We start from the raw sequence: 72,089 nt of genomic DNA on the forward strand, positions 1-72,089 counted from the left end.
GAGCACTAGAGGGGAGCTCAGGCTCTTTCCCGTCAGATGACGGATAATCTTTTGTTCGAGTATTGATGTGGACAGATATCGTTCCAGCCATAAATACTTGAGAACCGAAGGAAGAGGGAGGTTGAGAGGGGTCATCCACCATTTGAGTTTGTTGCGAGGGAAAGGGTTCTTTGAGCACCGCAGGAGTCCCGGGAGTGCCTTTCAACAAACGACTAACTTCGGACCGCCTAGGGCAGTCTTTGGTATAGTGATCTTCATCACAGATAAGACAAGGATACTTGGGTTTGCGCTTGGCACCTTCCTCGGGCGGAGGTTTAGGGGAGTCCTGTTTAGGTTGATCTGGCTTATTCTTCCCTTTTCCTTTCTTCTTTCCTTTTGAGGCTTTTTCTGCCGTGGTGGACTGGACAGCATTGACCTCGGAAGTAATATTCGAAGTGGGTGTTACCTGAGAAGTGTGTTCATTCGAAGCATTTGATTTTTGCTTCCCAGGGTTCGTGAAATTTTTCTTCGAGGACGAGTTAACAGAACCAATAATACCGTCAACAGTTGGTGTTGGCGGGGCTTTGGATGTTCCTGGTCTCGGGGCATCAGGCAAATAATCATACAATGTACCAAACTGAGAATAAACCAAGTCAAGGTACTGAGCGCACGCGATAGCTTGCTCTTCAGTGACACACGCCCCCATGGCAATGTCCCGAGCTATTGGAGGAACGAACGAATTCGTAAATCAATCGGTAAGGAGTTGGTCAGGAATCCAAAATTTGATCATACGTCTACGTCGTCTCCATTCATGGATATGATCAGAGATATGCGTAGCCGTTGTCTGTCTTAAGGATGTCAGGAGGTGTGTACCCGTTTCATATCGAATGGGCAACTGAAAATGAGTGAGGAATGCCATAGCCAATGAGTTGAAATCCTGAAAGGATCCGCGAGTGAGCTCAATATACCACTTAGCTGCAGAGCGAGTGAGGGTCCTTTGAAAATGGCGAAGCCGAATCGAATCATCAAGCCACGAATTGGATGAACACCACAAGTGATAGGTCATGACATGAGCTTGTGGATCTTCATTAGCTTTACCATCGAATTTTGGACAGTCACCGGGAATTTTCGTTGGAACCGAAGGCCAATACGGATTATGGAGAATGGGATCGTGGTCAGTTTGGACACATCCGGTAATTCCAAAGTCGCTAAGAAAGGTAACTGAGGATTGAAAGACATCTGGGGCTGCTAGTATGATGGAGCAAGAGGGTTCCAACCAACTGGCGGTTGCCCCCATGGGCTTGGTCCAGACGGATTTGGCCCCATAGGGTTTTGCCCATAGGGATTTTGGTTCTGCCCCCCAGCGTTCCATGGATTACCAAACTGTCCTGCAGGAGCACCATACGATTGCGGATAATTCTGATAAGGATTTGCCTGCAGTTGTTGATAATTTTGATATGGGGCAAACGAAGGTTGCCCTTGAGGTTGCTGGTAACCATACGGTGGCTGGACTCCAAACTGAGTTTGAGAAACAGGTTGAGTTTGATAGACTGGTTGGGATTGAATTCCAACTTGCATTTGAAGACCGGATGGAGCCTGGGGTCCAACCTGGGGCAAAAAACCGGGTTGAGCAGCGCCAGAAGGATGTCCTGTAGGTTGGGCTATCTGGCCGGAAGGATGACCTTGTTGATATTGAGGTTGGCCCACCTGCCTAGAAGGTTGTACTTGTTGGGGGTGGAGTTGTTGTTGCACAACTGAGGGTTGTCCTAACGGACCAGATGGCCGAAAGGGCTAGGCAGTTGGTTGGCCTGATTGGATTTGATGCTGGCCGACTTGCCCAGAGGGTTGACTATACTGGATGGTAGGCTGACCATATGGTTGACCATCTTGTCTAGATGTTGGACCATACTGAACATTAGGTTGGTTTGGGTGAACATACGATTGACCAATTTGTTCAGTAGGATAACCTTGCTAGATACCAGGTTGGCCTTGTTGAACAGAAGATTGACCTAAGTTACCAGAAGGTTGAGCATGAGAGGTGAAAGACGGACCACTAGAGGCGAAAGGTTGTCCCTGGAAGGGTTGTCCTTGTTGGTCTTGATGAAGTGGTCTTTGGGATTGCGCAGACGATACTTGGCCACCATGATAAGAGGTGGGGCCCCAATCAATTGACAGCGGAACTGAAATCTCAACAGTCGGTTGAGACGACAAAGGCCTACCAAGATGTGGTAAATAATGATCATATGGCCCCTTTGCTGGGACGTTTGACGTAGGATCAAAGACTCCGAATATAGAGGCCGAAGGACGACTGAAAATAGGAGTCGAAGAAGCTACACATACCGTTGGAATGGTTGGGATTGAGGTAACAGGTCGTACTGCGACTTTGTGGAATAAAAGGCTCCATGGTGGGAAAAGCGAGTTGTGACCAAATAGAACTCGTGAAGGGAGTTCCAAAGGACATAACATCCTTTATTGCTTTATAGCATGGAGGTAGTCTCCTAGTAGTAGGGGTGCTACTAACAAGTATAGGTTCCGTTGCGGTGGGAATTTCACCGCTCATCGCAACGGATTCTTCAGTCGAAGTAGGGGATATGTCCTCCATGTCGGAAGAAAATAGTGGGGTTGAAACACGAGGGGAAGTGTATTCCCAAAAAGGGATACCGTCCTCAGAAGGTTCCCAAACGGGGTTCCAATGAAATTTGTAAGTCTCGTCGCCTGGAGCACGAGAATTAATCGGTTGTATACTCAGAATAACAGGAAGAGTTTCACTCACAACCAGTATCTCGACAAAGGAAGGAGACGAAATTGGTAATTCCGCCAGGATGAAAACTTCACAAAATCCTAGGGAATCTAACGAGATAGGACCCTACCCAAACAAATGCAAACAAGATCTAACCGGGTAAATGTGAATCGTGGCCGAATAAATTTTAAGACAAAGGAACTGAACTTGACCTTTTCATGTTTTAAGAGTCGAGAAAAGGACAAAAAGATGACTCTAGTCTCCTTCGAATATTTAGTGAGCCCGAAGTGACAAATGCTCAGGCGAACCTTTTATTTTAGGGAGTCCGAAAAGGGTCAAAAGTGACTACTCTTGAGAACTACGCAAAAGGTTTACCAAACAATCCATAAAACTGCTTATACACCTTGGCAATCAGATGAAAACCAAGGACTTCCCGTACGGCAGTCAGTCTTCCCGAATGCTGTGTTCAGTGAATTACGGCTTGTAAGGTGGCAGACACGGCTTCCTGCGGATAAAGGATGATAACCTAGTGGGGTCTCCACATATACTTGATGGTACGTGGGAGCACAAATCCGTGCTACACCACTATCGAGTCACAAAAGGAGGAATCACCCAACCATAATGTGAAACAACAGTGACTAGGTTTAACGACGCCGGAACACATCTCTAGCCTAGACCTCTAGAATGCATGCGTTAAGTTCCAATGCGTTTTTAGATTCATTCAGTTCATTGTACAGTTGATCTTTTATTAGGTTTCAGTTTTCAGGTCCTATCGTATGCGATCTCTCACAATTTCCTAAATGCAAGCTATATGCCAAAATGTATCATTCCATTCGATGAATGCTAACTACAGAAGAGTTGAGATCTTCCAAACAAACAAAATGATCATCAAACAATCAACAAATATTCTAATGCAGCTAATGGCAATAAACAAAACTTTTTCTTTTTCTTTTTTAAAAGTGACTAATTGCTAATAACAGTGAAAAATGCTAACTTCCATTAACTAATGCAATGCAAAAAGATCGTTTGTTTTTTTTTTAATGGCATAATGCACTTAAACAAATTTTGAGAGATGATAACAATGAGTAAACATACAAACTTCACTTAATGAAAATAGAATCAAGTCTGAAACACCAAGACAATCTGTCAAGCCAAGAAGAATCACAAATACCTCAATGAGCTATGTGATCTAAGCCCAAACGAAGCCAAGCGAAATCCAAATGAACAAGAGGTAGATTGCTCGAAGCACACAATAAAAAGTTTTGACAACCACTAGACAAGTGCAAAAATAGCCAAGAAGTCGACTGGACAATCAAAGAACCAAAAACTCCTACGGAAGGCTCAATGTACAAAGCCACTAGATGCTCTAGGGCTAGGATATGAGATCGATGGAAAGAGGCAAACACCCGAAGGATGAAGGTCAAAAACTAGTCAAACAGATCTCTGACACACTCCAATTGCTGAAAAAGATGTGAAAAGAAAGAAATCCGAGTTCAAAAGGCTTCCAAACAAGCAAACTGGCAAAGTTCACAGGACTGGCGTGACTGTCAGTCTGTAACTCGCACTATTAAGGGATTAGCGTGAGTTGCTTTCATGCAACCTGCGCCCACTGGCGCGACTGTCAGGTAAAAAAACGTGCTAATAAAGTTTGCTGGCTTAAAAATAAATCAAGCAGTCCAAGGTCTGATCGACAGTATCCAGACAGACCAAGCAGCAAGAAACAATTTAAAAATCCAACCCAGAAAGCTTATCTAAGCAAGCAAACAAGAGAAAACCAAAGTGCAAGACAAACTCCAGGCTGTTCGGTTCGTAAACCAAACCGGAGATTGACTGAAGTGGCATTGATCTACTTCACTAATGCAGAGCAATAGCGTTTCGAAGGCTACCTGGCCGTACTTCAGGCTCCGTCCAAAGTTTACGAATCAAACAACAAATAACATCCCTCGTGGAGTCGCCAAATTGTTGGAGAGGTAAATCCCCTCTACAGACAGAGGCGATCCCACTAGCCCAAAATGGGTCTAGCAACAATCAAACAACACTATCATGCAGGTTCCTAATTGCAAATTAAAGGTGGATTACGAGAACCTACTTAGATTCCAACGCTAGTGTTGTAGGAGAGTTGATGCTCCCATTCCTCTGCTCCGGCCGGTCACGATCCTCACGATCTCCGTGAATGGACACCTGCACATGCAAAGAACGATGCGAATACAAGCATAAAATCCAATAGATGCAATTATATATCGGTCAGAAAAGATATAATTCAATCATCATTATAATGAACAACAAGAATGGAACCATAATGATAATCATCTATTATTGATAATCAACAAAGGAGTATACAACCGAAGTTCTGACGTCAAATCCTCCTTTGCCTAGGTGATCAGCTACACATGTCTCGCAAATCTTGTCGGGATCAGGAACAAGCCTCTCTCTCTCTTTGACTATGAATGCAAAGAAGACTCAACAACAATCTCTCAGACTTCTAACAGTATCATTCTCCCTATATTCAAAACTAGCTTGTCAAATGCACCAGAACAAGCTTTTATAGATGGAGGAGGAGGAAGATATACAATGAATCTAGACATTCATGGGATAAGCATTATCCTCGAAAAGCTATTGCGGATGATGATTCTCGACATCCATGAGATTGACATTATCCCTGAAAAGCCACATGAGTCGAAAGGAAAAAACTCTCGGGCGTGCGTTTGTGAACAAACTTTTCCAAACTTGGTTGGCGCGGGTGAGACACTGTGGATCCACGCTAATGGAAAAATGGGACTTTTTAAGGATATTTTGCAGGAGATGTCTTCAAGGCATATGAAGTCCATACCTAGGGGAACATAATGCAAGTGTTTTCAAGTTATGTCACTGCTCACAAGTCCCGGAATGAGTCCTCCAAAGTGCGGGAAAGGGGTAACAGGGACGGTGATCAATGGTGACAAATTACTGTGTAACAATAGCTACTAGCTCATCTCAGACATCTTGAATTCTGGGGAGATATGGAGTTACGCCCTCACTCTTCATCACCTTTGTGGTCCTTAGCTTCTCCTTGAGAACCATTTTCTTGTTCTCAGATGGATCTTGGTATAACTTCATAATGACATCCCACATTTCCTTTATTATATTTTTCTCTACAATGTGTGGAAAAATCTGATCTCGGACTCCATCCAAGACAATCCTCTTTGCTTTGGCCTAATCCTTCCTATATTTGTGGAATTGGATAGGGTTTGCTGATACAATTATGATTCTTGTCACAAACTCTTTTAGGCCATGCTCATCCAACGGGAATAACATTCTAACCTTCCAGATACCAAAGTTCGAGGCTCCATCAAGTCTATCATGATCTTTGAGACCTGTTGTTGTCATCCCTACAAAACTCAAAAACTAGGAAATAAATAGGAATCTCATCCCTTTCCTACTTGACCTCACTCTTTGCTACCTTCACTCCTCTATGGAATGCACACATATACTACTATCTGGCTCCGGAAGTCCTCTGATACTCACATTGCTTGCTACCTCAATTGGGAAACTCACTCAACCTTCTAGAATTCCTTCTCTGGAATCTAGCACACAATCTGCTGCTCTTGAAGCTTTCATTGGTTGACTGACAAAACTATTACGACCTTCTGCAACTAGAAATTATGGATTTCCTCCTTAAAACTGGATCTGAAAACCCCTTGAGAAATTGTGGAAATTCCTCTTTCTCTATGAGCTTTTCTCTTCCACCCAACAATGATCTGCTACTGCAAAACCTGCTGCAAATCAATTGCACCCAAATCGAAGTGATTGATCTGCTCACCAGAACCATCCATCCAACAAACCCACACCTGCAAATTTCTGTTTCTAAGGTTGATCGATTTTATTTGTTGGTTGCAACTGAAAATCAAACCCTCTGGTTCTGCAATTAGCACTTCCTGGTGGCTTGCACAGATCTAAGAAATTATTCTCATAACTCCCTTATAAATTGCAAAATTTCTCCCTCTCACTACTGAGTCTCCGATATGATCTTCAATGATTTGATACCATGCGAAAATTCCTTGAAATTGCAACAACTAGAAAATTATTCTTCTACCTGATTAATTATGCAGTTTATTTGTTAAGACAAATAACAAATAAATGACACTGCAATTGTTCACAATAAAATTATGTTGTGGAAAATAAACTAGAACTGAGAAAATAGATGCATACACATACAATAAAAATGACACCAATATTTTTGGACAAAAGTCCCTAAAAAAACCCAACTAGGAAAACTAGTGTACCAGATGATGGTTTATTTTATTATGCAACAACAAAATCTGAGTACAATATCTGGATGCCCAACCTAGCAATCCTCTAGCAATAATCTCAGCCAAATAATTTAGAGAAAATTTCTCCCTTCTGCAAATTATATGGGCCTCCCTCTGACCTGCTCAAACCCCACTAAGAAAATCGACCTCCAGGAACTCACATTTCTTGGGCTTGGAAAATCAAATGACCTGCTAGTTGGCTCCAAGTGAGACTTCTTGCCTCCCTATGCCACTGGAAGAAATTTTCTTGGCATTTTGGAGCTTGATCTGACCTCTAGCAACACTGCAAGCCCTCTTTTGACTTCTCGTAGTAGGCTTCTGTCAACTCGCACTAGTTATTCGGCCTCCGTACTCTGTTGCTAGGAATCTCTGTTGGAATACTCTATTACTGCTCCCTCAATCTCACTTCTAGCTCAAACTCTTCTTCATTCCTCAACTTGTGCAACTAGATAGCTTGATCTTCCCAAACAACTCGCTCTCCTTCTCACTTTATCTTTTTATCTCCATCACCATCATCCTGCTCTTATAATCTCTTGTTTTCTCACCAATTTCCGTGATTAGATCATCATCAACAACTATGATCATCTCAAACTCAATGTGTGTGAGTTTCTAGAGATTTCTCACCTTTTCTTAAATAATTACCATTAATTAACCTTTTTCCTAAGTTAGACTTACGAAAAATTTAAATGATGGCTAATTGATTTAATTAAGTCATTTCGTAAGCATATCTTGCAAAACCTTTTCTAGGTTTTGAAGATCTTGTGTTCCTTCGTATCTTAGACAAAATTCGAGACTAGAACACCTATATTATGCTACAAAACTAACATGAAAGAGAAACTCATATTTTTTTGACTCATTGGGCTCACTTTGTTGGACCTTGGTGGTGGCGACAATGGCACTGGGTTCTGCATCAATGATCTATTTCCTCTTGTCTAGGTCTAGTTTAGAGTCGAAACCTATGTCTTAATTTGAGGCTTTTAGCTCAACCACTAGGGACTTCCTTATGTGACATTCATTGGTGTTATGATTGGGGATCTTGTCTAACTCATACCACTTTCTATGTCTTTCTTTGTTTTCCTTTTACCATTATTTGTTTATGGCTTAGATGGATTTTCCTACGGCAGTCCACCTTGGATCTGTCCTTTGTTCTACGATTTGAGGATGCCCTTGCCCTGGTTTTGGTGTGAAGAATTTGCAGATCCAATGTCTCACTTATTCTATATAAATTTTTTCTTTATTTTGACAGAATATCAGTATTATGCTATGCCAAGTGAGGAGATGTCTAAGAGCTCAATTTCAGTCCAAATGTATATGTGTAGACAACAATGGTACTTCAACACCAAATGTCACTCAAAGTCTTTGATACCCTGCTTGGTGCGTAAGATATAAAATATATTTGTGAACTCTGGCACTACTTGGTCCCTTTCCTGCCATATAGTGTGGTCCATCTCATGTACTAGCCTTTGTAGCTTCCAACAGGTTAATATTGTCGTTGCTAAAAGAGTCCTAAGTGGGTGCAACTAAAAACAGTGTTGACTCTTCTGTGGCCCTCTACTCACAGTAAGTTTCCTACCAATCCTTGACATGGTGGGCATCCCTAACGAGTTCAAAGATAATATTTTCTCTATTGGAAGAATTGTGGACTAAACAATACCCTTCAAGCAAATTTAACCATTTATCTAGACTAGCTACATCTATCTAGCCTTCAAATATAGGAATATCAAAATTAACTTATACCTTAAAGAGGGTGGCACCTACAAAGTGGCCATTGGATGAAGATGTGTTGCATATTGGAATCCATCAAAGGATTTAGGAATAATTGTCCATCATCTTGTTCCTTTGTTTCTCAAGGGCTTCTTTGAGTAACAATTTAATAGGATCTCCTGCTCCATCATCATTCTTTTTATTTCACCATGGGAGGCCATCAAGGTCAACAAAGACAATCCTCCAACGGCTCAAGTAGTTTGATTCACAACTCCTTCTACCCGACCTCATTGGAGACATGGACAAAAAAAGAGATAAAGAGCAAACCATTATGGTACCACTTATCCAAATTTATGAAGGGAACAAAATAATACACAAATTTATAACCAAAACACAAAGATATAGTGAAATTGGACTTCTATTAATAAATGGAAAATGTTGAAACTGTATAAGTGTAGAATGAAAACAAACTAGCTCGAATGGTGGTAACTTATCTTTGAAAGAGATGTGACGGCTACACATCTTAGTCGAACTATGTTACAATAAGGCTTAGAGGCATTTTTATCATAAAGAAGTAATGAGAAATTCTAAACATCTAAAAACCTAAACCTAGGAAATGAGGTGCGAAAGATTTTTGGGCCCCGATGGGGTAAGTTAGAATGTCAACTTCCCGAAGTCGTAACTTTAAGATACGATCTCCATTTGGTGTGTGTGATAGCTCTTTGGTAAGTTCTATCCGAGAAATACATTTTCTGACTACTGACAAAGTTTGACAATTGTTGTATGTTTCCCAAAAAATAGTTGTTCAAGCCTCGAAACTACTCCAGAAGTTTGAGACCTAAAACCTGTCGAAAATAGAAAGCTGCCAAAATAGAAATATTGTGTTGTGAGCCAATGGAATAGGTGGGTGGCCATTGATATCCACCAAGATCAATTTCAAGGATTATGACTTCAGAGTTATAAGTTGTGAAATAATTAAATAATTATTTTTTTAATTATTTAATCACATGGAAAATGTGTCAAATGTTTTAATGAGATAATGAGAGCCTTTACTAAATTCCTTCATGAGTAAACCTAGGAGAAATGTGAGTGTTTTCGAATTCAATGACGAGATGTAAAAATTTGATTTATTTGATGTTTCCACTCATTGAGAAGTGAAGCAAAGAAAACATATTTTTTGATGTTGCTACTCAAGAAGTGGAGCAAAGATAGCATATTTTGTTGATGTTTCTACTCATGAAGTGAAGCAAAGAAAGCATATTTAGAATTGGTGTTTCTACTCATAAAGTGGAGCAAACAAAGCATATTTTGTGTTTTTTCCAAAATAATTGAAAGTGGAAGTGTAAGAAAGGTTAGTTGTTCTTACCAAGTTTTTAGCCTTTCCAACTTTTCCTTGCTTTGAGCCATTGAATCAACTAGTTTGAGGGAGGAAATGTTTTTACTATATATTGGAGCATTAGTACAAGGGTTGGGTAGATGCTCCACCACTAGCAAAAGAACTCATGGTAGCCTATCACTCAATACTTATTACAGTGCAACCAACATCTTGGGTAATTGTGAAGTGCATTTGTTTTGGATTATTTCAATGGAGACGCACATCATTTTCTCACTCTTCGATTTTGTTGCTACTATTACTTTCAAATCTAATTTCAACCATTATAAATTTCATTCTCAAGAACTACTTCACTTTTGGTTTCTTATCGGCAAGTCAAAAGTGAAGCTTTGTTGTATGCTAATCAAATTGAAGTTTTACGCAAGAATATTAAGTGGATAATAGCATACATCATCTAGGGACACCCCCTAGAGACTAGAAAACACTAGTCTAGAAGGAGAGAAAACACTAGTCTGAAAGAAGAGACTTTCAACTGTGACATGGTTGACTATCTAAAAGTGTCATGTAAGTTTGACAATATAGACTACCTAGATCCACTAAAACAATAACATATTTTTTTTGCGTGCCTTTTTACTTTCATGCTTGTGGTTAAGTAATGTCAATTATGGTTGGTAAAAATATATTTGGTATTTCCTCATCGACCAAATTCTCCTCTTCTCCATCCAATTCATGTATAACTATTTCCATCTCTTCTATTATTCAATTTAAAAAAATAAAAATAAAAAAAAATACATCTCTATCTCAAGTACCATTTGGGAAGAATTAGTAAGATTAAATTATACATTCTTTTCCCTTTTGTCTAACTTTATCCGTGATATTTTATACTAATCTTGTTTAGCTTTATCCATAATTTTTTAAACTATGGATCTAGATTGTGTTCCTTATATACAACTTTAACCCATAAACATGTAATTATAGCAATTTGTTCCCTTTCAAGCACAATGCTAGCTTGCAATTTTTTTCATTTCATAACTGTCCTTGCGACATCACCTTTTTATTGCAATATGGTGAGTTTGGTAAAAACTATATTTCCTATGTACCCGGCAGTTAACTCGGAATCTCCAAGTGGCGCTGAGGAAATTCAAATGAAATATAATCTAGCGTCGCAGGAATTTCAACAAACCCGCACAATTACAAGCAAATTTATTCGCCTTGGAGATACGGTGCGAGATGATACTTGGGATGGATTTGAGATTAACTGAACTGAAGTTAGGCCGAATTTGTTTGACAACCCTTCACATTCCGTAACTTTCGAATTTCAAAAAAAAAAATGCTTCGAATGCGGTGCCTTTGGTGTTATACTACCTTGCGAAATCTTTCCATATTCCTATAATCATTTTTATTATGTGATTACATCCCATATGGATTTCTTTCACATTTTTCCATCCATTATCGTCTTATTGTATTTTATTATTTTATTCAATAAAATTAGTGCAACCTTTATAGGTTCATGATTTTTATTATGGTTGGTATAATAATAACTAGAGTAACATTCCAGTTACTATATTTTTGATAACCGTGGTATAATGTTAAGCTGTGAAATATATAAGGATGATGGTTGAAAATGTTAAAATAAGTTTATTAAAATAAAAGTGAGTTGAATTTGTAATTTTCAATAGTAGTGATTTTGGTTAATGGATATGTTGTAAGAGTTCGGAATAATAATAATTATGTAAATAAGTGTGTTTATTTTGAAATAGGGTTTTTAAAATTTCAATCTTAATTTCTATTAAATATTTCAAAATATTCATAATAATATATAAAAATAGAATTTTAATTTATCTCAAAAGTAATTATGTTTTTTTGTCATTTTAATTAAATTGTTTAGCAAAACTTGTCTAATAAATAAATGTCATATAAAATAGGTTACGGTTTTTTTAGCATGTGATATTTGATAACTCATGGCTTTGGTCCCACTATATTATAACGAAAGATATTTATATATTAAAAAATTACCTGATAAAATAAAAATAAATCTATATAGTTAAAATCTTGTTTCATATTTTATATGTATATGTATATTAATTTATTTTATTATTTAGTAATAATATAATTGATTTTTTAATTTTTTAAATTCAAAAAATATTATAATAATTTAATTTAATTTTAATTTTGAATTATTAGTAATATTAAATACTAAATTGATTTAGTATATTATTTTGTTACAACATACCCTTGAAACAGTATTTAACTATTATAATTTACAAAATGTAAATACTCTATCCTCTTGAATTTAAAATCTATAACATATGATAACATATTCTTAAGCAAGTGAAAAAAATATTAATTAATTTTTATATTCCATACATTCCCAATTTTTATATTTCATACATTTCCAGTCAACCTAATTTTAATTTATATCCTTATTGGGATATGTTATTTCAATTGTTTCATGGTGTTATTCAATTCCTTCCTTCACATGTTGCTTCTAAATTTTCATTTATCTTTTCATAGGTAAAATATGGAAATTTTTAAGAAGAATGAAAGATGCGGCTGAATAAAATCTTACGGGGAGAGGCAGTTGATGTATCTGGGAACATCCAGAGGTGCAGTGGCGTGGTCTGCAGAGATTGTATGGCAATGGAAATGGAATGTTTGGGAGTTGTTTATGTTGGAAATGGTGGAAAGTTATTGGAATTTGGGTAAAACAATTTAAAAAATTTATAGAGGCAGTATTTGAATCATGTTTTTAATGGTGAAAATAGATTCAGGACCATCTAGGGTACTTAAAATTATGAAATTTAACAATTTTTACTTTAATTTATAAAAATGTTTTTAATGGTGAAAATAGATTCAGGACCATCAAAAACTTTTAGGGTACCTAAAATTATGAAATTTAACAATTTTTACTTTAATTTATAAAAATTTCTATCAAATTTTTTCAAAATATAACAAGAATTTCCATAACTTTCGATGCAAAAAAAACTTGTGAGGAAATGATTTGTCTTTTATAAATTTAAGAGACTGTCTAGATTTTTGCTTAAAATTGTGAAAAAAAATTAAGCTCTGTGAAAACTCAGAGAGATGTGAAAATCGACAAATTCAACAAATCAGTCTATTTTGAAATTCAACTCTAATTGTAAGTAACCATGGCTGGGTGCAATATGGACAATTTGAGGGAGCCGTTAAAACCCGATTACAGAGCATCGTGTTTCTTCTTTTGTCCCGCATTTTCATTTTCAATTCCAAACTAGAAATCTAAATAAACATTCACACAAAGAAGGAATGGTGAGCATAATAAAACCAACCACAACAAACTCCAACCAAGCCAAAGCAGAGCATGGCCATGCTCAATCAACTAAAAACAAGCATGGAATCCCTAATCAAAACATAACTAAGGCAATTGGAAACAAATGAGATGGACAGAACAGAGGAGAAGAGCAGCGACCAGGAAACAAAACAAAACTCTTCCCTCCTACCTATATTTTTCAAACAGGAAAAAAAACTTCTTTCATTAGAAAAAAAGAAGAAGTTACATTTGCTAAATTCTGAGTGCATCAATTAGCCCCAATTAACTTCAAATACTGAGAGAGAAGAAATTCCTGTAGAAGCGAAAAAGGGGAGTCTGAGACAATGGACCAAATCTTCAAGGAGAGAAGCCTGGATCCAGTACAAAAAGTGCCAAAACAGAAAAATAGCCACACCAAAAAATAAAAAGCAAAAAGAGAAATAGCCACACCAAAAAAACAAAATGCAAAAAAGAACCTTGCAGACAACAAAGAAAATTGCAAGATGAAGCGCTGGCCAGAACAGGGAAAAAAGCCAAAGAGACAAAGATCAGAGACGTGGTGAGATGAAAAAAGCCCCTCCCTATATACCCAGTGCCAAATCAGCTCGCGCCATTCAAATCCCCATCCTCTCTATCATTTGGCTTTTTTCATTCCAAACGGTAAGTACTATTTTGTTGCCTTTCTATCCAAGCTGCCCTCTCCACTGACATTCACAGGGTTGGTGATACATGATTTCTAGAGGGATGTTTATGTTAAATGAGTAGAGAAAGGCCATTACGCATTTAATAGGTTTTGCTATGATATTTCTGTTAATAGTAAGAAATAGTGAGAGTATGTTAATTCGATAAAAGTTTGAAATTTAGATTTTATTTTATATATTTGATAAAAAGTTTGAAATTAATTTTAAATAGGGAAAAACAATATTTTAAAATTTCATTAAATTTATTTCCAAATTATAATAATTCAAAAAATATTATTATAAAATTAACCAAAAAAACTTATTACAAAGTTAAGTTAGTTAACATAACAGGAGTGCATTCTATTTAATATTTTGTATTTTGTTTGGTTTGGATACTTTAAAAGTCTTTTCATATTAATATGTTTTTTTTATTATAAACCGAAAAAAAAAGAGAAAAGAGAAAGGAAACATCCATAATATTAATAGGATACTATTCTGATGGTTATAACTTAGTATAAAAATATTGGTATGTTTGGATTTTACTTTATTGCACATTACTTTCTCAACTAATGAATGTGTGAAAGTATGTGAAATGCAATTTTTTTGCCATAAAAGAGGGAAACACTTCATAACTAATTAAACATTATATTAACATGAAGGTATACTATGTTTTATAGTTGCTAGTTAAAATAAAAACCATGATATATTAAAATGTAAATTATTTGATATGTTATGTATATCATTTTCACATTCAATGTAAAATAATTGTAAAATAATTAAAAGAAATTGTTTAGATAAAAGAAAATTATATTGTAAACCTAATTTTAACACACTTAATTTTTAATTATTAATATTTTTTAAATATATCATTCAAGTAAAATAACAATTCAGAAAAGTATTCACTCTTTATTATTTTTTCACTCTTTATTATTTTTTCTTCTTGAACCATTGTGATAGCCTAGATTGTATAAAATCTTGAACCTTAATTTTACATTACATTACAACGTATCATCTATATTAAACTCAAAAATATCACATACAAAAATACCACATATCTTCTGTACCAAACTAGAAACTAGAAAATGCTTAATAAAATTAAATACACTCGAACGAACCCAAATAAGCTTAGCTCACTCCAATCGATGGACATCAAGTTTCAATTTTGTTTTCCACTTATCATTTACGTGATCGAGATTCGAAAGTAACAAAGAAATACCTACATCCTTAAAAAAAAGTTCTGAAAAAAGTTTTAAGATAATTCAGGTACCAAAGAAATATCTTCATCTCAAAAATCTTACGAAAGAAGTTCCAAGAAGTTATATGTAAAATTTTCCATTCAATAAAACAAATCACAAAGTATTATTATGCAAAATACACTATAAATAAAATTTCAAATAGCTTAACATTTACAAAGCGTAAGTGCTGATATTTTGTTGACAGGAGGTATATTCTTGACAATATGCCGTATTGGAAGAGAAAGTCCAGATTTTTAGACCGCCCTAAATTATGCCTCCAACGTCGAAGCATGGAAATGGATTTCATGAAAAAACGAAGATCTGCGAGTCTACGTTCTTGGCAAAGTGTAGTATTGGAGGAGTAGAATCCAGATTTGTATACTTTGATGAACTCTACATACATGCCTGCAACAAAACATCCAAATGGAGTTTATGAGAAGAGAGATCCAACTTCTTGATCATGGCTCATGCTAGGTCTTACTTTCTCTTCTCCTCAAACTCTTTGGAGATCGTGCTGCTGGTCATTCTATGCCATCCAAATGGAGTTTCAGAGAAGAGAGATCCAACTTCTTAATAAGGATATTATTTGTAAATTTCATTATGAATTCATAACGTTACACATCATATTGAGTTATAAAATAAACCTCTAAACTCAACCACTTCTCTTGGTTTTGGAACACAATCACACTCCAAACCTAAAATTAGAAGAATTGATATAACAAACTCTTTCCAATTCTGCCCATTTCAATCCTGCCCATAAAAATAAAATAACAAAAAATCCTTTTCACACATTCCTTGCCTGCTGGAATGATCGCAAACACAGAATTCCGGGACGTGTAGAGCCCAAACCCTGAACAGTTTAAAGCGGGATTTCTAGTTTTCAAAGTGATCATTTTAGATATCAGATGGAAGACTACTTGCAGAACCTCGAGCCAAGGCTTTGGAATGCCTTTCTAGTTTCATATAAATGAGCCTCACGAATTGAAGTTATCACGAAAATGGAATGGTCTGCATCACATAACTGCCATGACTGGAGCATAACAAACAATTCCATGACTCATTTGGTACAATACGTTTCATGTAACCCCTTAAGGATAGCAAAAGCAATTCAGGCCATTCATTTGGTGTGAAAACGGAATGTCATGTGACTCGTGTCATATATATCCATCAAGACAGAAATAGGTGGTGGCTTTGCTGGGTGAACGGATGCATTGGAGCATCTTTGGGGCGGGAGATTCCATCATGCCAATCATTAATCGTCCTTCAATGCTGCAAACACCTTTTGGACACGATTTCCCAAGGTGCCAATCAAGAATCAATCCTCAATGTTGCATCGGGTTAATATGTTATTCATAGAAATGTAGTATGAATGCATATGCCTTAGATCCAAGGAGATATAAAAAAAATATAAATGGTGTTTAGTCCTTCCTTAGTATCGAATTAGATAGACATCAACTGACATTGCATTTAATGAAACAAGCATCCTACACAATTAATTTATTTCAAAATTTCAAATATAGGAATTAAAAAATAACCCATATTTAAAAGATTAAAATTAATAACTATTTAAGAAAAATAAAAATGGTTTCGAATTTCTTTTTTTGATGGATTGATTTCATATATATGATTTTTTAAAAATAAATATAATTTTTTTTGAAAATTTGATTATATTAGATTTTAAAATTATTTAATTTTTCTTAATAATAATTATAAATGTAATCATTCAATTCCCTACATATTTAGGCGCTACATGTTGAGATTACTAAATGTCTGTTTGTTATATATATTCCTCGTGTAATGAATGAAACAGAGTGGTATGTACGAATGAAACAGAGTGGTATACTACATAGGCAATCTTACAAGTAGTGTTTCATACCTGTAAGCTGCTCAATTGCTCAATTGATTATAGAGTTGATTCGGCGTATTTTTGACATGGTATCAAAGTGAGACCGGCACTCGGCCTGTACCCTGAGTGGAGAGTGAGACCGGCGCGTTTGAGGCGAAATCAGCACAGCATTTGGCGGTATGGTCGCGCCGATTTCACTTCTCGCCTTGCAAATTTTTTATTAGTCAGAGCGACGCGAGTGGAGCAGTGATAATCGCACCGACCGTGTTCGTAGAGTTTGCGGTGAAGTCTGACTGCAAGGATTTCTCTGAAAAGAGCTCTGGATTTCTCTGGATTTCTTGGCTGCCGATAGGCAGTGCATTTTTTACCACAGCGTATAGCTCCACTGCGCATTGTAGAAGAAGCGCTCTTTGATGAGGAGTCTACAGTGAAGAGGAGGCCACGGTGAATTCTGCGGTGACAAGGTCGTTTGGATTGCTGCAGGAATGTTGAGATCAGAAGTGCGTGGAGGCTGCCACGGTGAAAGACAGTGGATCGAAGTTCCGTGGACGAAGCCGCTCAGTGAACTGCGTGTTGGAGACCCACTGTTGCGTGCTGGAGGAGGTCGCGCAATAATCTGCCTGTTGGAAGGGGCTGCGTTGGTCCTCGGTTTTCGCAAATGGACCTCTGGCGAAAAATGAGATCGCTCGTATGAGATCTCGACTACGCAAAGGCCAAGATTTGTTGCCTGTAAGTTGCTGCTTCATGTGTTTTCTGAAGAAGGGAGACTGCCATCTCTGCGGGACTGCGTTTTGGGTGAACGCTGGCAGCGTGAGAGCTTGAGGCAGAGCTGTCAATTGGGGCACGCAAAGATCGAAGGCTTGGACACGGATGCGCTGGTGATTATGGTGATTTTAAATTTGAAAATTTGTGCCACATAATATCATGATTAAAGAAACGTCGAAGTCCATTTAAAATTTCATGATTTTGAATTCCTTCCTGTTCTTATATTTCCATTCCATGATTTAGAATTAAAAAAAAAAACCTTATTTCACGATTTCGAATTCCATGGCTATGTTTTTTAATTAAAGAAAAAAGGAAGGGTTTTTTAATTTAAAGGGGCGATTGTTTTTAAAAGGAAAGAATTTAAGTAATCCTTTTAAAAAGAGAAAGGAAAGGGGCGATTGAAAAAAAAAAGGGTTTTTTATTTGAATATGGAGGGGCTCTTTAACTCTTTAATGGAGGGGCAATTATGTTTTAAAAGAAAGAATTGAAGTGATTTGGGCTCAGTTTTGTTTGGATTTGGTATTTGCATTCGGTATTTGCAGTAGTTTTGAAGATTTGGGGTCGTTTTCTTTTTTTAAATTGTCGGGGTCCAAGTTTTTTATACATTTAAGATGAATAACGAGTTAGCTTAAGCTTAATTCAATGAAAACAACAAGCTGGATGGATCCAATTACTTTAGTTGGAAATTCAAGCTGCAGAGCCTCCTTGAGGGACATAATGCATGGACGCTTGTGAACAATGATGAGGTGAAGCCAAAACTTGTTGCAGGAGGAACAACAACAACAATCCAAGACTGAGACAAGTGGGAGACTAAGGCGAGAATGCTCCTGAAGTTGTCAGTCAAAGATTGCATTATTCCCCCTATCTGTGATTGCAAGACTGCACCAGAGATCTGAAAGACACTCAAGGATCTTTGTGAGGTCAAGAACACCAATTGGTTGTTGTTCTTGAAGAGCAAGATTCTCTCCATCAAGATGGAGGAGAATGAGATAGTTGTAGCATTGATTTCGCAGATCAAGGAGCTCAAGAACAAGCTGAGTGATATTAGTGAAGTTATGTCAGATACAGATCTGGTCACAATTACCATGAATGGTATGACTGATGAGTATCAAATGTTCATCACTGGCTTGAATGCAAGAGAAAAAGACCCTGTATTTGAAGAATTGGTAGGGATCCTCATGCAAGAGGAGGAAAGACGACTGACTCATAAACCTCAGAGTTTAGATTTAGCCTTAATGGCGAAGAAGAATCCCTTCAAAGGAAAGCCAAATGTAGCACAGAAGAGTAGCGCAATCCCATAGAAAAAGATGCCCTCACCCCAAGGTACATTTTCAATAGAAATGACTCTGCGACCAAATGTTTTTATTGTGGTAGAACTGGCCATATAGCTAGATATTGCATGAAAGATAAGTTTGATGAAGGTGGTGTTGAGATTTTCTGTTTGGAGTAAAGTAGGCAAAAATCTCTATAGGTGACAACAATAGAAATTCAGTTCCTAGATTAGCTCTAGGTTGTTGGGAGATGATTAATGCCTCCTATATTTGATGTGAGTGAGTTAATGAGGTGGTTAGATTCTCTTTGCTATATAACAGGCAACCATTCGGATTTTTTGCTGTGAGGTGTGTGAGAGTTTGGTTTATGTAATCTCCTGTTTTTTGATTAATAATATTGCCGATGCCTTAGTTGTGTGGACGTAGCCCAGATTGGTTGGGTGAACCACGTTAATTCCTGTGTTGCCTGTGCATGATTTTTTATGGCTGTGTATATGTTTTTATGTTTGCTGTGCATCTGATCTCCAACAATTGGTATCAGAGCATTTGGAGGCGTGGCGCAACTCATGAGCATGCTGAAGGTGGAGCGCTGTGGTAATGTGGCTTCTGTTAGCTGGAGCAAAAGTTTCCAAGCGGATTTAAGCTCAGTCGTCCACAAAGCCAAGGACGAGGTCGCCGTTGTGCCGCGGGTCCCAAACCTGGATCCTCAAGAAGGCAGAGGCGATCGCGCTGGTGCGTGGAGGTCGTTTTTTAACCTATGTGAAGCATTGACACAGCGTTGTGCACACCAGATCAGCGTGGACCTGTGTGGAGAATTACCAGCATCTGCGTGGACAAACTTTCTCATGGCAATACATATCAATTCCAAGGTGCTGTTGGCACATAATTGAATTGCAAACAACGGCATCTTAGCGCAGCGGAGGAGTGGTTGGACCTGAAACAGGCGTGGCACGTTGCTGGAGGAGCTGCGCGGCACGGTTTACACCATTTATATGGAGGAATATCTCTGGTTGCCTCCTGATATACCTGCGCTGACATAACCTTTGGTGAACCCGACGTGAAGATCGGCTTCTCGATGATCGAGGTACTGCTCTACCTGCGTTTACATGCTGAATGCGTGTTTTCAATTCCGTAACTGTTTTTCCCTTTTATGGCCTGCTCCGATGTGTATAAATGAATGCGCGAAAAGAAGTATAATGTTTGTTGGATGCGGTACATATAAAACAAGAATTTTTTGTTGCATAGAACAGCAAATGTTTAGTTTATATGCGCATTGTTAAATTAAATAAAGGCGCAGATTGGAGTGCTTACGGGCCTTGCATACAGTTGTAGTAAAAACCATGAAAGATAAGTGCTGATAACGGGGCGTTATTTTGAATAAGCTTGGAAACTCGGTGAAACACATTGTTTACAAAGAAAATAATTGTCACGTGGGCAGAGTTCTTTTGTTTAAAGAAAAAGCATAGGCATATGGCAGATATATGTATGTGACGTACAAAGGGCAGATAGTTGCTTGTTTTTTAAAGGCATAGGCAGTTGGTTTTGCTAATTGCTGGTATTTAATCACAAACTTCATTTAAACTTGGATATTGGAGATTATTGTGTTTTTTGTTGATACAAATGGCGAAAACTCAAAGTGCCCGGTTCGAAATCGAGAAGTTTAATGGGAAAAATAATTTCGAGATCTGGAAGGTAAAAATGCATGATCTGCTGGTACAGCAGGGCGTGGCAAAGGCATTGTTGGGCAGGTCCAAATTGCATTCCCCCGTGACAGATGATGAGTGGAATGAATTGGATGGACGAGCCTTGAGCGGAATTCGGTTGTGTTTGGCTGATGATGTTTTATTTAACATCGTGTCAGAGAAGAGTGCAGCTCGTTTGTGGACGAAGTTGGAGAAGCTGTATATGACAAAATCCTTGACAAACCGGATTCTCCTGGAACGACAACTTTACGGTTTTCGGATGAAAGAAGGTACCTCGATTACTGATCACCTGAATGTTTTTAATACCTTACTGGTGCAATTAGACAATCTAGATGTGAAATTTGATTCAGAGGATAAGGCAATAACTCTATTGTGTTCATTGCCCGAATCCTGGGATCACTTTGTTACTTCCATAAGCTTTAGTACAATAGACATTCTTGAGTTTGACGATGTTGTTGGAGCCTTGTTGTCTGAGGAGATGAGAAAGAGGTCGAATGCAGACACCTCTATGTCAGAGGTAATGATGGCCAGAGGTCGCTCAAGAGAGAGACACTCCGGGGGAAAGCATAGCGACTCTCGTTCAAAGTCCAAAGGAAAGAAGACAAAGGTGAAGTGCTGGCATTGTGGCAAGGCTGGACATCTGAAAAAGGATTGCTGGAAGCGAAAGTAGGTTGCTAAAGAAGGCTCTTTGACAGAAAAGAAGGAAGCCAACACCACAGATACAGGTTCAGTATCTGGTTCAGGTATGAGTGATGAGGTATTGTCTGTTAATGTTTCAAAACATGATCAACATTGGTTGTTAGATTCTAGGGCATCTAACCACATGTGTATTCATAAAGATTGGTTTAAGACATATAGATCAATTGATGATGGAGTCGTGTACATGGGTAATGATGTCACTTGTAGTATTGTTGGAATAGGAAGTATACAACTGCAAATGTTAGATGGCACAACCAAATTGTTAACTGATGTGAGACATGTACCAGATCTAAGGAAAAATCTAATTTCATTAGGAGCACGGGATAAGAATGGATATAAAACTGTAATTCAAGGTGGAGTTATGAAAATCTATAAAGGTATTTTACTAGTGATGAAGGCTAAGAAGGTAGGAAATCTTTTTCAATTAGAAGGTAGAACTGGGTCAGATCATGTGTCGGTGTCTGAACAGGACAGTAGTTCCATTCGCCTATGGCATCAAAGGTTGGGCCATATGAGCGAACGAGGGTTGAAAATTTTGGCTGATCGCAAGTTACTTCCTAATCTAAGATCTGGAAAGTTAGATTTCTGTAAACATTGCTTGTTTGGAAAAGAAATTAAACAAAAATTTAAAACAGGCAAACATACTAGTAAAGGAATACTTGATTATATCCATTCAGATGTTTGGGGTCCATCCCCTACAGCGTCATATGGTGGCTCGTCATATTTTGTATCGTTTATTGATGAATTTTCTAGGAAAGTGTGGGTCTACATGTTGAAAAGGAAGTCTGATGTTTTTACAGTTTTCAAGCAGTTTAGAGCATTGGTAGAAAACAACACTGGTAGAACTATAAAATGTTTAAGAACTGACAATGGTGGTGAGTTTACTTCCAAGGAGTTTGACAGCTATTGCAAGGATCCAGGGATCGAGAGACATAAGACCACAGTTTATACCCCTCAGCAGAATGGAGTTGTTGAACGCATGAACATGACTCTTCTAGAGAGAGCAAGGTGTATGCTGAGTAACGCCGGGTTGCAGAAGGAGTTGTGGACGGAAGCAGTGGCAACAACTTGTTATGTGATAAACCGATCTCCATCAATGGCGATAGGCTGCAAGGTTCCGTAAGAGGTATGGAAAGGACACCCTTGTGACTATTCTAAACTCAGAGTGTTTGGTTGTGAAGCATATGCTCTAGTGCCTAAACATCAGCGAACTAAATTAGATCCAAAGTATAAAAGGTATATCTTTGTTGGGTATGGTGATGGAACAAAGGGATATAGATTGTGGGATCCTACTACACGCAAAATCATCATCAACAGAGATGTAAAGTTTAATGAATCCTCTCTTGTACAGTTAGATGTAGATAGTAGATTGAAACATGATGATGTATTTGATTTCCAGCACATTCGGTTTGACAGCATTTCTAATGATAGTCATAACGTCCATAGTTCAGATTCAAGTCATGAACAGGTTTCAGAATCAGATTATGAACAGGGTTCAGATGGAGGTCATGAACAGGTCTCAGATGGCGATCATGAAGAAGTTCCTACAGATGATAGACAGCCAATTGTGGAAGCACCAGAAACATTCTTAAGGAGGTCTACAAGGATCAAATGCCCTCCAAGAAGGTATGATGATCATGTTACTTCAGTTGCTTTGATCGCCAATGATGATGAACCTTTGTGTTAACAGGAAGCTGTAGAAGGTTCAAATAGTGACAAGTGGAAAGCAGCCATGAAGGACGAAATGATGGCCTTAAGTAAGAATGGTACATGGGATCTGGTTGAGCTTCCAAAAGGCAGGAAAACTGTGGGGTGTAAATGGGTTTTCAAGCTGAAACGGGGTGTGAATGATACGGAAGACAGGTACAAAGCACGACTGGTTGCAAAAGGGTTTTCTCAGAAAGCCGGTATTGACTTTCATGAGATTTTTTCACTAGTGGTTAAAATTGTTTCAATTAGAATTGTGTTAGCATTAGTGGCTCTGCTTGATTTAGAGTTGCAGCAGTTAGATGTTAAGACTGCATTTCTACATGGTGACTTAGATGAGGAAATATATATGGAACAACCGGAAGGGTTTGTTCACCATCGCAATGAGAAATTTTTCTGCAGGCTCAAGAAGTCATTATATGGCCTGAAGCAGTCGCCTCGGCAGTGGTATAAGAAGTTTGATTCTTTCATGTTGAGTCAGAAATATGTTAGAAGTGAATATGATCATTGTATTTATTTTAAACAGTTGAATAATGGCATATTCATTATCTTGGTATTGTATGTTGACGATATGATTTTAGCAAGCAAAAGCATAGAAGAAATGAACAGGTTGAAGGCTCAGATGGCAAGGACATTTGATATGAAAGATCTAGGAGCAGCAAGACAGATTTTGGGCATGGAGATTTTCAGAGACAGGAGTAATGGTAAGCTGTGGCTATCACAACAGAAGTATGTTGAGAAAATACTTTTGAGGTTTGGTATGAATAATGTGAAGCCCGTGTCAGTCCCTTTAGCTTCCCATTTCAAGCTTTCTTCCAGTTTATGTCCTAATACAGATGAAGAAAAGGATTATATGTCTCGAATTCCATATGCCAATGTAGTAGGGTGTTTAATGTATGCGATGGTTTGTACTCAACCAGATATTTCACATGCAGTTGGGGTTGTCAGCAGGTACATGGCAAATCCGGGTAAAGAACACTGGTCAGCAGTGAAATGGGTGCTTCGGTATCTGAGAGGCACAAGTAGTTATTGTATCACTTACAATAAGAGTAGTGAATTTGTTTGCGGATATGTTGATTCCAATTTTGCAGGTGATTTGGATAAGAGAAGGTCAACTTCAGGGTATGTCTTTACTCTTGCAGGTGGAGCTATAAGTTGGATGTCAAAGCTACAGAACATTGTTGCTTTGTCCACTACTGAAGCAGAATACATTTGCTGCTTCGCATGCTTGCAAAGAGGCGGCTTGGTTGAAAGGTTTGCTTGGTGAGTTTGGTAGGTTACAGGACAACATCAGGTTACTTTGTGATAGTCAAAGTGCAATACATTTGGCTAAGAATCTGACCTATCATAGTAAATCAAAGCATATTCCAATTAAGTACCATTTTGTAAGACATATTATCACTGAAAGGGGAGCCTCTCTTGAAAAGGTGCATACAAAGGAAAACTGTGCAGACATGTTCACGAAACCAGTTTTGTTAGAGAAGCTACGCTGGTGTTTGGCTTCTCTTGGCTTGCAGAAAAGATAAAATAATAATATCAGGGCATCAGGCTAATTGTTGTCAAGGTGGAGATTGTTGAGATTTTCTGTTTGGAGTAAAGTAGGTAAAAATCTCTGTAGGTGACAACAATAGAAATTCAGTTCCTAGATTAGCTCCAGGGTGTTGGGAGATGATTAATGCCTCCTATATTTGATGTGAGTGAGTTAATGAGGTGGTTAGATTCTCTTTGCTATATAACAGGCAACCATTCGGATTGTTTGCTGTGAGGTGTGTGAGAGTTTGGTTTATGTAATCTCCTGTTTTTTGATTAATAATATTGTCGATGCCTTAGTTGTGTGGACGTAGCCCAGATTGGTTGGGTGAACCACGTTAATTCCTGTGTTGCCTGTGCATGATTTCTTTATGGCTGTGTATATGTTTTTATGTTTGCTGTGCATCTGATCTCCAACAAGTGGGAAGGGACATAAGCAACATGCAAGTCATTTTGATAATGAGGAGGAGAGTCAGAACATCAGACTGTTCATATCTGACTTTGCACTTTCGGCTAAGGAGGATGAAGTAGATACCTAGTTTGTCTACTTAGGTGCACCCATCCACATGATAGGGAACAGATAGTGGTTTGAAGACTTTAAAGAAACCAGCAGTGGAGAAAACATCTATCGTGGCGATGATAGAGGGTAACAAATCAAAGGTTATGGTAATGTTCATGTTGTTTTTCTTGATGGAAATATTAGACATATCCATAATGTGATGTATGTACTAGGGATAAAAAAGAATCTGATCTTTGTTTCTACTATAACTGATCATAATCTCAAGGTAGAGTTTTATAAATCATATTGTGTCATTAAAGACTTGTTGGATTGTATGACGCCTATTGCATCAGGTATTCGTGTGGGAGGAGTGTACAAGATAAATGTCAAAAGCGCACCACATCAGGCATTGGCATCATCTGCCATGACTACAGTGGACTTATGGCACCAGAGGTTCAACCATATTAACTTAAATGATCTGCTTCTTTTACAGAAAAGAGGTATGGTCGAAGGTCTTCCTCTTTTAGAATCTGCTCATAGTGGTTGTGATGCATGTGCACTGGGAAAGTTGCACAAAGATGAATTGCTTGTGAATCCTGATAGAAAGAAGAGAGATATACTAGAGCTGGTACACACAGATCTATGCGGGCCTATGCAGAAAAGATCATTAGGCGATGCATACAATTTTTGATTGTTTATTGATGACTATACTAGATTTACTTGGGTGTATTTCCTCAGGAAGAAGAGCAACACTTTTGAATACTTCAAGGAGTTCAGAAGTATGGTTGAAAACCAGGCAGGTAAATGCATCAGGATTCTCCGCTCGGATCAAGGGGGAAAGTACAAGAAAGATTGTGTACTCAAATACTACAAGGATAATGGGATACAATAGCAGTTTATAGTACCCCACACTCCTCAACAAAATAGGGTTGCAGAGAGGAAAAACAAAACCTTTGTGGAGTGTGCTCACAGTATGTTAAAAGGTAAGAATCTTTTTAACGATTTTTGAGGTGAAGCGATTAATACTGCAGTATATCTAAAGAATAGGAGTCCAATAAGAAGTTTAGATTTTAAAACTCCTTTTGAAGCTTTATTTGGTTATAAGCCTGCAGTTAAGGATTTCAGAGTCTTTGGCAGCAAAGACTTTGCCCATATCCCAAAGGAAGATAGAAAGAAACTTGATTCAAAGGCCATCAAATGTATCTTTGTTGGGTATTGTATAGAATTTAAGGCTTACAAACTGTTTAATCCCTCTACTCATAAAGTGTTTGCGAGCAGAGATGTAATGTTTCATGAGTAGGTTAATGAAGGAAACCACGAGAGTGCTAATGAAGACTGGCACATGCCCTTGTTGGTAGAAGAAGGTACTGATGAATCAAGTGAGAGCAATGAGCAGTAGTAGCAGCAAGAGGAAGTGAAAGAAGATGATGTAGTTTTCAAGGCAAGTCTAGAAAATGATGATCAGACAAGGTTTGAAGCTACCCCACCACTCAGAAGATCAAGTAGGAAAGCTCAGTTGCCAGCAAGATACAGGGAAAATGCTTTTATAACTAGTATGATGAATGTTGTCGAACCCACTAGTTATAAAGAAGCCAGTCAATATAGTGAATGTAGGGCTGCTATGGAAGAGGAATATGAATCAATTCTCAGAAACAAAACTTGGGATTTAGTTAAACTACCTAAAGGCAAACAATCCATAGGATGCAAATGGATGTATAAGCCTAAATTTAAAGAAGATGGGAGCATAGATAAGTATAAAGCTAGGCTGGTTGCAAAGGGGTATTCACAGCAAGAAGGCATAGATTATGATGAAACATTTGCCCCTGTAGCTAAACTTAACACAATCAAAATGATAATTTCTTTAGCTACCAAACACCATTGGATGATTCAACAACTAGATGTTAAATCTGCATTTTTAAATGGGGGCTTGAAAGAAGAAGTCTACCTAGTGCAACCGGAGGGGTTTGTCAAACAGGGGGAAGATAATTTAGTTTGCAGGTTGAAAAAAGCACTCTATGGACTAAAACAGGCACCCAGGTCATGATATGACAAAATTGATTCATTTTTCCTACACCATGGTTATAAAAGGAGCAAAAATGACCCTAGTCTTTATACCGTGTTTGATAAAGAGGGACGGATGGTTTTGATTTCTTTATATGTAGATGATCTAATCATTATAGGAAATGTTGATGATCTTATTAAAGAGATCAAAGAGAATATGTCATAAGTTTTTGAGATGAAAGACCTTGGAGAGCTACACTATTGTTTAGGTTTGGATGTCTGGAGGGATTTTGGACAAAATTTTCTGTCACAAAGTAAGTATGTAAGGAGCTTACTGGAAAAGTTCAGAATGGATCAATGCAAAGTTGTAGCAGTACCTTTACAATAGAATTTAAAACTTCAGAATGATGATGGATCTAAGGAGGCAAATGTGACATTGTATAGACAACTGGTTGGGAGTCTAATCTACTTTACTACAACTAGACATGATTTGGCTTATGCAGTCAGTGCATTGAGCCAATTTATGTCAAAGGCCCTTGAGAGCCACTGGGTTGTAGCTAAAGGTGTTTTAAGGTATCTCCAGGGAACCTTAGATTTTGGTATTGTTTATATTGATTCGTGTGATGTTAGATTGACAAGTTTTTCAAAGTCTGATTGGGCTGGAAATGTAGATGACAGACGATCCATAATAGGCTATGCATTTAGCATTGGATCTGGGGTCATTACATGTAGTAGCAAAAAGTAGAACACAATATCCTTGTATTTTGTAGAAGCTGAATATCAAGCTATGTGTGCAGCAACATGTGAAGTAGTTTAGTTGAGGAGACTTCTCTTTGATGCTAGAGAAGAACATAAGGTTGCAATAGTGATCAAATGTGACAACCATAGCTTCATCAAACTTGTAAATAATCCAGTATTTCATAAGAACACCAACCATATTGATACAGAGTTTCATTTTGTCAGGGAGAATCAGTCAAAATAAATCCATATTGAGTATTGTAATAGTTGTGACAATGCTGCTGATATTTTTACCAAACCTCTTGGTAGAATCAAGTTTGATTTGTTTAGGGAAGTCTTAGGTATATCTGTGAATCCATTTCTCCATTAAAGGGGAGTGTGGAGATTAATGTAGAAACAATTCAAACCGAACCCTAGATTAGGATTTTGTTCAACTTCCCCAAATGTGTGTTTGTTATATATATATATATATATATATATATATTCCTCAAGTAATGAATGAGGCAGAGCAGTGTACTGTAGAGGAAGTATTAGGGCTGGTGTTTCACACCTATAAGATGCTTAGTTGATTAATAAAGTTGACTTTTCATATTTTTGACACTCTGTTGTTGGCATCCAAAAGCATCCATAGTAAAAAAAAATCTAGATTGATTTATTTTAGATAATAACGTAGGTGATGAGGTAAGCATGTTGTGATACCATTCTACTATTGAGTTTCTACAACACTAACATATTACATTGTTGCAACATCATTGCTACAACACCTATTCTAGAACACCACCTTTTCATTATGTTGCTACAACACATCACTTGTAGCACTGCTAGTGCAACACCTCTATTGCAACATCATACTAGGGTTATGTTGTCGTGAACATTATGTTGTCTTTGCACTACACCTATATTCTAAAATTGTAGATCATGACATTGAAGTGATTCCATGTGTCACAAGGTGTTCATGGGTGAGTCATTGGACTACCTATGTAACAAAATAATGATGAACCAAACAAAATAATGATGATCTAGACAAAATAATCATGATTATAGGATTTGAACATCCGTAATTTTTTATTGCATCAATGAATGATGATTGTACTAGGGAATGGTTGAGGAAGACAAAATGTTGTGATGGTTTAGCCTTTTAACTAACACTTTCAAGTAGGAAGTGAATTGAGAAGAAGGAGAGATTAAAACGAGATGAGTAGGAGAAGAGATAAAAACATAAAAAACCTAGAATATCTTGAAGGAAAGAAATAAGAAATAGCTTGTGTAGTTGGAAAATGAAATAGTTGGTTGAGTATAGTGTGAAGTCAATGGTGTGTATGCTAAGGCATAACGCAAAATATAGTTGCACACTAATTCTAAGAATAATTTGTTGTGTATGGGAATAAGAATGAAAATTTTTTGTCATCTCTTGTTTTGTGTCATATGAATTATTTCTCAATTTCATTAATATATGTGTTATATTTGAAGTTCAATAATGATAGCATATAATAGTTGTGCCCTATGTGGACATATATTAGGTTCTTGTAATGGTTATGTATATGCCTCAGGTCCCTTGTGATAGGTGATTTATTTTGATGTTTATGTTTATGTAGTGTGTGGTTGTGGTTGGACCCATGAGGGTTTTTTTCACTGTAATTGTCAGAGGATGAGTTTTCAAAATCCAAGCCTAGATAATACCTATGAATGTTATTTAGGTTGAGGGCAACTAAAAAAATTGTAGGAATGTCACCACATAAAGAAGGAGCAACATGAGCAGGTGCTGTAAATAGAGAATTGGGGGAATTGAGAAGAAGGGTAGAAAATTTGGAAAATAGAAGAATGAGGATGCTAGAGGAGGCTCAAAGTTGAAATAAGAGGTTGAAGAAGAGAGACATTATAAAGAAGTGGACCTAGTACTATCTTTAGTTTCCTTTCCAAAAGATAGAGGTAGCACAAATGTGGAAGGTTCACAATATGATGGAATTTTAAAGGTTGAGGCTCTCATTGATTTGACATGGGAGCTCAAAAGGTACTTTGAGTATGAGAATGTTCAAGAACCACATTATATTTGATTTTCCATGGAAACGTTAAAGGGACATGATGCACTTTGATGGGATGTGTTATTTAAGGATAGGTAGACAATTGCAATGATATGATTAGAACTTGGAGGAAAATTGTTAGGTCCCTATAATACTAGTGTATTCCCTTTATTTTTATTGTCAGTGTAGCCCCCTATTGTTATTTTTGTGCGCACGTATCCCCCATGTTTTTATTGTTGTGCCCCATAGAAGCCCACTATTGTTATCGTTGTTCCCTTACATTATTATTGTTATGTAAGCTCTAATTATATTGTTACCCCTTAGACTCCTATATACACCAAGGAGGTATTATCATTTGTATCATCCAAGAATTGTTCCTTTTATGTAATGTAAAGAAGTTCCCCCCTCAAAGAGGCTAATTTTTAATTCGTTGATATATCTTTTTTTTTGTGAGATGGTTGCATAAAGTTTGGTATCAGAGCTTTGGATTCTAGGATCTCACTTCTTCAAACATGCCATCTTGGAATTTTCACTACAACTTTTTTTCTACGAATTTTCAAAAGATGGAATTGCAACCACGTGGGGTGGAAATATTGTTGAACCTTGTGTACAAATTTCAGATTTTGGTTCATTATATTTGTGGAGATATGATCTGAGGAAGTTAGGGTTTTTGCAGGCTCCATAATTCCATCACAAATAGGTGACCTAGGGAAAACCGACATAAATTTCTCTCTGAATATCAGATATAAATTTTGTAGAAGAAATTAAAATTGGACGGAATTTAGTGTTTTGGGTATAATTTTTAGGGCTGAAGGTCAAAACAGTGACACATGGCAGTGTGTAAAAGTTTTCTCTACTGAACTAGTCTATAATCAGGTCATCGTGGGAGATTGGGCATAACTATTTCTTGAAAATCCAATCTCAATCCGACTTGTAGGGTTGGAAAGAAGACTCAAATTGATATCTACGGACAAAATTTCAGATCTTAGAGATCCAAAATTACAGAGATCCAATAGTTTCAATATCAAGTTCCTAAAAAACAAGAAAAGTGTGTGTAGTTTTTAAAATTTTTGCATAACATTTGTTTGAAAAATCAGTTTGAAGTGATTGAAAGGGCATAGTGAAGTATATTACTATTATTTTATTCCAAAATGACTTAAATAAAAAAAAAGTACACCTAGTAAGAATTCAGAGATATATCCTATGATGCATGAAGAAGAGGAAGAAATGCAACATGATATATCAAAATTACGAGACCAAGTGCAACAAATTTCGCTCTTGCAAAAAGTAACAAAAATATTTGGAAGCCATAATGAATGATAAGATATATGGTATAAAAAGGGACATGGGAGCTCTAAATAATGGTTTAAAGTTAGACATGGAAAGTTTTAAGGATGGATTAAAGGTAGACATGAAAGGTTTGAAGGATAGATTAAAGGCATACATGGAAGGTTTGAAGCAAGGTTTGACAAAGTTGCTACAAGAAATTCTTCCTAACGGCAAAAAGGTATTCCATGAAACTCATGATGAGAACAAAAAGAATGTTAATTATGATTTTAGATACTCCAATTTTGGGTTTAAGAATCACCACATTCCAAAGATCGATATGAGGAAGTATGATGGAAAGGATCTAGTAACATGGATACTAAAGATGGAGCAATATTTTTATCTCCATGATGTGCAAACACACACAAAAGGTACTTATTGCAAATTTATATTAGAACCCAATCACTTTGTATGGTATCGATGGCTTTTTTCCTTGTAAACCACTTGTTACTTGGTCAGCAAAGGAAATGATATCACATTATGAGGATACAAAGAGAAACACATTATTTAGCCAATTGATAAATCTCAAACAGAGGGGTTCAATGGTGGAGCACATTGAGGATTTCCAAAAATTGAATTGGAGGGTAAGTGATATTTGAGAGGAGCGTAGAATTGATGTCTTCATAGGGAATTTAAAGGATAACATCCAACATGAGGTTTGCCTTTGGGAACCTGATTCATTGGAGAAGGCATTTAGGGTGGCAAGAAAAGTTGAAGAAAAATTATGGCAACAAAGAATTCTACCACTCACAACTATATAGGTGGAAGTGTTGTTGCTCCTAGCCTTCCACAACCTACAAGGTTAATGTCACAAAAATTGGAGCAAAAAAGAGAAAAAGAGATTTGTTATAGTTGGGATAGGAAATACACTAAAGGCCATAAATTGGCTAAGAACAAATTATTCTACACAGATTGTGAAGAGGAGGAAGAAAAGGAACAAGAAACATCAAAAGAGGAGGATATACATGAGGAAACAACCCCTAAGAAAGAAGAAATGAATCTGACCATATCTTGCAATGCGTTTCCAGGAATTACCACTCCTCAAACATTCAAGATAGAAGGATATATCAAGAAGAAAAATGTAATAGTACTGCTTGATTCAGGTAGTACTCATAATTTCACTCATTGTAAGATCACCAAGGAATTGAATTTCTTCCTATATCCTGTACCATAATGTCAAGTGATGGTTGCAAATGGAGGAATTATAAATTTCTCTGGAAAGTGCCATAATATAAAGCTAACTATGGGGAATATGTATTGAATAGTTCAATGCTTTCCATTCCATTGGGTGGTGTTGATGTTGTACTAGGAGTCTAATGGTTACAATCTTTGGGGATGACAGATTCTAATTTCCAAGAACATTTCTTGAATTTTTTTTGGGAAGGAAAGGAAGTTGACTTTAGGGGCATCACAAGTAAGCGAGGAAAGATAATCAACTCTAATGGCATGAAAAAAGTTATGAAGAAATAACAATGGGGTGTAATTGCAGATTGTGCTCACTAGAGTTTCAAACATCAAAATAATATATTTCTTCAGATCTCCAAAAAGTCTTAGACAATCATTACAAGGTATTTGAGACTCCCAAAGGCCTCCCACCTATTCGTGATCATGATCATGCTATTAATTTGATTCCAGGAATTTTTCCTCCAAACATCAAACCTTACAGATATCCATATGCCCAAAAGAGTGAAATTGAACACATGGTCACATAAATGTTACAGGTTGGTATAGTTCAACCTAGTTAAAGTTACTTATATGCTCCAGTAGTATTGGTGCACAAGAAGGATGGATCATGGCGTATGTGTTGGGTTGTGTTATATTCTTTCCACGTAGTTAACAGGGGGTTTTAGGGGTACCTGTAACCCCGCTTTATGGGGTTCGGGGCAACACCATGGAAAATTTTGGTTTTGGACCCTATGTTAGGATGGGTGGACCCACCTATGGTTTTGTGCATGATTTTTGCACATGTTTTTGGATGTGATGGTTTCGGTCCATGGTATTGGACGCGATGGTTTTTGGTCCATGGTATTGGACGCGTGTTCTTTCGGTCCATGGTATTAGATGCTTCGGAATGTATAAATATGTATTGTAACATTGAAAGGAACATAATGAAAAATCAAGTTGGTAGTCCCGTTTTGGGATCTAGGGGAAAATCTCTATGTATATGTGTTTTATGTGTTATTCTCTTGCATTGTTTATTTTCTATGTTTTAGAATTTGTATGCAGGTAACTCCTGTACGGGACGCCTTTGTTGCTGAGGGGTTTCGCTCGGGACTATGGTAGACCCTGTTCAGTGGGAGATCTACGAGATCGATTTTGGTGGTGAAAGAAGATGGTGAGAAGCGGAAAGATAGAGATCGAGAAATTTAATGGTCAAAGTTTTGAGCTGTGGAATCTCAAGATGGAGGATCTGTCGGTGGATAAAGATCAGTGGATCATGGTATATTTGAGTACTAAACCAACAGGAGTGTCCAATGAATAATGGAAGAAGTTAGATCGGAAGGAAAAGAGCACAATACGATTGTGTGTCTCAGATTCAATATTGCTAAATGTATCAGGAGAAGCTACGACAAAGGCTTTGTGGGACAAGTTAGGGACTTTGTACTAATCTAAGTCTCTAGTGAATAAACTGTTCCTATGGAAAAAGCTGTATAACCTGAGGATGAAAGATGGAGAATTAATGACAGAGCATCTAAATGAATTTAATACTGTGGTAAGTCAGTTATCATCTGTTGATATTAAAATTTCAGATGAAGATAAGTGCATCAGTTTGTTGTGTTCTCTACCAGATTCGTGGGATAGTCTGGTTATTGCAATAGGTGGCAATGCAACTACCTTGCAGTTTGATGAAATAGTCTCGGCCTTGCTGATGGAGGAGATGAGACAGAAAAATATGGAGGGACAAAATGGTGTTGCATTTTCTATACGAAGACGATCCCAGAACAGAAACAAAAATAAGTCATCGAGTGGGAGATCTAAATCTAGAGGGAGATCTAAACATGCAGGAAAACCTGTAAAGGTGGTGTGCTGGAAATGCGTAAAGGAAGGCCACTTCAAAAGGGACTATAAATCTAAAGCTCTTGACAAAGGAAAGGGATCTGATGAGGCTCCTTCCGCAGAGGCGAAAACCACCTCAGATGAAGGTGGGGATGTGTACTTGGCTTCTTCAAGTACACATGTAGATCATGAGGCATGGTTGACTGACTCAGGTGCATCCTTTCACTTCACTCCCCATAGAGAGTGGTTCTCTGAGTATGAGAAATATGATGGTGGTGATGTCTTCTTGGGGGATGACAGGAAGGCTAGAATCATTGATCGTCGAAAAGTAAAGTTGAAGCTGCAAGGTGGAAAGGTTAGAACACTTCCCGGTGTTCTGCATACTCCTGCATTAACCAAATATCTAATTTCTATTAGTAAAATGGATGATGTAGGTGTAAAAATGGTTTTCGAGAACGATATCTACAAGATGGTTCGGGGAGCACTGGTATTGATGCGAAAGTTCGAATTCAAACTTTGTACAAGCTGCAAGGTAGCACTGTTGTTGATGGGTGTAACAGTTCCATGGTTCCTGAAAGTGGAGTAGAAAATCTAGTGGTCTCTGGAGAAAAGACCATGTTGTGGAATCAAAGGCTTGGACATATTAGAGAGAAGGGCCTTCGAATACTTCATGGTAAAGGTATGAGTAATAGCTCTCTAGATTTTGATTTCTGTGAAAATTGTGTATACAGGAAGCAGAATCGGGTGAGCTTCCCTTCTGGTGGTAAGAGAGCGAAACGTATATGAGAGCTTGTGCACAGTGATGTGTTTGGACCTGTGAAGGTTCCATCACTAGGCAAGTCTATGTATTATGTATCATTTATAGGTGACTTCTCAAGGAATACATGGATATATTTACTTAAGAAGAAATCTAAAGTCTTTGATAGGTTTAAAGAATTTAAGGCTCTAGTGGAAAACTAGACAAAGAAGAAGATAAAGGGGCTAAGGAAAGATAATGGTGGAGAGTTTTGCAGTAAGGAATTTGAAGAATTCTGCAAGAAGTGTGGTATAGCATGGCAGAGGACTACTCCATATACACCTCAGCAAAATGGAGTTGCAGAAAGAATGAACAAGACGTTGATGGAAAGGGAAAGAAGTATGCTTAGTGGTGCCGAGTTAGGATAGGAATTCTGGGCAGAGGTGGTGGATACTACATGTTACCTGGTCAACAGGTCACCTTTATCAGCGTTGGAGGATAAGACTCCACAAGAGGTATGGACTGGTAAGGAACCCTCTCTTTCACATCTATGGGTATTTGGATGTGATGCATATGTACATGTTCCAAAGGAAAAAATAACAAAGTTGGATAGTAAATCTGAAAAGTACATCTTTATTGGGTATAAGGATGGTTTAAAAGGTTATAAGCTTTGGAACCCAGTAACAAGGAAGGTTATGTACAGCCAAGATGTGGCGTTCAAAGAGGTGAAAGATGTTATTAAACATGAAGTCCTACCAAAGGAACCTGAGAAGATAGAGTTTGAGCTAAATGAGGAAGAATCAGACTCTATAGCAGAGGAGTAATCAGAAGATGAAGAGCCACAAACTCCGGCTATGAGAAGATCAGTTCGAGAAAGAAGGCAGCCAAAAGGTATAGTCCATCTGCTTTCTGTTCCAATTTTGCTTTTTTTGTTACTGATGATGATCCCAGATCTGTGAAGGAAGCATTGGATTCAGAGGATGGAAAACTCTGGAAAGAGGCCATGGTTGATGAAATGGCATCTTTGCACAAAAATGAGGCTTGGGATCTAGTGGAGTTGCCGGCTGGAAGGAAACCCATTGGCAGCAAATGGGTGTTCAATAAGAAGACAAATGCAGAAGGAAAAGTGGAGAAATACAAAGCTCTGTTGATAGCAAAAGGTTATTCCCAGGTGCCGGGAATTGATTTTGGTGATATTTTTTTTCCTCTTGCCAAGGTAACTTCTATTATATTACTTTTATCTATTGTTGCTGCTTTTGATTTTGAGGTAGAACAGATGGATGTGAAGACAACATTTCTTCACGGGGATCTGGAAGAGGATATCTACATGAAGCAACCAGAAGGCTTTGCGTTGAAGGGTAAGAAAGAACTGGTATGTAAGTTAAAGAAGTCTCTATATGGGTTAAAACAGTCACCAAGGATGTGGTATCAGAAATTTGATACATTTATATGGGGACTTGGCTTCACCAGAAGCAAAGAAGATCACTGTGTGTATTTTAAATTAATTGGTGACCATGTTATTTATCTAGTCTTGTATGTTGATGATATGTTGTTGGTTGGAAATGACAAAGAAGTTATCCAAGATTTGAAGACCCAATTGTCCTCCAAATTCGACATGAAAGATCTTGGTGCTGCAAACTATATTTTGGGCATGGAAATTAAAAGAGATCGGGCAAAGAGGAAGCTCTAGTTAAACCAGAGGAAGTATGTCGAGACAATATTACAGAGGTTTAATATGCAGGATAGTAAACTGGTGAAGGTTCCTATTTCTGTAGGTGTGAGGTTATTTTCTGAACAGTGTCCCAAGACACAAGAAGAGGAAGAGGACATGTCCCATGTTCCATATGCAAGTGCAGTTGGTAGCCTGATGTATGCAATGGTCTATACTAGACCAGACATTGCACATGTAGTGGGAGTATTGAGCAGGTTTATGTCAAAACTAGGGAAGGAGCACTAGACAACAATGAAGCGGGGTTTTAGGTATTTGCGTGGCAGTAGTGATTATGGTTTGTGCTACCAAGGAAGACCAGGATTGGATAGAGTGTTGGATATTCATGGCTTTTTTGATGCAGACTGGGCTGGAGATCTGGATCAGAGAAGATCTACAAGTGGGTATGTGTTTAACGTATTTGGATATGTAGTCAGTTAGATGAATAAGAAACAATTTGTAGTGGCACTATCAACTACAGAGGAAGGATACATGGCAGCCACTCATGCAAGCAAGGAAGCAGTTTGGTTGTAGAGATTGTGTTCAAGTATGGGGTTAGTACAGGAAGCTATAAGGATAGACTGTGACAGCCAAAGTGAAATTTTCTTGGCAAATAACCCCGCATATCATTCAAAGACAAAGCACATTGATGTTCAATATCACTTTGTGAGGGATATGATAGAAGAAAAAAGGTGTTGCTGGTAAAGGTGGACACTTTGAAGAATATTGCAGATGCATTGACAAAATCTGTGGGCTCTTAGAAGTTCTCTTGGTGTAGAGAAATAATGGGCATTTCCAGGCTAGAAAAATTACTAAGCTCTCTTGTGGCCCCCTGTGGAAAGAAAACAACAAGATGGAGAATGTTGGGTTGTGTTATATTCTTTCCACGTAGTTAGCAGGGGGTTTGAGGGATACCCGTAACCCCACTTTATGGGGTCCAGGGTAGTGCCCTGGAAAATTTTAGTTTTGGACCCTATGTTAGGATGGGCAGACCCACCTATGATTTTGTGCATGATTTTCGCATATGTTTTTGGACGCGATGGTTTTCGTTCCATGGTATTGGATGCGATGGTTTTTCGGTCCATGGTATTGGATGCTTCGGCATGTATAAATATGTATTGTTACATTGAAAGGAACATAATGAAAAATGAAGCTGATAGTCCCATTTTGGGATCCAGTGGAAAATCTCTGTGTATATGTGTTATTCTCTCACATTTTTTATTTTCTATTTTTTAGAATTCGTATGCAGGTAATTTCTGTACGGGGTTAAAACCTACAGTATGTGCCCAGATTATACGGAGATCAATAGGATCACTATCAAAGATGAAGTTCTCATTCCTATCTTTGATGAATTGTTGGATGAATTACATGGAGAAATTTACTTCACAAGTTGGATCTTCATTCAGGATATCATCAAGTTAGAATGAGGATTGAAGACATTCTAAAAACAACATTCAAAATTGATGAGGGCCATTATGAATTTTTAGTCATGCCTTTTGGCCTTACTAATGCACCTCTGACATTTCAAGGTTTGTTGAATTCCATTTTCAAACCCTTCCTCATAAAATTTGTGCTAGTATTTTTTGATGACATAATTATCTACATCAAGTCTTGGAAGGATCATGTTCATCATGTTGACGGGGTGCTCAAACTATTGGAGGAGAAACAATTATATGAAAAAACCTCCCAATGTTTCTTTGGAGTACAATAGGTGGAATATTTGGGTCATATTGTATCTCATGAGGGTGTTAAGGTAGACCCTAACAACATTAAATACATTAACAAATGAAAAATCCCCACAACCGTAAATCATATTCGAGGATCTCTAGGGTTGACAAATATTATTGCAAGTTTGTTAAGAATTATGGGAGAATAGCAGCACCTATAACAACATTACTAAAGAAAGATGCATTTTCTTGGACTCGAGAAGCAACTAAGGCCTTTGAAAATATAAAAGAGGCAATATGCCAAACACTGGTCTTAGTTACTCCTGACTTCAAAAAAACCTTTATTATGGAATGTGATGCCTCAGGAAATGGAATTGGTGTTGTTTTAATCCATGATGGAAGACCAATTTATTTTGAAAGTAGTCCAATCAAAGGAAAGTATTTACACAAACCTATTTATAAGAAGGAAATGTTGGCAATACTACATGCACTAAAACAATGAATACCTTACCTAATGGGAAGACACTTCAAGGTAAAAGTAGATCATGATAGTCTTAAATACTTTTTGGAACAAAGATTGTGTTCAGAAGAGTAGAAAAAATGGGTCACAAAGATGTTGGGTTATGACTTTGAAACCATCTACAAAAAAGGGAAGAAAAATATTGTTGCAAATGCACTCTCAAGAAATGATGAGGATGTGAAAGCATTGCTTTGTGCCATTTGTATTATCCAACCCGATTGGATAAAGGAAGTAAGGGATGAATGGAAGAATGATGAAGAGGTGTGGACACTCAGTCAAAAGTTGTACCAATATCCTAGTACATCTAATACATTTAGCTGGAGAAATGACTCACTACGGTACAAAGATCATTTATATATTTGTAATAATTCCCAACTCAAGCAAAATATTCTTTTGGAATTGCACACCTCCTCCTTAGGAGGTCACTCACGATTTTAAAAAACTTACCGCAAGGTCAAGAAAGAATTTTTTTGGATGGCCTTAAATCTCACATTCAAAAGTTTGTGGCAGAATGTTTAGTTTCCCAACAAAATAAAGTTGAGAAAATTAAAACCTCGGGTCTACTCAAACCTTTAGTAATTGCAAGTCAATGCTGGGAGTAGGTCTCAATGGATTTTATCAAAGCTTTACCCAAGCCTGAAGGAAAGAGTGTCATCTCGGTGGTAGTTTAGAGAATTACCAAGTATGAATATTTTGGGCATTATCTCATCCTTTTAAAGACATTACAATTGCTATTGCATTTATGGAAACAATTCAAAAGCTACATGAAAATCCAAAGATTATTGTAAGTGACAGAGATCCCATTTTCATTGGATTATTTTGGACAAAATTATTTTCTTGTATTAGTACTCAATTAGCTCATAACTCATCTTATCATCCTTACTATGATAGGAAAACTGAGATAGTGAACACATGTTTAGAAGGATACATTCGTTGCTTTGTATATAATAAGAAAACACAATTGGTCAAGTGGTTACCTCTAGCTGAATGGTTGTATAAAACTTCCTTCCATACTACAACAAAAATGACCCCATTTATGCAACTTTATGGATATCATCCATCATCCATCAAATCATCTTTAAGAGTAAATTAAAGGGTTCAAGTAGCGTAATATCACATTGAGCATCAACAATGATTTCTCCAATTCTTAAAGGATAACCTCACTTTGGCGCAACATTGAATGAAGCAACAAGAATACCAAATGATCAATGTGAATATTGGTGGCCACCCGCCTATTCCACTTGGACCCCCAAAAATTTCTCTTTCAGTTTTTTATTTTCCTTAATTGTAGCACAATTTACTATTTTGGGCAATTTTTCAGGTCTTGAATTTCGGAGCCGTTTTGAGGCCCTAAACGACGTTTTTAGGGAAAACGGAGAGACCAAAAACGTCCCATGCTAAGTACTATTTCTTTTGGCCTCCTCTTCGATATCTTCGAAACGGTGTATTATGATAGCCAAATAGAGATCGTATGCCAAGTTACAACTTCCAGAAGTTAATGTACCAATTTACCCAAATGAGGCCCACAATTTCGACACTTCATCTCTTAGGGTTAGGTTTTTGGATGTTTACGGTTTTCCATTGTTTCTCAATAATAAATAGGCCTTTGAGCCTCATTGTAACACAGTTCAGAGGGATGTAGCCACCACATCTCTTCTCAGAGATAAGCTAGCATCGCCCGAGCTAGTTAATTTCCATTCTGTTTGTAAGCATATTTCAGTATTATGATATTAATGAAATGAAGTGTTATTTCTGCTGCATTTCTGTATTTATGTTTATATGTGTAATTTATTGTGTTCCTATTTAAGTTCAGATCAGTGGTATCAGAGTGGTCTACTCTTTCTCTATTTTTCTTTGCATGTCCCCAATGAGGTCAGGGTATAAGGAGTTAGGGCTAGATCTAGTTGAACCTTTGCAAGGCCAGCCTCGCAAACCCTGATAGCCTCCCATGGCGGAATAAAAGAAAGTCAAAGGGGCAGGAGATCCTTTCAAAGTATATCTCAAGGAATCCCTCGAGCGATCGAGGAACACGATGATGGAAAATTTTCCCAGATCCTTCGACGACTACCCAAAGGCAACACATCTTCATCTAGTAGCCACTCTAGAGGTGCCAATCCTTTTAAGGTACAGGTTAACTTCGATATTCTCATATTTGAGGGCTAGATAGATGGATACATTGCAGATAAATGGTTGCATCTATTGGAAGGATATTTTTCAGTTCATGACTTTTCCAATTGGGAAAAGATTAATTTTTCACTTCTCAAAGTCGCCCCACATGTCAAGGACTAGCGGGAAACCTACTCCAAGCAAAATGAAGAGCTAACATCCTCACTATTTTCAACTACACCCACTTGGGATTCTTTCCAAGATGCCATCAAGGAACAATATTACCCTATCAGGAACTATGAAGATAAATACATAAAGTGGACAATGCTACAACAGGGAAGGGACCGAGATGTGTCAGAGTACACAAATGTTTTCCATACCCTCTGCACGAAGTTGGGTATTAAGGATTGTGAGCAGAATTTGGTACTCAAGTACCACAGCTGTCTACACAATTACATCTAGGATGAGATGGAGTTCCTAGACATATCCTCGCTTGGCACGACATATTGATACGGTGTCAAGATTGAGCAGAAGTTTAAACAGAAGAAGCGATGCTTTGGATCTATGAATCTGAAGTAAGGAAAAGGCGCCCCCAAACCACAGAGAAAAGGCCAAAGCCAACGTAGAGTGAGCTAGGACAACCCACTAAAGACATAAGAAAATAACAGGACCACGATGACAAAGAAGGACACAGGAAAATGTTGTGAGTTCCATAAGAGCTACACTCACAACACAAGTGAGTGCCAGGCCAAGCAGTCATTGCTGGCCGAGCTGAAGGCTTCTGAATGAGACGCACATTCCGACAATCAGTAGGAACTTGAGAAGGTGAATGACAAAGGGAATCAGAACATTGGTGTGGAGCCTAGTGGCATATTGACCACCACCAAGTCCAAAAGAATGAGCCTGAAGATACAGAGGAGGGGGAATACCTCTTCTCGTCATAGATGTGGGTGAAAGGTTCTTCGTTGTGGTTCATTATCGATAGTGGAAGCCAAAAGAACCTCTTTTCAGAAGTGGTCGTGAAGCGGTTGGGCCCACCGACAGTAATACATCTGCATCCATACACCATAGGGTGGCTTCACCAAGGACGAGATCTCTACATTATCCACTAGTGTCACCTTCTTTACAACATGAAACCCTTCACAAATGAGGTACTTTGTGATGGTGTTGCTCTTGAAGTTTGTGATGTATTATTAGGACAACCATACTTGTGGAAGCGACATATTGTATATGAGTTTAGACCTCGCTCTGTCATTATTACTTTAGGCAATAAGTTGTATAGGATACCGGAGGTAGCCCCGTCTACTACCATCTCTTTGATAACTACAAAGAAATGCAGTAATATCATTTACCAAACTAGGAGATTTGTTTTCCTTGTGATTCGCACTCAGGCTAAGAAGAAGTTTGTGGCCATGACTTCCAGACAGGGCTCTTTCGTACAACAACAACAGATGGACAAGATCATGGATGAGTATAGGGACATTTTCATCTCACCTACAGGGGTACCTCTGAACTATTAGGTCAAGCACTCCCTCGATCTAACTCCGGGTGTGCCACTACCCAATGGACTGATTTATCGATGCTCTATTATGGAGAACAATGAGATCAATAGGTAGATTGAGGATCTATTGCAGAAAGGGAACATATAGACAAAATCATCACCCTGTGGGAGCTCGGTTGTATTGGTATAGAAGAAGGACATGACCTGGAGACTTTGTATTGACTATCGGGCGTTGAGCAAGATCATTGTCTAGAATAGGTACCCAATCCCACAAATTGATGACATTATGGACCAAATCAAGGGGGCCAAATATTTTAGAAAGATTGACTTGAAGTCTGGTTATTACCAGGTGCCTATCGAACCCTCTAATGTGTGGAAGACTTCCTTCAAATCCAAGGAGGGCCTTTTTGGATGGTTGGTCATACCTTTCGGGTTGATGAATTCTCTCGCAACGTTCATGAGATTAATGGATGACATGTTGCGATCCTTCACCAATGCATTCATTGTGGTCTATTTAGATGACATCTTTATCTTCAATGAGTGATGGGTAGAGCACCTCCTCCATATTCGACAGGTCCTTCAAACTCTCTGACAACACAAGTTATGTGCCAATTTGGAGAAATGCACTTTTGGCATGACCTAGGTTCAATATCAGGGGTAAATCATTGATGAGTAGGGTGTGCATGTGGACCCAGCCAAGATACAAGTCATTCAGGATTGACCAACCCCAACTACTCTAATAGAGCTTCGTAGCTTTCTGGGTCTTGCCAGTTTATATTGCAGGTTCGTGTTGTGGTTATCTCATATCACTTGGCCTTTAAGTCAAGTCACTAAGGGAAGAGTGAAAAAAAAAGTGGTCTAAAACCCAAGAGAAGATGTTTTTGGAGTTGAAGCATCACCTCTTCTCTACACTAGTGCTCACATTACCAGGATGGCAACAACCATTTGAGATTGAGGAAAAATCCTCCGACTATGCTATTGGTGTAGTTCTTACTTAGTAGGGGCATCTAGTGGCTTACCATAGTGAGACACTTTTAGACAAATTCCAAAAGTATCCCACTTACAACAAAGAAATGTATTCCATTTCGCAGGCTTGTCGTTAATGGAAGCATTACATTCTAGGGAAGAAAATGGTCATCCACACAGACCACTGACCCCTGCAGTTCATACAGACACAAGGGAAATTGTAGAAAAATTTCCATCAGAAATGGTCCACATACTTGCAGTAATTCCATTTGAACATTAAGTATAAGAAGGGTAGCACCAATAATGTTGCAGACTGTCTCAGCTAACCAGCAGTCATGGAACTATCACTGTGCTCAACTCCTGTGGGCACGAGACTTCAAGGTGGCCGCATCTTTATGAGATCGATCCAAAATTTTCCAACACATACCAGACACTCCTAGAAGGTAAGAAATTTCAAGATTTTCACCTCCAGGATGTACTGTTATGCCACCTTGGACACATATGTGTTCCTTCAACCGAGCGTGACAAGATGATTTGGGAGGGGCACTACAGTTGAGTCATTGGACATTTTAGAGTAGAGAAAATAGTGGCAGTACTGCATAAGTATTTTTATTGGACGAACCTTTGTTAGAATGTTAGGAGGTACATTAAATTGTGCACTTCATATGCCATTGCCAAACAAACCATCAAGAAGCAATGCCTATATACTCCTCTGCCAACTCCTAGTCGACCTTGGAATCCATCTCCATGGATTACATGTTGGAACTTACTTCTACTAAGCATGAAAATGATTGTGTTTTCGTGGTCGCTGACAGATTCTCTAAGATGACCATTATAGCGGGCTTCAAGAAGAGTATCATAGTAGAGGCCACTGCTAAGCCCTTATTTGAGTGAGTGTGGGTACACTTTGGGATCCCACAATCCATTGTCTATAATCGGGACAACAGATTCCTAAGTGCATTTTGGTCAAGTCTTTGGTCGTTGCTGGATACAAAACTCACTAAGTCCATGGCTTTCCATCCCCAAAATAGTGGCCAAACAGAAGTCATCAACAAGATGATCATACACATTATGCACATGTACAAATCGAAGCATCCATACACATGGGATGAAAGCCTCCCTTATGTCTAACACAACTACAATAAATCTCTCCACAACCCCATTTAGGTAGGGCTTAGATTTTAGCCATTATGTCCCATTGATGTGGTCATACCATTTACCGCTAGTTAGGCAGATTCGATTCATGTTCAGTTCAAAGCTGACAATGCAAACAACTTCATTCAACACATTCAACACATCCACGAGTAGGTCCATGACATATTGGACAAAGCCAATGCTAAGTACAAGAAGTGTCATGATCAATATCTGGTGCCTCACAAGTTACAGTTGGGAAACAATGTTTGGCTACATTTGCAGAAGGAGCGCCTTGCTAGATCCCACCGCAAGCTTCGCTCGCTACGATATGGGTCGTACACCACCACCAAGGCTATAGGGGACAATGCCTTTGAGCATAGCATTTCATCGTTCCTTGGTCTGCACCCAATGTTCAATGTAGACTACCTCCAACCATACTTTCCACCATTGCTGGAAACATCTGATGTTGCATAACAACTCACACCAACATAGCTAAACCCAGAATGCATGGAACATGCCACAATTGGTCGGATCATGGACACAGTGATCAAGAACACTCGGCAGTAGAATATCCAACTATATCGAGTTGTCAAAGTTGGCCAATTCCTTCACCAAGGCAAGTGGCTCACCACTAGCAATTCGACGATTGTAGAAGGAATTTGATCAAGGATATATTTATGGATAAGTTTCAAGTCTTATTGTTGTAAAAATATTGTTATCACCCACAAAAGAAGGTGAGTGGTGAATGTGTATAGATCCATAAGATACTGATAATATATCCATTAAGTATATTAATCGCTTACCTAGGTTGGATGACCTCATGGATTGTTTGAGTGGGGCCAAGTACACTTGAAAGATTGATTTGAAGAGTCGGTGTCATTGGATTCAAATGATAGAAAGTGGTGAATGGAAGACCAATGATGTATTGTGTAAATGACTGGTCATGCCATTTGGTTTAAGCAATGATCCTAAAAAATTCATGAGACTTGTGAATGAAGCCTTGAAACCATTTTTGAGAAATTTTACTGTTGCGTACATATATGACATTCTATTCTTTTGTAAGCTCGAGAAAGAACACCTAAAGCACATGAGAAAGTTGTTACAATGGTTGAAGGAAGAGAAAGTGGTAGTAAATTTTAAAAAGTGCATGTTTTAAAAGGAGTTAGTGTATGTGGGATTTGCAATTTCCAAGGAAGGTTTGAAAATGGATCCTAGAAAGGTAAAGGGAATTTTGGATTGGGAAAAACATTCTTAGTTTAGAAAATTTCCAGAAAAAATTTATGCGAAATTAAATGAGAATTGCGCACCACTTACAAAACGTATGAAGAAAGGATATTTCCAATAGATAGTAAGAGCCATGAAATCATTTGAGAAATTGAAGAAGAAGATAATTGTTGACAACAAAATTTTATATGCTTTGCTAACAATACCCTTGAATCTCACAAGGTAGGTGAGATAATGGGATAGAGCTTGTTGTTTAGTGCCCTATGTGTACTAATTCTAATTATGTACAACAAACTAAAACAAAAGCAAATAAATATGTAGAACTAGAAAGAAAAAAATTCCCAATCTGGGAGATGATCAACTACATTTCTTAGTAGAGATCAAAGAGATGGTGGTAGGTAAGGCTACCTCTAGTATCCTATATAACTTATTAACCAAAGAAATAATAATAGTGTGATGCCTAGACTCATATACAACCTGACACTTCCACAAGTATGGTTGGCCTAATAATACATCACGAACTTCAAGAGGAGAAACATCACACAATACCTCATACATGAAGGGTTTTATGAGGTAGGGAAGGAAAAACTGTTGGTTGATGCAAAGATCTCGTCCATGGTGCAACCACTCGATGATGTATGGATGTGGTGTGGTGTGGTCAGTAGGCCAAACTACTTCATGACCTCTGCTGAAATGAGGTTATTTTGGCTATCGTTGTCGAAAATGAATTGCGGTGGTGAACCCTTCAACCACATCTGTGATTGGAAGAGATGCTCCCCCTCCTCTGGATTTTTGGGCTCAATCTTCTGGATCTTGATGGTGGCAACAACGGTGTTGGGCTCTGCATAAATAATTTGCTTTCCTTTGTCATTCCCTATATCGGGTTATGACTCAAAGTCGGAGCATACATCTAATTCTGATGCCTTTAGCTCACCCACCAGTGACTGCTTGGCTCGACAGTCAATTGTGTTGTGAGTGGGGATCTTACGGAACTCACACCACTTTCTTGTGTCCTTCTTTGTCTTCGATGTGTTTTTGTTTTCTTCAATCTTCAATGGGCTATACTAGGTCAACCTGCATTACATTTGTCCTTTGTTCTGCGGTTTGGGGGTGCCTTTCCCTTACTTTAGATTCACAGATCCAAAGCCTCACTTCTTCTTTATAAAATTCTACTCGATCTTGATAGTGTATTGATATGCGATGCCAAGTGAGGAGATTCCTAGAAACTCCATCTCATCTTGGATGTATTTTTGCAGACAACCATCATACTTGAGTACCATATGCCGCTCAATATCCTTGATACCCAACTTCATGCGAAGGGTACGAAAAATATTTGTGAACTCTGGCACATCTTGGTCTCTTCCCCACTGTAGGGTGGTCCACTTTATGTACTTATCTTCATAGCTCCCGATAGGGTAATACTACTCCTTGATGGTGTCTCAGAAAGATTTCTAGGTGGGTGCAACTGAAAACAATGAAGGTTCCCTCTCATCCTTCTACTCACAGTCAGTTTCCCACTAGTCCTTGACATGGGGGGCAACCTTGAGGAGTGAAAAAGTAATATTTTCCCTACAGGAAAAATCATGAACTGAAAAATAATCTTCCAATAGATTTAACCCTCTATCTACGACGTTTGCATCTATCTGGCCTTCAGATATGGGAATATCAAAGTTAACTTATACCTTGAAGGGAGTGTTTCCTCCAGAGTGGCTGCCAAATGAAGATGCATTGCCTGTGGGAATCAATCGAAGGATCTAGGCAATGTTTTCCGTCATCGTGTTCCTTTGTCGCTCGAGAGCTTCTTTGATCAATATTTTGAATGGATCTCCTACTCCCTCTTTTTTATTTTCTTCCACCATGGGATGCTATCGGGTTTGACGAGGTTGGTCATGCAAAGGTTCAACTAGTTTGAGCCCTAACTCTTTAGAGCTTGACCTCGTTGGGGACATGAAGATAAAAACAAAGAAAGAGAAGACTCGCTCTGATACCACTGATCCATACTTATGAAGGAATGTAACAAAATATAGATATAACAACAAAAAAAATCATTTTCACATATTCATTTTCCTACTAGAATGATCACAAGCACAAAATTCTGGGGCATATAGAGGCCAAACCCTGAACAATTTAAAGCAATAATTTTAGTCTTCAAAGTGATCATTTTATATATCAGATTGAAGACTACTTGTAGATCCTTGAGCAAAGGATTTCGAATTCCTTTTTGAGTTTCATATAAGTGAGGTCAAGCATTTAAGTTGCCATGAAAATGGAATGCTCTACATCACATAACTTCCATGATAGGAGGAACAAAATAACATTACATTCTCTGCATGTCAAGAGCGAAAACCCTAAGGCGATCATGGAGGCAGCGCTCAGCAGCTAGGGTAGCTGCAGACCTGCATTGGCAGGCGGACTGCAGGAGCAGAGGCTCACCCTTCACGGCTACGCTGCTTACAAACGACAAAAAAGACTGACGGCCACGGCAATGGACCCCCGACAGGGGGCTGGAGGGGACCCTCCAAAGACTGCGAAGCAGAACGCAAATCAGAAAGATGAGGGAAAGAATCAGAGTACAAATGAACCGGAGACTGAGGATATGCCAGAAGGGCAGAGAGATCAAGCTATGCCAGAAAATCAAAAGGTGAGATCTTCCACATGCAAGCCTGTAGCAAAGGATACACCCAAAGTGGAGTTCCCCAGCCACAGAATCAATGCAAGAATCCAATATATGAGGGATCATGCCCTCATAGGTAAGTTTATAGGCATCTGGCCAAATGAGAAAGCTTTGAGGACTTGGATTAACAATAAATGGCACCCAAAAGGACACATATCCCTCCATTTGGGTCCAAAAGGTTTCTTTACAGCAGTCTTTAACTGCTTGGAGGACAGAAACAGAGTTTTCGAGAATGGACCTTATTTTTTCAACTCAGCGGGTCTATTTCTCAAAGAATGGGTAGAATGCTTCAACCCAGACAAGGAGGATCTGAGCTGCGCGCCCGTCTGGATTAGGCTGTATTCTCTACCATGGGAGTACTGGGAGGAAGAATCGCTTCAAGATATTGGGAAAGCCTTGGGGGATTTTGTCAAGGTATCAGAAGAAACCAAAATGAAGAAGTATACCTCCTATGCCCGGATTTGCGTATATATGGACTTGAAAGAACCCCTGCCTGACAAGATAAGTCTCTCTCATGAGGATGTAGAATGGCTACAGTTAATAGACTATGAACATGTGCCCTTCAGGTGTCGTAAATGCCATGCATTAGGGCACCTGTTCCGCGATTGCCCATTAAATAAGACAAACAATGAACAAGATCAGGACAAGCAATCCAATGATGGTTTCATCAAAGTAGCCAATCGTAGAAGAGGGAATAAGAAATCAACACTCCAGAATAAGCAGGCCTTGAAGGATTCCTCAAAACCTTCAACCAGCAACAGCTTTGGGGTTCTAGCAGAGGAAGAACAACAAATGCAAGATCCCCTGTCAGCCAAGCATATCCAGAATCCGGAAACGTCTGAGGAAACTAAAGAAAAATCCAAAGGAAAAAGTCAGGATCATGGAGGAAATCTTCAGACCACTAAAGAGAAGTTCTGGAGTCAACCAGATGTGGAAATGGATTCAACTGAATCAGGCCCAGACAAAGCACAGAAAGAGGTGGAAAGACATCAAGAAACCGAGAATATGGATGAAGACACAGAAACATTTGATATAGGTGAATTGGATATTATTGGTCTGGAAACTGCATGTAAAACCAAAAACTTCGACAAAATAACTGAAATGCAACTGCACAAACTCGAGGAGGTACTGCACAAAGCCCAGAAGAAGTATTCGCTTGGTGTTCAAACCGGCAGCCAATGGGATGGAAAGTTTATTGCAAAAGACATCAAGAAGAGAGGACGGAAATCCGCGCTAGAAAGAACGATAAAAGTCGGAGAAGTCATGGTAGATTCAGGGAGATATGCCCAGCTATCAAGGTATTTTAACATCAACCCTAAATCTTCCCAATGAAATTGATATCTTGGAACATTAGAGGGCTTAACGGCCAGAAGAAGGGTAGATTATTAAAAAACATGATAATGGCAGAAAAACCAGCAATTATTTTTCTGCAAGAAACCAAATGTAAGAATATAGTTCTAGAAAAGGTAGCAGCCAAGGCGTGGCCTGCAGGGCAGGTCTCGGCGGTGGAAGCTCAAGGTGCCTCTGGCGGCTTGGCAATCCTTTGGGACTCTAGAACAATACAGCTAGATAATATACACGCCAACAGAAACTTCATCCAAGCCAAGTTTCATTTAAATGGCACAAATATTAATGGGCACATTACAAATGTCTATTTTCCGCAAGAAATACAACAAAAAGCCAATATACTGGAGGCATTAACACAACTGAATGCAACCAGATCACATCTGCTATGGATCTCAGGTGGGGATTACAACATGATAGCTACCCTGGATGAAAAGAAAGGAGGACGCAGCGGAATCAACAGAGATGGTAACTGCCTCAAAGAGTTCATACAGAATAATTGGATGATTGACATTCCAACTGATAACGACATTTACACCTGGAGCAATAAGAGAACAGAACTGTCGCAAGTGTCCTCGCGCCTGGATCGTTTCCTGGTCTATGATAATGCAGTACATTTGGGGGGAGACTTCACTGCTTCTATCCTTCCTTATTCAGGATCATACCACTGGCCCATAGTCTTAAATTGGAATAGACCAGGCGTTAATCTAAAAAGACCATTCAGATTCGAATCCTTCTGGCTATCACATCCGGAATTCCATGATTTTATAAAGAATACCTGGACACAATTCAGAGATACAGAAGGCTCAAGAATGGCCCAATTCCAAAAGAAGCTGAAGTATCTCAAAGGGGAAATAAAGCGCTGGAATAAAACCACCTTTGGTGACATTTTTAAATCAAAAGAAATTCTCATCCAAAAAATGAAGGATACTCAACAAAAAATCATTTCTCAAGGCCGATCCGAGGAGTTGACGCAACAGGAGCAGGAAATAGAGAAGCAAATTCTGGACAGAGATAGGCAGGAAGAAATACTGTGGAGGCAGAAATCCCGGGTAAGATGGCTCAAGGAAGGCGAAAAAAACACAAAATTCTTTCATAGAACAACAGTACAAAGGCGTATGATCAATCAAATTTCCTTTGTAAATAATGAGCAAGGATGCAAAATAGAGGATCATGAAGCTATTGAAAAGGAGTTCGTAGAGTACTTCAAAAGGATGAGTCAAGAACCAGACATAAACAGATCTGCTGCCATTGACAACATTACAAAGCATATCCCCAAAATCATTAATGAAGACCAGAACGCGCTGCTTCTCAAACCGATCAGTCTCCAAGAGGTTGAATTGGCTGTCAACCAACTGAAAGCAGGGAAAGCCCCTGGTCCTGATGGCTTTACATCAAATTTCTTCCATCACTTCTGGGAATTGATAAAATGGGAAGTCTGGCAGGTGGTGGAGGAGTCTAGATCCCTCAGATGGATGTATCCAGCAATGAATGCTACATTTCTGGCTTTGATCCCCAAGTCCTCAGAATCAAATACTCCAGATAAGTATCGTCCCATTGCTTTATGTAACATTATTTATAAAATTGTTTCAAAGGTCATTGCTTTAAGATTGAAACCCTTGCTTCCCTTAATCATTTCTCCTGAACAATCCGGGTATGTTGAGGGACGCCAAATCACTGATGGGATTATCCTTACACACGAAATTATCCATTCTCTCAAGATTTTAAAAAAGCCTGGGATGCTTCTCAAAATTGATCTATCCAAAGCATTTGACAGCATAAGCTGGACCTACCTGCAAAAAACCCTCCTAGCTTTTGGTTTCACTCCCCCTTGGGTCAGATGGGTCAGCAGCCTTATCTCATCCTCTTTTTTCTCCATTCTCATCAATGGTATCCCCTCTTCCACCTTTCGTCCCTCTCGTGGCATCAGACAGGGATATCCCTTGTCTCCCTTCCTATTTGTCATCCTAGCCGAAGGTCTGGGCAGATGTATTAGGGCTGCCATCCTCTCGCAAAAGCTTAAAGGAATTGCTGTTCATAACCTTCCGGCAATTTTTCATCAACAATTTGTTGATGATAATATGTTATTCGGCCACCCTTCTGTTCAAGAAGCCCGCACTTTCAAATCAATCCTTGACTCCTTCTCTAAAGCTTCTGGAGCATGCATTAATAATGTTAAATCCCAAATATTCTTTTTCAACACTCCATTATATACCCAAAGAGCTATTACGCGCATTCTCGGCTTCTCAAAAGCTTCGCTCCCTTCTTCGTACCTAGGTGCACCTCTTACTGAGTCTGCCCTTAAACACTCTTCTTGGTCTCTTCTATTAGAGAAATTGGAAGCAAAGTTGTCTCTCTGGACATACAGATCCCTGAATATGGCCAGCAGAGTGGTTCTAATAAAAGCTGTTTTGCAATCAATGCCGTTATATTTATTTTCCATTTTAGCTGCGCCAAAATGGGTTCTAAGAACAATCAAAAATTTGCAAAGGAAGTTCTTGTGGGGAAGCTCCGGCCTAAACAGAAAATGGGCCCTCATTAGATGGGACAAAGCCTGCCTTCCCAGATTGGCAGGAGGTATAGGGCTCAGGGATCCCGAACAAAGTAATAAGACAATGGGGGCGAAAGTATGGTGGAGGTGGCTTTCAGAATTCAACAACTTGTGGACACGTCTTTGGACTGCAAAATACACAAGGAATCTCCCCTTAGAAGAAAGGATCAGAATGACGGAAACCAGTAAGGGATCATTGATTTGGAACTCAGCCATCCAGCACAGAGATCTAATTCAAAAACATAGCTTTTGGGAGATAAAAGATGGCCAAACTGCTAGGTTCTGGGAAGACTCATGGCAGCAATTACCCAAACTCTTAGACACTCTGCCAGCCATCCCAGAAAGGGAGATAACTCCTCAAGAAAAAATAAATAAATTTTGGAAAGATCCAAACAATCAAGAGCAGAGAGAGTGGAAACAAACAGACTTGATCTTACCTCATAGCTCAAATGATAACCAACTAGCTCTCCACTCAGAACTAAAAAACCGCAGGATATTAAAGCAAGCAGGGAAAGATACTTTAAGATGGGGGTATGAAGAGAGGGGTACCTTCACCACAAAGGAAGCATACAGAATCATAATCAGGGACAGGATGAACAAGGACCAAATATGGAGCAAAATTTGGAAATCCCCTATCTGGCCGAAAGTTTCCACCTTCTTATGGCTTCTATCTTACAATAGAATCCTAACCTGGGATAATCTCAGGAAAAGAGGCTTCCTAGGACCCTCTATCTGTCTCAACTGCAACAAGGAAGAAGAATCTGTGCTCCACTTAATGCAGACTTGCCATATGAGCCAAAAAATATGGGAGAAGGTGGCATTCCGCTGTCAGAAGGAAGGGCGAATTCGAGGGGATATAAGAGAAACAATCCGACAATGGCCTCAGGAACCTTACCAATGCACAATTCTTAATATCCTATGGCAAATTATCCCAGGATTCCTCATGTGGAATATTTGGAAAGAACGTAACAGGAGGATCTTCAAGAAACAATCATTAACTCTAGAGCAAGTCTGGGAAGGATTTCATAATAACATCAGCGAAACTCTCTCAACAAAAGCATGGTCCAAAGAGGATCTTCCGAAGCAACCTCAGGAATGGGCAATATGGAATAATTGGCAAATAAAGATACAAGATAAGATTCTGGTCAATCCACACTCAGGGCAACATCGATCCCACACAGCAAAATGGACATCACCGCCTGTCAATACATTTCAATTGAACTTCGATGGTGCATCGAAGGGAAATCCGGGCCAGACAGGTTATGGAGGTGTTATAAGAGACCATCGAGGTAATCCTTTGGTAACTTTCTTCGGTACTATTGGCTGGAATACAAATAATGCAGCGGAGCTGGAAGGCCTTTGGAAAGGCCTCATTCTGGCGCAGCAGAGCAAGAGTTTTCCCTTGATAGTAGAAGGAGATTCACAGATTCTTATAAACATGGCTATAAAACTACAACAGGGATCCTCAGTTCACAAGATTAGTAGAAGTTGGAGATTAGCATCCAGACTGGATCAGGTTCAGCTTTGGCTGCAAGAGAACAGAGCAGTCTCTTTCAAGCACATAAAAAGGGAAGGGAACAAGCCTGCGGACTTCCTAGCTAATCTAGGTGTGGATAATGATAAAGACTTCTCAGCTGGACCTCTTCATGAAACAATCTCGAAGCACCATCTTCCCAAGCTACAGGCATTACTTGATGAAGATAGGCAGCCACAGATTGTTTCACACCCGGATGCGGGTGACACTTGTATACGCATGAGTACATGCAATGAAGGGCAGCTGTAGTTATAAGACCGTCTGGCCGGACGCTACATTAACTAGCCCCTGCCAAACATTAACGCAGATAGCGGTGGAAAAGATGGCCATGCAGAAGGGGGGTGGCCTCAAGCGAGGCGAATTGATTGCCTTGTACGCAGTTCTATGGAGTCTTGGCTCCATTGCCGCCATACAGTTCAGTTCCAGGTCCTATAAAATGAGGTATATGAATCAGTCCAGTGATTCGAGACATAGTTATGTTCAGTGGTTTGGATGTAAGAGTAAGACGAATACCGGCGGAAGGGGGAAAGGCCATAGCCTAACCTCTGTTCCATTCGCGTGTTCTGGGCACTCTGTTTCAACTGTGTGTTCTACGCTTCCGCTGGAGGAACGCTCAGTGAGGCACCAGAATTGGGTAAGTGCTATTAAGGAGAACCGGCTAGATAATTACAGTCCTGCTTTTTCACTGTTTTTTGCTTGCAAAGTGTGCTCTCCAGGGACAATGGCGCCACGACAAAGGGGAATCCCAAGACGTGGAGGGGTTTGGGGTATTCGTGGAAGGCAAGAGGCCCAGGCAATTCAGCCAGTGGCCATGTTGGAGCCTCAATCCTCTCCCTCTGAAGAGTCCGACCAGTTGGACAGTCAAGTCCACACTTCTCGCTGCACCTTTCGCTGCCGGAGAAATCAGACCCGTCTCTCACTGCTTATCACTGTCCTTGCAACTGAGGAAGAGGACGACTCGTCCAGTCATGGGGAGCTGGAACAATTGAACCCTGCTCGGGCACAGGCAATGAAGGACAATACTGAAAATGAATTTGCTGTTGATATCACTGTGATGGAGCCTCCTCCGGGACTGAGAGCGCCTCAGCAACCAACTCAAGGTTTGTCTCAGTTTCCGGCTCTTGGTTCACCTCAGCTTCCTGCTTATTCCGGCAATCTGGAGCCGAATGAGGAAATATACAAATCAGGAATTGATCAAGGTGAGCCATCAAAGGCTTAGTTCATGCTTTCTCTGTTGTTTAATGAAAATGTTTTGGAATTTTGAGGGGACTCATTCTGGTATAGAAGGGTCCAGTCGTCGGTTTAATAGTAGGGAGCTCTCAAGAAATCTCAGCACTCCCAGTCTTTTGAAGAATATGGACTTCACACCACAGTTTAGTACGTTGGTCTCTGCAGCAAGCCACACTGGAAAGGCAAACTTCTCAAATCAAATGTTGCCCTTTTGTATGGTCGTTTATGTATGGTCGGATATGCTCTCTGCTACTTTCTCCATATATGTAATCCAGGTTGCCTTGAGCACCTGTAGTCTTCTCTGATAGAGGATGCTCCTCTGCATCTTCAGAGGCCTCGGCCTCTTTGTAAATATTTTCTCTTTTCTTAATACAATAGATCAGCCTTTATCCAGAAAAAAAAAAAAAACTTCCATGATAGGAGGATAACAAAGAATTCCATGTGACTTGTTTGGTACAATACGTTTCATGTGACTTGTTAAGGATAACAAAAGCAATGCATGCTATTCATTTGTTGTCAAAATGGAATTTCATGTGACTGGTGTCATATATCCATCAAAATAGAAATAGATGGCATCTTGGATCGGCAAAAAGATGCATTGGAGCATCTTTCGATCCAGAGATTCCATCATGCCAATTAATAATTGTCGTTCAATGTTGCATCAATCCATGGACGAATGCATCAGAACACCTTTTGGATACAATTTCCCTTGGTGCCAATCAAAAAACAATCCTCATTGTTGCATCAGGTTAATATATTATTCATATAAATGTAGTATGAGATGCCAATGTCTTAGATCCAAGGAGATATATCCAAAGTATTAATTGATTTTAGTCATAGCTTCATATCGAATTAGATAGAAACCAAAATGACATTGCATTTAATGAAACAAGCTTCCTACACATTTAATTTATTTCAAAATTTCAAATATAGGAATTAAAAAATAACCCATATTTAAAAGATTAAAATTAATAACTATTTAAAAAAATAAAAATGGTTTATCTTTTTTAATAAATATTACATAAAATAATTTTAATAATTTCATTATATTAGATTATAACATATCTTTTATTTTTTTTAATCATAATTATAAATGTAATCAGTCACTTTAGTATATATTGGGGGCTCGTTGTTCATGCAAGAGCATTTATGGTCAAAATAAATCTACATTGATTTATTTCACTTAGTAGCCTAGGTGATGAGGTAAGCATGTTATGATACCATTCTACTATTGAGTTGCTACAACACTACCTTCTTATTAAATTGTTCCAACATCATTGCTACAACACCTATGCCAGAACACCACCTTTCCATTATGTTGCTACAACACCTTAGTTGCAGTAGTGTTAGTGCAAGACCTCTATTGCAACACCACACTAGGTTTATGTTTTTGTGAACATTATCTTGTTTTTAGACTACACCTATATTTCAAAATTGTAGATCATGAATTTAAAGTGATTCCAGGTGTCACAAGGTTTTCATGGGTGATTCATTGGACTACCTATGTAACAAAATAATGATGATCATAGGATTTGAATAACCATTATTTATTATAGCATCAAAGAATGATAATTGTACTAGGAAATGGTTGAGGAAGACAAAATGTTGTGATGGTTTAGGCTTTTAACCAACGTTTTAAAGTATAAAGTGAATTAAGAAGGAGGGATTAAAACGAGATGAGTATGAGAAGAGATAAGAAGATCGAAAACCTAGAATTTGTTAAAGGAAAGAAAGAAGAAAGAGCTTTTGTAGTTGCAAAATGAAATAGTTGGTTGAGTCTAGTGTGAAATCAATGGTGTGTATGATGAGGCATAACATAAAATAGATTTGTACACTAATTGTAAGAATAATTTTTTCTCTATGGGAATAAGAATGAAAATTTGTTATCATCTCTTGTTTTGTCTCCTATGAATTATTTCTCAATTTCATTAATATATGTGTTATATTCTAAGTTTACTAACCTATCATATAATAGTTGTGTGCTATATGCACAAATATTAGGTTCATATAATTATTATGTATATTCCTTAGGTCCCTTGTGATAGGTGAGTTATTTTGATATTTATGTTTATGTAGTGTGTGGTTGTGGTTGGACCCATGAGTGTTTTTTCACTGCAATTGTCAGAGGGTGAGTTTTTAAAAACCAAGCCTAGATAATACCTATGAATGGTAGTCAGGTTGAGGGTGACTATAAAAATTGTAGGAATGCCACCACATAAAGAAGGAACAACATGAGCAAGTGCCAAAAATAGAGAATGGAGGAATTGAGAAGAAGGATAAATATTTGGAAAATAGAAGAATGAGGATGCTATAGGAGGCTCAAATTTTAAATACGGTGTTGAAGAAGAGATAAATTGCGAAGAAGTCGACCTAGTACTATCTTTAGTTTCCTTTCCAAAAGATAGAGGTAGCACAAATGTGGAAGGTTCATGATATGATTCAATTTTAAAGGTTTAGGCTCTCATTGATTTGATATGGGAGCTCAAAAGGTAAATTGAGTATGAGAATGTTCAAGAACCCAATTATATATGATTTTACATGGAAAAGTTAAAGGGAAATGGTGCACTTTGATGGGATTTCTTATTTAAGGATAGGTAGACAATTGGAATGAGACAATTATAACCTAGAGGAAAATTGTTAGGTCCCTATATACTAGTGTATTCGGTTTATTTTTATTGTTAGTGTAGCCCCCTATTGTTATTGTTTTGCCCATGTATTCCCCATGTTGTTATTGTTGTGCCCATGTATCCCCCATGTTGTTATTTTTGTGCCCCATAGAAGCCCACTATTTTTATTGTTGTGCACTTACATTATTATTGTTATGTAGGCTCTAATTATATTGTGACCCCTTAGACTCCTATATATACTAAGGAGGCCTTATCATTTGTATCATCCAATAATTGTTCATTTATGTAATGTAAATGAGTTTTTCCCCTTGAAGAGGCTAATTTTTAAGTCGTTGATCTATCTTTTATTTTGTAAGTTTGTTGCATAACACTTGGTATCAGAGCTTTGGATTATAGGATTTCGCTTCTTCAAACATGTCACTTGGAATTTTCACTATAACTTATTTTCTATGAAGTTTCAAAACATGAAATTCCAACCACGTTGAGTGGAAATATTGGTGAACCTTATATACGAATTTCAGATCTTGGTTCACTATATTTTCAAAGATATGATCCGACTAACTTAGGGTTTTTGCAGGCTCCAAAAATTCTATCGTAAACAGATGACCTAGGGAAAACCATCACAAATTTCTCTATTAGTATCATATTTGAATTTTGTTAAAAGTGACTAAAATTGGAAGGAATAGTGTTTTCGGTATCATTTTTAGGGTTGAAGGTCGAAACAATGACACATGGAACTCCATAAAATTATAATCATGCCATTGTGGGAGATTGGGCATACCTCTTTCTTGAAAAATTTAGTCTCAATTTGACTCATAAGGTTGGAAAGAATACTCAAAGGGATATCGTGGAACAAAAGGTTAGATATTGGAGATTTGAAATTACAAAGATACAACAGTTTCAATATCGAGCTCCTAAAAACAAAGAAAAATGTGTGTATTTTTAAATTTTTTTGCATAATGTTTGTTTGAAAAATCAGTTTGAAGTTATTCAAAGGGCGCATTGAACCATAGATATTATTGTTTTATTCCAAAATGCCTCGAAACAAAAAAATGGAAACACTTAATAAGGATTCAGAGAGATCTTCCATGACACATGAAGAAGAGGAAGAAATGCAACGTGATATATCAAAATTACAAGACCAAGTGCAACAAATTTCGCTCTCAAAAACATGAATTGGAAGCCATGATGAATGATAAGATATATGGTATAAAAAGGGACATGGATGTTTTGAAGAATGGTTTAAAATCAGACATGGAAATTTTAAATGATGGATTAAAGGCAGACATTGAAGGTTTGAAGGATGGATTAAAAGCATACATGGAAGGTTTGAAGGAAGCTTTGACAAATTTTCTACAAGAAATACTTCCTAATGGAAAAAATTTATTCCATTTTTGGCTTTAAGAATCACCACATTCCAAAGATCGATATGAGGAAGTGTGATGGCAAGGATATGGTAACATGAATACTACAGACAGGGCAATATTTTGATCTCCATGATGTCCAAACACACACAAAAGGTATGAATGCAACTTTATATCTAGAACCAAATAAGTTTTTATTGTATCAATGGCTTTGTTCTCATAAACCACTTATTACTTGGTCAATTTTTATGGAAAAAATGATATCACACTATGAGGATACAAAGAGAAACACATCCTTTATCCAATTGATAAATCTCAAACAAAAGGGTTCAATGGTGGAGCACATTGAGGACTTCCAAAAATTGAATATTAGGGTAACTGATATTCAAGAGGGGCATAGGATTGATGTCTTCGTAGGGAATTTGAAGGATAACATTCAACATAAGGTTTTCCTTTGGGAACCTAATTCATTGGAAAAGGGATTTAGGGTGGCAAGAAAAGTTGTAAGAAAAATTATGGGAATAGGGAAGTCTTCCACTGACCACTATAAAAATGGAAGTGTTGTTTCTCCTAGCCTTCCACAACCTACAAGGTGTATGCCATAACAGTTGGAGGAAAAGAGAGAAAAAGGGCATAGAAAATACACTAAATGTCATAAGTATGTTGAGAACTAATTATTCAAAATAGATTGTGAAGAGGAGGAAGAAAAGGAAAAAGAAACATAAAAATAGGAGGATATACAATAGGAACCAACCCCTTAGAAACAAGAAATGAATCTCACCATATCTTGCAATGCATTGGTAGGAATCACCACACCTCAAACACTTAAGATATAAGGCTATACTAAGAAGAAAAAGGTAATAGTGTTGATTGATTCAGGTAGCACTCATAATTTCATTCATTGTAAGATAGCCAAGGAATTGAATTGATTCCTATATCAAGCACCAAAATGTCAAGTGATGGTTCCAAATGGAGGAACAATAAATTTCTCTAGAAAGTGCCATAATATCAGGCTAACCATGGGGGAATATGTATTGAATATTCTTATGCTTTCCATTCTAATTGGTGGTGCTGATGTTGTACTAGAAGTCCAATGGTTACAATCTTTGGGGATGATATCTTTTAATTTTTAAGAATGTTTCTTGAATTTTCTTTGGGAAGTAAAGGAACTTGAATTAAGGGGTATCATAGGGAAATGAGGAAATATAATCATCTCTAATGGCATGACTAAAATTATGAAGAAAGAACAATGGGGCGTAATTGCACAATTATGCTCACTAGAGTTTCAAACATTAAAATCATTTATTTCTCCATATCTCCAAAAAGTCATCGACAGTCATTACAAGGAATTTGAGACTCCCGAAGGCCTCCCACCTATTCATGATCATGATCATGCTATTCATTTGATTCTAGGAAGTGTTCCACCAAACATCAGACCTTACAGATATCCATATGCTCAAAAGAGTGAAATTGAACGTATGGTTGCAAAAATTCTAGAGGCTGGTATAATTCAACCTAGTCAAAGTTAGTTCTATGCTCCAGTGGTATTGGTGCACAAGAAGGTTGGATCATGGCATATGTGTCCAATTTAAAGGGATCTCAACAAGATTACTATTAAAGATAAATATCCCATTCCTACCATTGATGAATAGTTAGATGAATTACATGGAGAAATTTACTTCACTAAGTTGGATCTTCATTCAGGATATCATTAAATTAGAATGAAGACTGAAGACGTTCCAAAAAAACAATCACAACTCATGAGGGTCATTATGAATTTTTGGTCATGCATTTTGGCCTTATTAATCCACCTTCGAAATTTCAATGTTTGATGAATTCCATTTTCAAACCCTTCCTTAGAATTTTTTTTAGTAGTTTTGGATCACATAATAATCTACATCAAGTCTTTGAAGGATCATGTTCATCATGTTGATAGGGTGCTCAAACTATTGGATGAGAAACAATTATATGAAAAACCATCCAAATTTTTCTTTGGAGTTTAAGAGATGGAATATTTTGGTCATATTGTATCTCATGAGGGTGTTAAGGTAGACCCTAACAAAATTAAAGCCATTAAGAAACAGAAAATCCCCAAAACCATAAAGCGTTTTTGAGGATTTCTCAGGTTGACAGGGTATTATCGCAAGTTTTTTAAGAATTATGGGAGAATGGTAGAACCTCTAACCACATTACTGAAGAAAGATGCATTTCCTTGGACTCGAGAGGCAACTAAGGCCTTTGAACATCTTAAAGAGGCAATGTGCCAATTACCGGTTTTAGCTACTCATGACTTCACCAAAATATTTATTATGGAATGTGATGCCTCACGAAATGGAATTGGCGTTGTTTTAATCCAATAAGGAAGAGCAATTTCTTTTGAAAGTCTTCAAATCAAAGGAAATTATTTACATAAACCTTTTTATGAGAAGAAAATGTTGGCAATAGTACACGCACTAAAGAAATGGAGACCTTACCTAATGGGAAGACATCTCAAGGTAAAAAAAGATCATGATAGCCTTAAAAAAATTTTGGAACAAAGATTATCTTCTAAAGAGAAGAAAAACAGGGTCACAAAGATGTTGGGTTATGACTTTGAAATCATCTACAAAAAAGGGAAGAAAAATTTTGTTGTAGATGCACTCTTAAGAAAGGAAGATGATGTGGAAGCATTTCTTTGTGCCATTTATATTATCCAACATGTTTAGATAAATGAACCAAGAGATGAATGGAAGAATGATGAAGTAGCGTGGACACTTAGTTAGAAGTTGAAGCAAGATCCTAGTACATTTGATACATTTAGTTGGAAAAATGACTCATTATTGTACACATATCATTTATATTTTTGTAATAATTCCCAACTCAAACAAAATATTCTTTTGGACTTGCACACCTCCACCTTATGAGGACACTAAGGATTTTTAAAAACTTACCATAACGTCAAGAAGGTTTTTGGGATGGCCTTAAATATGATATTTAGAAGTGTGTCGCAGAATGTTTGGTTTTCCAGCAAATAAAGTTGACACAATTAAGACCTCGAGTCTATTACAACCTTTAGTAATTTCAAGTCAATGTTGGGGGGAGGTCCCAATGGATTTTATCACAATTTTACCCAAGTCTGAAGGAAATAGTTTCATCATGGTGGTAGTTAATAGACTTTCCAAGTATGCACACTTTTGTGCATTATCTCATCCTTTTAAAACTAGTACAATTGCTACAACATTTTTGGAAACAATTCAAAAGCTACATGGAAATCCAAAGATTATTGTACGTGATAAAGATCCCATTTTCATTGGAAATTTTTGGACAAAATTATTTTATTGTCTTGGTACTCAATTAGCCCATTACTCATCTTATCATCCTCAACATGATGGGAAAACTAAGATAGTGAACACATATTTGGAAGGATATCTTCATTTATTTTTATCTAATAATAAAATGGAATGGGTCAAGTGGTTACCTCTAGTTGAATGGTGGTATAACACTTCCTTCAATATTGCAGCAAAAATAACCCCATTTATGGAACTTTATGGATATGATCCACCATCCATCACATCTTATTTAAGGGTAAATTATAAGGTTCAAGTAGTGGAAGATCAAATTGAGCATTAACAACAAGTTCTCCAACTCTTAAAGGATAACCTCACTCTTGTGTATAATCGAATGAAACAATAGGAAGATCAACATTGTAGTGAAAGGATTTTTGATGTAGGCCATTGGGATTTTTTACGGCTGCAACCATGCAAACAAATTTCCCTCAAGCAAGCTATGAAGGATAATAAATTATTACCCAAGAACTATTTTCCTTACAAGGTGTTGCAAAAGATTGGTACTATGGAATATAAATTGGAGTTTCCTCCATCTTCCCTATTACACCTAGTTTTCCATGCTTAATGATTAAATAACGTTATTGGTGACAAGCTCCCAGTTTAAGTAGTGTTTCCAAAACTTGATGAAGAAGAAAAAAATCATATTTGAGCTTGATGCAGTCACGGAAACAAGAACTTGACAACTAGGTAATTGATTAATTACAGAGTATCTTATTAAGTGGAAGAACTTACCCACTGAAGTATCTACATGGGGCTTAGAATTTAATACAGAAGCATCTAGAACTACTCAAGAATTGAGGAGAACATTTTTTTGAAGGAGAGGGGCATGTTAGGTCCCTATAATACTAGTGTATTCCCCTTATTGTTATTATTAGTGTAACCTATTATTGTTATTGTTGTGCTCACGAATCCCCCATGTTATTATCGTTGTACCCCATAGAAACTCAATATTTTTATTGTTCTTCCCTTACATTATTATTATTATGTAGGATCAAATTATATCATGACCCATTCGACTCCTATATACACCAAGGAGGTATTATTATTTGTATCATCCAAGAATTGTTCATTTATGTAATGTAAAGGAGGTTTCCTCCTCAAAGAGGCTATTTTTTAGTCATTGATCTATCCTCTTTTTTGTGAGATGGTTTCATAAAAAAAATGGTCAACAAAATCAAGGAGAAATTCCTACCTCCTAGTTACCAACAAAGTTTATGTACGAAATTATAAAAAATGAGGCATAAAGAGTTGAATATTTAGTAGGACACTAAGGAATTTCCCAAACTATCACATAGGTCAGCGATTAAAGAACCAAAATATTAGAGGATGGAGAGATACATGAAAGGACTAAAATATTAAATTTAAGTTGATATAATCATACATTTATTTTGAAATTTGGATGAGTCCTATAAAGTTTCCTTGAAGGTGGAAGAGAATAGTGGTACAAAAGAACAATAGAAATCTTATAGAAAAGGACCCAAAGGAAGAGGTGGGGAAAGCAATGCTAGAAAAAGTTAAAATGAAAATGAATATATTAGTAGCCATGTAAATAAAGGAAATGACACTACAATAGGTAGAGGATTTAGAGGAGGGAAAATTAAGTAAATTATTACTTGATATAAATATGGAGTAGAGGGGTATAAGGAATTTGAATGTCTATAAAATCACAATGTAGGAAGATGAGGTGAAGCATGAAAAAAGTTCATCAAGGAAGGTGTGGAAACCATTGTTGGAGAAAATGTAATGATCCTTCATCATAAATATTGTGAGAAATTGATGTTAAATATGAGCGTTTCATAAACTTGCAAATAAGATAGTAGAGGAACCTGAATAGAGAAGGAATATTTTAAAGACTAAATGTAAGGCTTAGGGAAAATGTCATAAACTAGTTATAGATGGTGGAAGTACAAAAAAAAATCATATATTTAGAAGTCATAGAGAAGTTGAAGTTACATTGTATTCCCCATTCCAATGTATATTGGGTTTCATGATTACAATTGGGACAATGTCAGTGAACTTGATGGATTAGTGCTTGTTAAATTTTCAGATTGGAAGCTTCAGTGAACAGGTCTTATGTGATGTGGTAAAAATGAATGCATGCCATGTACTAATTGGAATACCATGGTCGTTTTGTAGGAATTTTTTCCATGATGGTAGGAAGAATAATTATGAATTTACAAAGTATATAAAAGAACACAAGTTGGATCCAATGTTGAGTACAGTGATAGAAATAGGAAACAATAGAAATGAAGATGTGGGCAACAACAGTAGCCAAATTATGCCATGTTTAACTGATGATATTTTGAAGAAAAAAAATTCATTTTGTTTTGGCCATAATGTCGAAGCAATTCTAGGAAGGTGAGAAGAGAAACTTTATACCACTAGAAATTGAACCATTGTAGAAGGAATTTGATCAAGGAGATTGTTGTGGATAATTTTCAAGCCTTAGTGTTGTACAAATAGTGTTAGCACCCACAAAAGAATGTGAGTGGTGAGTGTGTATAATCCATAAGATACTAATAATATCTAAATTAAGTATATATATCCCTTACCTAGGTTGGATGACTTCATGGATTGTTTGAGTGGGGCCAGGTACACTTGAAAGAGTGATTTGAAAAGTGTGCATCATTGGATTCAAATGATAGAAAGTGGTGAGTGGAAGACAAAGGATGTATTGTGTAAATGATTGTTTATGCCATTTGGATTAACCAATGCTCCTAAGAAATTCTTGAGACTTGTGAATGAAGTCTTGAAACCATTTCTGGGAAATTTTATTATCGTCTACATATATCACATTCTATTATTTTGTAAGCGCAAGAAAGAACACCTAAATCATGTGAAAAAGTTGCTAAAATGGTTGAAGGAAGAGAAAGTATTGATAACTTTTAAGAAGTGCATGTTTTAAAAGGAGTTAGTGTATGTGTGATTTGTAATTTCCAAGGAAGGTTTGAAAATGGATCCTGGAATGGTAAAGGGAATTTTGGATTGGGAAAATCTTTCTTGGTTTAGTAAACTTCTAGAAGAAATTTATGTGAAATTCAATGATAATTGTGCACCACTTACAAAATGTATGAAGAAAGGATATTTCCAATAGATAGTAGGAGGCATGAAATCATTTGTGAACTTGAAGAAGAAGATAATTGTTGATGAGAAAAGTTTATATGATTTGCTAACAATACACTTGAATCTCACAGGGTAGGTGAGATAATGGGGATGAGCTTGTTGTTTAATTCCCTTTGTGTGCTAATTCTAATTATGTACAATAAACTAAAACAAAACAAAAGAAACATGTACAAGAAGTAAATGAAAATAGAGATAATTTTCACAGTAGGTATAATATATATATATATATATATATATATATATATATATCTATATATATATATATATATATATATATATATATATATATATATCTATATATATATATATATATATATATATGACCAAGTTTGTAGAATAATAAACAAATTTATAAGTATATATGAGTGGCCAGAACATAACATAAATAAAACTAAAACATACACAATTCAATTCACAGTGTCAACAACATACACCATCAAATTTGCACATAAGTTTCAAACAATCAATAATAAAAGGTTAGATATGTATCCTGAATAAAAAGATTTCCAAATGTCAAATTTTTATTAAAATATGCAAGTACATCAAACTCTTATGGTAGATCTCTGTGAAAATCTTGACCATAATTTATTCTAGATGCCTAAGATGTAATAGACTCATACGTAGGAAACTAATTGCCAAAAAAAATTAAATCTTGACCATAATTTATTCTAGATGCCTAAGATGTAATAGACTCATACGTAGGAAACTAATTGCCAAAAAAAATTAAGTCAATGTCACTGGGAAGATGTGGACCTCTGTAATAAAATTGGATTGACAAATGCTTCTACAACATGTGCGCTAATTAGCACTGATATGAAACATATGAGACCTTCTAATAACGAAAATAATTCAGGAAAAATAAAACAACCTAAGATGTGCTTAATTTTTGGTTGCTACTCAAATGATTTATTTTCAACCTAAACAGGTAAGCCATAGTACTTAATAAAATAATTTATCAATGGAAATGGAAACTATTAAAATTTAAGCATGCCTCTCCTCACTATTAAACATGTAAATGTTTTCTCAAGGTTTTTACTAAAAAAGAGGTTTACACTTGGAGAGATTTGATCTCTCTCAATGCTTGATACATCTGGAGTTAAGACGGATCTAGGTTGGTAATTATTTTTACTTAAATGTGGCTATGGTAATGCTAATTCTTGACTTGAAGATTAAGGGAACACGAGAGATGGCTAGGGTTTCTGAACCAGGTTTCCATGCCGTCGCCGCACTGTACACCAGAGAAGGGGGCTACGCAGGAAGCCCGCACGGAAAATCGACAGCTGGGTGCCCTCTCCTCCCGCATCAGGGGAATTCTAAATGGGTGGATCATGAAACTCTACATCGATCAGATCAGCCAGCTACCCACAAGCTAAATGACAAAGGAGAGACAGTACGGCCGGACTGGACTGCGCGAGAGAGCTTATGGGCCATGCGGCCTGCTGCGTCCCAGTTTTCATCAGAACAGGCGAGGTTTTATGCAAATGAATGGAAGCTGTGTGTAGCAGACCTAGCCAAAGCGGCCATGACCCCAGATGCCCGGATTTTCTTGCTGAAGCCGGACACCACGGGCCAGATTCATCAATCTCTGGCGGAGCTGAAGCACTTGAGGCGGAACACGTTCAAGGCGCAGATGAGCAACGTGGAAACGTGGATGAGCGCGGCCCTCACCAACGAGGACTCCTGTCTCGACGACTTTCAGCCTGCCAGTGGGAGGGTTAAGGCCATGGTCACGCCCCGCGTGCAGAAAGCTTACTTAATCGACGGCACAAATGGATGCGCCTTCTGGTTAAAGGAGAAGCAATGGCTTCCACTGCTTGAGACATCGTTTTCAAAGTTTGTGAATATCCTCTGCTCTCACCCAAACCGTTTTTGGTTAGGGAGATGGGAGGATGTGCGGCAAGCGTTTGACAAAAGGCATCACCAAGATTTGGGCTCATGGAGAGGCCTGAACTCAAGCCACGCACAAAATAGATCTTCTGGAGAGGCTTTGAGAAACCCTCGTGAGAGGCAGTGTTCAGACGCCGTCCAGCCCCTGCTCGGTCCTGCAGAAGATGGCGCTGCGAAGGAAAAAAAAAAGAAACAGGCACAGGTTAGGCTCTCAGCAAGCTGTACATGCACCAGTGTCCTCACATCTCAGATCTGCAGAGGAAAGCAGAAATCGGATCATGCCGCATTCCAGATCTAGATCAGGCTCATCTTTGGCAAAACTATGCTACAGTGGGTTAGCCCGTTGGATCTTGTGCAGGACCTCAAGGATGCTCTGGATCTCAAGTTGGGTATACCCTTTGCAGCTCAATGAATTCTCCACGAATGTAAACCACTCGAGGATCAGCTCCCCCTGTCTTTTTACAGCATTTTAAGAAATGCAACCATTACTCTTACCCTTCGTCTGAGAGGGGGAGCTGAAAGACAGTCTTCCTCAGCTAAGGCGTTTTCTTACAAAGACACCGTCCATGCTCAAATGCCTAAGAAAACAGCTCCACCAGCTCAGGCTCCCAAGCCCTTTCTGGTGGACAAACTGGAGGAAACCCCCTCCATTGAAATCATGCATCCATCGCTAGATGAACAAACTCAAAAGTTTGCAGACCATGCCATCATTTGTAGGTTCAATGGGCTATGGCCACGAATAGCAGACCACTACCAATGGCTTCACTCTAACTGGACCAACAATTGCGAGGTTCTGTTATGCTCAAAAGGCTTCTTCATTGTAGTGTTCGCCTTTGAGGAGGATTACCAACAGGCATTAACTGCAGGCCCATGGTTCTGGGGCTGAGCAGGTTTATTCCTCACCCCCTGGTTCCCAGACTTCGATCCTGCAACAGCAATCATCACCAAGCTCCCTATCTAGGTCAGACTTCCAAATCTACCGGCACACCTATGGCATTTTGCTGTATTCCAAGGGATCGGCAATACTCTAGGCCGCCTTCTAGACACAGACGTTTCTAGAGGGGAAAAGGGCCTATATACCTTCGCCAGAATCTGTGTAGAAATAGATATGAGAAAAGGTCTCCCTGACCAGATCAATCTCAAAATTGGAGACTTCCATTGGACTCAGACCTTGGATTACGAGAACACAGCCTTTCGCTGTCGAAATTGCCATCTCACAGGGCACCTTCAGAGTTCTTGTCCCATGATGGCTGCCCAAAAGAAGAAAGTCAAGCCTAAGCAGAAATCCAAAAGCTGGAAGCCTCATGATCCTCCCCCCATGGATGACTTTGATTTCAGCTCGGATGAAGAGGAAGAGGATGAGAAAGGAATGGAAGCAAAGCTAGCACAGGATCCGCCCTCGACCGATCCCAAGGATTTATCTGTCCAACCAATCTCACAGAAAAGAAATCATGAATCCTCCACCTCGGATTCAGACAAGGAGCCCTCCCCGCCAGAACAACGCAGTTTGCAAATCACGCCGGTTCAGCAGTGTCCTCTGGATTGGGTCAAAGTTGGAAAAAAGAAAGGGAAAAAATGCCGAATAGTTGATTCTACACATGTTGGGTAGAATCCTCTGTTCTGCTCTTGCTTCTCTGTTCTTCTTGTTTCTTCTTGATCAGTTCAACTCTCCTCTCTTCTTCTTGTAGGGGCCGAGGTGGATAGCGTATCCTTTCCGGCAGCCTGTGTTCTTGCCTCTCTTGGTTGTAACTTCTGATTGTACCATACGTTCTCTTAATAGAATTAGTTTTACTGAGAAAAAAATGCTAATTCCTACTTAAATTGTTATAACAAATTTTCTAATAAATTAGAGTTTTATAGTATAATCTATATATTTTATGTTTTTGGTATTTTTAAAAATATATTTTCTAATAAGTTTTAATTAAAATTTAATAAAAATGATTAAAATATAAAATTTCAATTCTTAAAATTTTTTATAAATTTTTTTATTTTTATTTTTTTTTCTAATTTTAAAATCTATTTTACCCTAAAAATAAATAATGATACTTTATTTTACCAATATCACCATTTATTATTTTATTTTTAGTTTAATTAAATAAATAAAATTTTAAAATTTATCAAAACTATGGATATAAATAATCTTAAAATAAACAAAACTCGTATTTGGTATATTTTTGTATAAGAAAACTTAGGATGTTTGACATGGCCATGTCCATCGGATTCTAGAATATTCTGGAAATCCGCATTGAACATAAGTGAAGGAGCTATTTAAACAAAATCCACCCTTCCGCTGAAATAATCGGCAACACAACACACAAAACACATACATAGTGATAATTATTGTCATGTGCATTAATGTACTAAAGACCCTAATGTGATTTGCACAATATTTGGGAGAGGCCAAGAGCTTGCAGGAATGAAATTCTGATCACAAAGGTTGTTTAAAATTATTTTTTGCAGGAGCCAGGAAATATGGTATCATTGGAGGTGTTATTGGACATGAGCATGCCTCATAGTTTGGTTGTGTCTATTTCATCGTAGGGCCATTTCAATCCATTGTTGCAGTTTTCCGAGTGGCTCGCCTCTAGATTCATCATGGTCACTCTTGTTACAATCAAAGACGAATGTGAGCAAATGTTATAGGTGTGAGATGTAGTGTCTGAGAAAGACCTCAAATCCCTCTGCTAAAATTGAATTTGAAACAATCTCAAACTTACTTCCTTTGGATTTCAATAGCTCAAAGGACCCGGGCATGGTCTTTAATATGCAGGAATGGGGGGCTTATGTTAGAAAATCTTATAGAGAGTTTAAACGCTTGTGATTGGGTACGTTGGTATTTTGTGCTTTTAATTTTATTTTTTTACGTAGGATATATTAGAGAAGAATACCTTCAAAGAAATATTGGGTGCTAAAACTTGGAGAATGTAAATATCAAACAAAACCTTTTATCTATTACAATGTTTTTATTTTATTTATTTTTTAACCATGTAAAAATATTTATATATCTTAACATTACATTACATTACAACATATTTAAATTTATTTACATTACAACATATCTTCCATAGACTGGAAAGTCTATCTAGACTCTGCTCATTAGATATCATATTTTGACGAACTTAAATACACTAGAACAAACCCAAATAAGCTTATCTCCACTGCCATTTATGGATGTCAAGATTCAATTTTGTTTTCTACTTCTTATTTACATGATCGAAAGTAGAAAAGAAATATCTCAATATAAAAAATGTTATGAAAGAAGATTTAATTTAAGCCAGGTACCAAAGAAATATCTCCATCAGAAAAATATTATGAAAACAGTTCAAAAGTTATATGTAAAATTTTCCATTCAATAAAACAAATCACAAAGTATTATCATTAAAAATACATGATAAATAAAAATTCAAATAGCTAAACATTTACAAAGTCAAGTGTTGATATTTCCTTGACAGATCGGTACATGTGTTGTATTGGAAGAGAAGAGTCAAGACTCGTAGACCACTATAAAAGGCTTCAACGAAGCATGGAAATGGATTTCATGAAAAATGATGACCTGTGAGCCTATGTTGTTGACAAAGTATTGTATTGGAAGAGTAGAATCCATATTTGTATACCCTGATAAATTATACATACAAGCCTACAACAAAGCATCGAATTGGAGTTTATGAAAAGTGAGGTCCCGAAGTCGATTGGAAAAATCACTTTCTCTTGTTTAAAACTATAAATAACTTTGAAACTAGAACTATGGACGTTTCCAACTGTGCATTCCAATGAGTGGTAGAGGAAAACCAAATACAAGTGTAGTACTACACATGTCAGGTTGTAGTACAAACAACTTTATGATGATATCACTTTCCCCTTTCCCATTGTTTTTGGACTACAATCATCCCCTAAACCAAAAGGTTGGAAGAATTGATGTAACGAACTCTTTCCAATTACACCCATTTGAATCTTTCCCATAAAGATAAATCAACCAAAAAAACTTCTTACATATTCCTGTGCCTACTCGAATGATCAAAAATATAGAATTCCTGGACTTGCAAAGTTGAAACCCTTAATAGTTTAAAGTAGTATTTCGAGTCTTCAAAGTGATGATTTTAGATATTAGATGGAAGACTACTAGATCCTCAAGCGAAGGCTTTGGAATGCCCTTCTGATTTTCATATAAATGAGCTTGAGGCATTTAAGTTATCATGAAAATGGAATGCTCTTAATCACATAACTGCGATGACTTGAGCATAACAAACAATTCCATGTGACTTGTTCGGTTACAATATGTTTCATATGACCCCTTATGGATAATAAAAGAAATTCATGTTATTCATTTGGTGTCCAAACAAAATTTCATGTGAATCATATAGTATATGCATCACAATAGAATTAGATGGCAACCTTGAGATTCATCTTTTAGGCAGGAGATTCCATGATGGCAATAAAAAATCAAAGCCATTTAAAATTTATTAAAATCTCTATGGAGATCAAAGTGGATGGTAGCATTCCCTTTCTTGATTTTTT

The sequence above is a fragment of the Pinus tabuliformis genome, chromosome 4_1 (assembly GCF_031772625.1).
Source record: "Pinus tabuliformis cultivar Carrire ecotype Pingquan chromosome 4_1, CPIR1, whole genome shotgun sequence".
NCBI lineage: Eukaryota > Viridiplantae > Streptophyta > Pinopsida > Pinales > Pinaceae > Pinus > Pinus tabuliformis.